Here is a 72,089-nt window from a genome sequence, read left to right on the forward strand (position 1 = left end):
CTGGACAGCTGAAATAGAGACAGTATGTGAAAAACACATGAAAAGTTACAAATTTCAGACACAGCTCAGGCAACGCACTGCAGAAGCAAAAACACGCTGAAACTGTGCCTGCTGGGGCACACACAAGCTTTGCACACTCCCAGGGTGTGGTCAGAGATAAGCTCTCCCAAGTGGTGAAGTGCTCCCTCTACTTTGCTCATGAGTTGACATGTCCAACATGACCCAGGGCTTTTTGAATTAGCTCTTCATGACTCTGAAAATTCTCAGAGATTAATACTGAGAGCCAAGGCTGTTGTTTGAAATTTATCTAGCCAAGAATTATTTCTTCTGTATGAATATCCTTCTTTTGCTTTAAATTCAGTTTATTAGCCTTAATTTGACCGATGAAAAATCAAATAAGTCACATAGTTCAATTAAAAGCAGCCAGACATGTTGGGCTTTTTCCTGTGCATATGTAGCCTACAAACAAATATAATAATGGCCAAAGCATTTGTTTGTATTCAACAGAAGAAGAATTCACCAGACTAAAGCAATCTTGAACCAAGTCACTCTGAGGATGCAAACAAGCAGAAAGTTAAATTAGCTCCCTGAGGAACTAACTTCAAATGTATGGTGATTTCAGGAGGCTTCTAAAAATCAATAGAGTTCTTGAAATACTTTATATACAACCAACCACTGGCTGCAAAGCAGCTAAATCAGTTTAAGGGTGGTTTGTCCTCCCCTGAGAATGGCTGAAAGGAGCACAAGCACCATTTGGGGGTACAATGGCCCCCTGCCCTCCCCAGCACACAGCTCCCAGCCAGGCTGGGCAATCCCTCTCTCCCCAGAACACCTCTATCAGCACACAGCTCTAAACTCTGGAACACGTGGAAAATGCCCTCAACCAGCCAGGGGCAGTCCCTGCTGCTCTGGCAGGGCAATGTTTTGTAGTTTGCCCAGCTTGATTCAGCTTTCTGCTCCTTTCTTCCCCAAAGGCCTTGGGAGAGTGGTGCTTTCATAGAATCACAGGCTGGTTTGGGTTGGGAGGGACCCTAAATTCCAGCCAGTGCCACCCCTGCCATGGCAGGGACACCTCCCACTGTCCCAGGTGCTCCCAGCCCTGTCCAGCCTGGCCTTGGGCACTGCAGGGATCCAGGGGCAGCCACAGCTGCTCTGGGCACCCTGTGCCAGGGCCTGCCCACTCTGAGTAAAGAATTTCTAATATCTAACCTGCTCTCTTACAGCTTAAAGCTGTTTTCTGCTCACTTACAAAAATACAGAGCAAAGGATAATTTTTTGTTTCCCCTTTATTAGGCAAACCACCTCCCATCCCTGAAGGTTAGCCCTGGGCATACACACACTGCCATTACCTGGAATTAAAAACCTTCCTGCAGCACATGTGGCCCAGGCCTTGGGGACCACTGTGCACCCAGCCCCTGCACTGCTGAGCACAGACCCTCCATGCCCATCCCACCCAGGATTTGGATTTTTCCAGGATTTGGAAACACAAAGCCACAATTTCGATTTCTTACAGAGCCCAGAGATGATTTAGCTCAGGAGGGGCTTTGGTAAATGTGCCTCAAAGGTGATTCCTGACATTTGCAGATCACTGACTGTGGCTTATTTAAAGTAACAATCAGAGAAGCAAGTGTGACAGTGAGGCACTGAAGGGCCCTGTAGATGAAACAGCAGCAGTGGGGATGTGAGACCTCAGCCAGAACCACTGGGGCTGCTGCACTGCTCTGCTCAGCCTCCTGCACTCAGTTTGGACCTTCAGGTGCCAGGAGATTCTCCCAGGATGAGCAGCTGTGCTGGCAAGCTGACAAGAGGACAGTGGCAAGTTATTAACTTATCAGTCCAAGTTCAGAGAGTTTGCAGCAAATTTGCAGAAACTCTTTGCTAAATAGAGCAGATGAAGTATCATGCTAAATTTTTTCTTGTTTCCTTTTACCCAAGGAAATCCCTAATTCATCAGCAAGGGCAGAGTGAGACACCACAAATTTCCACCTGAAATTTTGTCACCTGTGCTGTGAAAGTTCAAACCCTTAGGTCTCCCCAGCAATTCATATAATGGAGAAGCTTTTCCACAAGAAGAAATTCACTGGGAAGCTACTCAGCAGGAACTGACAGTACTCCCAGCAGAGAGAGATCAGCATCACATTCCTACAGCACTGGGGTCCTGCTCACTGCAGTGCTCACAACAAGCTGAGAAGGAGGTGAACAGTGAAACATGAAGTTCACGTGCCATCATCACCCAGGGAAGTGCAGAACCTTGGCTACAAAGAGCCACAGGACTCCATTTCACTCAGCCAGGGGCTGAGAGCTCCAAACACGTCTGATTGCGGTGATTTACAAAGAGAGGCACTGGGAAAACGTGATCCAAACTCTGCTTTCACCAGGAGGAGCTGCTGCTACCCACAAAGGGCATCCTGGCACTGTAACAGCTGTAAGAAGGGTTAGCTTCATATACAGCAGCTAGTAAGAAAAGGCAAACTCAATGCTGGGAATTATTAAAAAAGAAATAATAAAACATAATTATGCCAGAGCATGAAAGAACTGAAGATGCAGTTTTTCATTCCACGTCACATTCCCAGAGGGAAACAAGTATGGAAGCAGGATTTCACTTTATGGGTGTTTCTCCCCTGCATATCTGTAACTATGGCACCCTGAAGCAGATCACAGCCATAGCTGGCAAGCACATTTCACTTGAATATGTATTCAGAAGTTGTAACTGAGGGAACAAATAGGATAATGAGATTATTTCCAAAACAAGTGGATAATCACCAGGCATGACGCATCTCTGCGTTTTAAGGGCAATGATTATTTTACAGCTCGGATGGAATTCTGCCTCAGATCCATTCCAACAGACATCCAAACTGTGTACCTGAAACAACTGAGGCTGTCTAAGCAACTGGGAGCAGCAGGTGCCTGCTCAATAAAGGCTTAATACAGAAACAATTAAGAATAAGAACCAAGCAGGCCTGTTTTCCTTCTGCTCTTGCACAGGTAGGACTGGTCCTGTCCGCCAAGTTCTGCTTCCAGCTCCTTCCACGAGGTGGGTTCAAGTACCAGCAGCCCACGGGCAGTAACTGAGACCTCAAACCAGAAATCTGGGAGCACAGCCATTTACTGATGGATGGTACCTGCTAGAGAAGCCTTTTTCTTTTTTACATTGACCACACAGGGAATTTGAGTCAGGAATAGGTAATTCTTAGATTTCAAGCCCTGACCTGTTTCAAACTGAATGTCACTGCTCAGCCCCTCCTGCCACAGGAACAGGCAGCTGTGGAGCTGAGAGGTGAGCTTACAGCCCATCAGCTCTCCCAGGGACTGTGTAGAGGCATTTGGGGCGTTTGCTGGCAATGCAATTCACTCCACGGTCACTGGATGTTTCCACAGGACAGCAGTGTGACACTCACCCCAGGGATCCCCTTCAGACCTATCCCAGCTATCCCATAATTGAACAGGAGCTCTCATCCTGGCAATGCACCTCATGCACAGGGCAGCATCTCCCAAGCACCCTGAGATATTAATTCATGAACTGATCTCTGTACAAAGCCATCCAGTTTGCAGTTTCCAGTGGTGCAAACCATGAGTAATAACAAATCAATTACCCACTGCTCTCTAACAGAATCCTGTGCTGACCCAGGTCATCACTGAGACTGGAACAGTCTCTGCTAAGGAACACTAATTGAAAAACAATACTAATGAGGCAATAAGTGCCATTACTAAATCCATTCTGTTGTCATCATTAGGCAAGTCAACATTCCTGTTCTGGGCTAATTAGGTCAGATAGCAGAAGCTCAGAAAGATGAAGACTAACCAAGTGTATCTGGAGCATTCCAGAGACAGCCAGGAGGGATTTCTGAGCACTCATTGCCTATGGAATTTTGGAATCCCCTTAACAAGTCATTCCAGTTAGATCAAGATACATTGGATTAATCCTTTCCCTCACTCTCTCTAGCAAAGCACTTCATCAAGGAGTTTCCAGCTGAGGCCAAATCAGCAAGTTTGCCCTGTTTTGCTCATGCAGTAATGCTGATTTTCTGTCCTTCCTGATAGGCAGGGGACAACTTCCCCTCACAGGTGACTCTGGGCCCTTAAAAGTCACTCTATTTCAATGCTACAAGGGTGAAATTTAGATTCTCCAGCCTTTTTCTTTTAACAGGCACTAGGGACAATAAAGTATCTTGTAGGGCCAGTATCACACTGACTTGTGTTAAATTTACAAAGTCAATTCCCATGGCTTGTAACTACTGGAATGACACCTGCCAGAATAAGTCCCACACCTGGTTCAGGCCTACCATAATTACTCATACCTGAAGTTTTTAAGCTACCAAAAATATCCTTGTTTATCCCAGATGAAATCCAGGATGTCAACTGACCCTAAAGGCCCACACTGTGAGCTTGAACTAAGTGCCCTCTGGACACCCTGTGCATGTCAAGGCATCACACAAAAATAAAAAACAAAACCAAAATTCTTTGTTTTCTCTCTGTTGGAGTTGGGTTGATGACAGGAGTCAAATTCAAGTGGTTGGTTTTTATTCCATAGTTCTACAGAATATTCCTTTCACTAGGGTTGTCACAGTGTACATGAGAAACATTTTTCAGTCACTCAAAACATGCCCTTTGTAGTTCTTGAGGGTTTTGTTTGGTCTTTGTAATTTTTAAAAAGTAAATAATTATGTCAGGGACAAATTAAAAGGGATGAGTTTGGCTGATCACATTTCCATCAAATGACAGGAGTCAAAAACTTCAATGCATTAATCTGTAAACATTTCCCCAACAACTGCAGGAAGGAGATGCAGCTGAAGAAGAGTTGGGTACTGACTTGGTTAAACCCCCAACCCCATCATTTGTACCAAAGACCATCTTAACCATGTAATAACAACTGTCAACCATTAGTCAGCAAGCTGAATTCAAATATTTCAACTTCTCAAAGAAAGAAATGAAATTAATCTAAAAATATTTTAATGTAGCAAGCTTGGCTATAGAACCAGTGCAACATAAAAAGGACACCCATTGTATAACCAACTTCACTGCTTAACAAAGTAAGCTACAGATGCAACAGATTCACCACAAGTTATTTGGTTAAATTAAATACTGAAGTTAGAATCATGCTGTTGGTAATTCTGGTTTTACAGTACCAATGCTCAAGTTGGCTGAGTTAGTTTGACTGTAAGTAAAATGCAAGTTTACAGAGAAACAAAATCATTTAGTATAGTATCCTGTATTCTGTTCCATGCTCAGTCACAATGATAATGTCTTCAACAGATAAACAACATTTCAGCATTATGTAAATAATGCCAAAACATACAGGAATTGTAATGCCAAATTTACAACATAATACAGTGCTCAACAAACAGATTCCTCAGGCATGGGGGCAGTGGTGACAATGCTAAACAGGACTAGAAGCATCCAAGCCCTACTCAGTGCATACACAGTGGACCACACTGACAGGAATGCTTTACCTTTTGATGGAATTGTCCCTCTAGGAGTTTGTGTCCCAAACATAATGCAATGGAAAAGGAATGTTAAACCTTTGCCTCAGACTTGAAGCAAAAGCACTACATGTTATTTACAAACCTGAACCAGTAAAACCACTTTAAGACCAGAGAAAAACTGTGGTCACTTGACAGAGATGACAGAGCTTGGTTACTGTACTGTGTGAACCAGGATGGAAATGAAGTTGTAAACAAATTTAACCAAATCAGGTTAATGCATCTATTCTTAACTCAAGAATATTGCCATTTCAGCAGACAGTGATTTTTAAAGCTAAGGACACTATCAGAGGTTTTATTTTTGTTTAAAGCCAAGACTTTAAAAACCTGGAAGATGGCAAATTATTTTTGTTCCTTATTAGCCTTCATTAACTTCTCCACACAGCACACTTCAACAAAATTTTCAAACCCCCTGATTTTATCTAATTCTGCTCCAACCTAAGTACCTGGTAGCAAAGTTGAAGCAGACACTACCAACACCTTAAAATCCCGTTCAGAGAGGCTTGGTTTACACCACTGGGGATGAGTTCAGATTGCTGGCATTGCTCTACACTGAACACAAAACACTGAAGCATTCTTGGAAAAGAAACACGTCCTCAAAATTAAACAGGCTTTGCAAATATGCAAAACATAGGAAAATCATATTTGAATCTCTCAATCCCAGCAGTGTCAAATTCATTCTTCCTCTCCACCCTCCAACTAAATCACATTGTCAAAGTGGCTGGTGAGACACTGATGGAATTAAATCCTCTGACATAAAGCCTGGATACAAAACAAAAAGAAACTTTGTCCCTGCCGCATCTATTTTTTTCTTTTTTCCTTGCATTGTGTAATGAACCCATACAAGCATGAAAGGAGTTGTGTTGGTATTTTGTCTTGTTTTTTAAAACAGGCATAAGAGTTGTGCCAGACAAAACTGAACAAACTTTTATTTCACTTCAGAAAGATTTTTTTTATATTACCAACTTATTTCTCTTCATAACTAAAGGTGATATAAAATAAATCCATAGTAATGAAAAAAAACCCCAAACCCTGTAATCAAACTGCTTTTTCAAGTATGTTTCTCCCCTCATGAAAGAGCTGCATTAGCCATACTGCTGATTAAAACCCACATCACAATGAGCAGACTTAGCCCCTAGGCCCAGATTCCCTGCAGATGGGCTCAGCTGGATCTCCAGGACACAAAACTGGAGGCAGGAGGCAGATGGGCACATGCACACTTGACATCACTCCTGAAATCCCTGATTCTGACTACACCCACTGTCACAGCTCCATCACCTCCCCCCAGCAGGAGAAATGGCACAGGAGCCACACAGTGATGTTGGACAGGTACCGTTGCTCAGCCCAGTGCAAATCTTGTGCTGATGGAGATGCACTTTGCAGAGCTACCAGACTGGAGAGTTTTGCCCACAATGTTCTTACAGAGCACAACATAAACCACATCCTGGTATTTTGTTCAGTCTGGAATTCTCATCTTCATCTATTGCAATTATGGAATCATAGAATCACAGAAGAGTCTGAGTTGGAAGGGATGAGGATCATCCAGTCCAACTCCTGAGGCCAATGAAACATCAGTGAGGGAGATTCTACAAGAGTTGGTCCCTGCATTAAACACTTAATACACATGAAAAATTTGGGACAATCTTCCAAGTCACTATTAGTGATGGTGATAGGTGCAACTTTCCTTCCTTCCTCCTTATTTTCACTTCCTATTAATGCAAGAGAAAAGTGCAACTTTGCAGCATGTTTGTTCACATCAAGTTTTTCCTCAAGAACACATTTTGCAGGAACAAAATATGGTCTATAAAGTTGCAAAGTGCACAAGCTGAAGGCACAGAGTACAAACACATAGGAAAACAGATTTCAAAATACCAAATAACAAAAAAAGAGATAAAAGAAAAATCTGGAATTCAAAACTCCCTGACAGAAGATACATTTATATGGGACCAACTCTTGAAAGGTGACAGGTTTTAAACTAACAAACAAATACTGCAAAATAATGAAACTTTATTCTTATTATTTAAGTAGAAGCTCCAGAAAATAACTTGAAGTTTAAAATCTAATACACTGACATGTTAACTAGTTTTAAGAATGTCCTTAATATTAAGAAAAGAGTGCAAAAAGGATTCTTCTGTTCTAATGCTTTTGGAAGCTGCTGATTTTGGCTGCCCATTCCCACTTTGAAAGGATTGTTTTTCAAGGTGCATTCCTCACAAAGGTCACAGAAGAAGAGCTTGTTGATAGACCAGACCAAGGAATTTGTCTTTCAAAGTCATTCCAACTGTAGCAGCAACTGACATTTTAATATATAAAGAAGAAAGTCCAAAACTCTTCTTTGAGGCATAGTTTGCGTCAGAGCTTGAGTATCAGCAGTTGCCAAAGGAGGCTCCAGATATCACCTGTGCTCCTCCAGTGTCTGTTCTGGCCAGGAATAAAAGCTGATCCAGTATATTCACTATCTGTATCCCCTGGAGCTTGCACAAGCTGATGAGCCATCTGAAATTACAGAAAAAGTTAAGAAAGTCTCTCATGTTAAACTTCCACATTACATCTCCCAAAACACAGCAGAGTCTGCAAAACATTCACACAGAAATGTCCATTCAGACATTTCAGCCTACACTAAGAGTTCATCATAAACAGTGACATTTTGTGGTAGGGAAAAAAGTGAACATACTCAGCTGAAAGCACATGAGGAAACTTGGTGGTAAGAAGGGCATAAAATGAGCAGAAGTGAACAACAGTACCAGAACTGATACCATTCCCCAAGGGCTCCGTGTCCAAGCAGTTTGTATTATTCTTGACATGGGAAAGGTTACACTGCAGACAGCTGTTCCATGTGGAGATGCAGCCTCTGACACCTCTGCCCACCCTGAGAATCCAGAATTCCAGAAGGACCTGCCTGGCCAAGCTGTGAGGGCAGGGCTGGATCTGTACTTACTGTAAGTTAACTCTTCTCCAGCTCTCTTGCGTGACTGGTCACCTCTGTGAGAGAAGGCAAAGAAAGGCGTTTTCAGGATAACCTCAATTAAAGATGATCCTGCTCCTCTGGACCTTGAAAGGTCCCTACCAGCCCCAACCATCCTGTGATCTTCAGAACAACAGTGAAACACCTTAGCACAATCAGCAGCTTCTAGAGATTAAAAAAAAAATTGCAAACATACTACTACTACTACTACTACTACTACTACTACTACTACTACTACTACTACTACTACTACTACTAGTACTCAATTTACTCAAAGCCTAAGCTATATTTCATAGATTTAATTAGTTCATGCTTTTGCTACAGACAGTAGGCTTGATCTGATAGGATAATTTTTTACAAAATGAAGATGAGGAAAAAATGCTCAGACGCAGTTGGAGTTTAAAACATGCATAAAATTTTTTTCCGCAGTCTGAACTGCTCAACCAAACTTTACAGAACTATGTGAAAAAACTCTCTATCTGTCAGTCTGAGAAGATGCTCCTGAATGTTACAGACTCTAAGCAAGTCTGAGCTGACAACACTTGCTCTTTAAGCAGAAGATTTTACCACTTAATGGTGTTGATAAGCTGTTGTTCTTCCACTAGAAGCTGATGTGCAATTACTGCTGCTGAATACCTCACTGTGCTGTGTTCCTCATGGTTATTGCTTTCAATCTCACTAATTCTGTAGGTGGCTGATAATAGTTCTGCTTACAAGTGCATTTCACCAGTTTCACACTGCTTAGAGAACTAAACGTGACATTTCGAGTACTAACAGTCTATATCCACAAAACCAAGCGGTTTGAAAAATGTTTTTCTTTAGTTACCTGAAAATGAGAGACTTGGCTGTGAAGTTCTTTGGCTGGCTCTGTAAGGATGAGAGACTGTAGGAAAGGATGGGAAGTGTAGTAAGGGACACTGACCATTGCAAGGCAAAATGCATTTCAAAAAACCACTTGGTTTTGTGGATATAGACTGTTAGTACTTGAAATGTCACGTTTAGTTCTCTAAGCCATGTGAAACTGGTGAAACGCACTTGGTAAGCAGAACTATTATCAGCCACCTACAGAATTAGTAAGACTGAAAGTTTGACAACACCAAACTGTTCCCTTTTCTGTTTTGCTCTATACATTACGTTCTTTTGTCAGCATTACGTGCCTACTCAGTTACAGAGTCTCACACTTCTGTTTCTTGGGCCAAATGCACTGCTTTTCTCAGCCAAGGTCTGATGGTTTTATTATTATGCTTATCTCTCAAAAAAATTCTTTTCCTCAACAACCAGCCTTTACAAGGAAAGAGTCTGCACCACATCATTTGCATTTGGGTCAATGGTACAGCTCTGCAGCTCAATAATTTACCAAGCTGTGAAGAGAGAGATGACCTTTGAGGAAAACTTTGGGGTACGAAATCCAGAAATACACCCAGCACTAAACACACATCTAGTGGATGTTCAAACTACAGGGCCAGACTCTCAGCATTGCACAGGTAACAATGAAAAATGAAGATGTTTTCTCTTTATGAAGAAATGAACCTCTTGGGAGTAGAGCACGAGGCTTCCCCAGCCTGATCTTACAGTGTGAGAATACTGCAGGAATGGTGAAAGTGCTGTGCCTTTGTCTGGGCAGAAAAACAGAACACCACAGAGCAACAGGCACTGCCCAGAGGGAACAATTTACATTTGAAGGTTTTCTGCTGTGTCTTTTACTGTTTATTCCTCCCCCTTTTCCCCCTCCCTGATTCAATACTCAGATGGGAAATGTCTATTTAAAATAAACACCTTGCCTGTATAAATAACTCTGAAAGTGGAGTAAGGAGAAAACTGACATTTCCAGAAGCACCACAAATAAAAGAGAGCTTATAGAAAGTAAACAGCCAAAGTAAAGGTTAAAGTTGAACAGAACCATGATCATGCAGTAGAAGCACAACCAAAACCAAAGGATGCATGAACTGCAAGCAACCTGATCAAAAAATGTCAAGCCTTACAATTATCTACTTTTTAGGTACCATCTGCAGTACAGGGCTGTTAGTGCTCAAAAGACATTGAAAATAAGGCCATATTTCACATACTGAATTGTGAAGGTTCTGCATTAACTCTTAAATTATTTCTTCAGTGTTTTTAGGAGTATCCTTTTTTATCATTTCACCACTGTCCTGCACAATCACTACTAAAGATGAATAATTATTACCTAGTAAATCCATTCTGAATAAGCTCTCTTTGAAGTTTCTGGTCTTGAGCAGCATATTCCTGAAGCTCAGATTCCACAGCAGGGGGTAGAATATTTGGGATGAATTTAGAAAATAAAGCTGGTGCCATCTGTACCCATTCTGTAAGAAGACAGAAAGCAATAACAAAATACATGAAAGAGATATTTTGTGACATTTTTACTGTTTGACAAGTGTAACTTTATTTTGAATACATATTAGGATTTTGAATTTTACAAAAAAAGGAAAAAGAAAAAACCCCAAATCCAGAGAAACCATGCCTTAAAGCAGAACAAATAATGAGACTGTTGAAATCAGATGTCTACATTCAGATAGAAGAATTACTATTTTTCTCAACCTCGTCATCATCAAATTGAAATTCAGTTCTTGCTGCATCTCACAGGACCTGCTGAGTCCCTGGATACTCTTAAGGACAGGCAACTGATGATCAGCAAACTCACTTGGATAATCAGATAATGATTGTAACAGTATACTCCAGGAAATCTATCCCCAAAGTGTACCCTTCTCTCTCCTGAGCCTTGCTTCTAAAAATCACAGCAGTATCATCATACAACCCTACTCCTCCATCCCCATTTCAAAGGAATTCATGCATTTCTCTTATTGATCTTCCAAAGCTTATACAAACACTTTTTTAATGTTCATTATATAAGTCTAACCTGTACTAGTTCAGCTTCAGGACAGAAATGTGATTTAATTCCACTGCACTGAACACTGTTTTACAGGAGCAAGAGAATTTACCTTGAAGTTGCTTCAAGGCTTTAAGACTAAACAAGGCATGAAAATTTGGTTTACAGCAACTATATAGCAAGTTCTGAGAAAAATAAATAGCCTTCAACTATTTCTGCAGCCAGACTTTCCACAGGCTGTAGGAGTTACCTGAAATTTGATCTTGGAAAAAAGGAACATTTTTAAATTCACTGAGGAACATCACAAGTTTTTATACAATTCCCACAGTCCTGCAAACCAACTGAGGGAGCACTCAACCCCCTAACCCAGAGCAGTGGTAGAGGCTTTAAAAAGGACTGGCCCCAGTACTGAGCTGGGATTAAAAGAGAGTTTGGGAAGTGTGACAGCTGTTAGGAATTTTCAACCTGAGGAGGAAAAAAAGGAAGAGAATGAGAAGAGGAAGCCCCTGGCTGCCAGCCAGGGCCCTCAGACACCCCCAGGGTGCCCTAATCCCAGAGCACCTTCCCCTGGCCCCAGTTACCTGCTCACCAGTCCCACCAGACACCCAATGGAGCAGCCCCACAGGGAAAGTGAGCAGCACTGCCTCAGAGGAACCCTTGCTCTGACTGATTCAGAATTCATCCCCAAGAACTAGGATCACCAAAGAACAGCTTTTTACACCAAGAAAAGTCTATCCTGGGCTTGTCAACTACTCAAAATCTGGCTGGTCCCATGGTACCAACCCAAAGGAGTCTCTGATGTGCTGCGGACAGCAAGACAGGGATCATCTGAAATGGAAAACTGTGAAATCACAAGTCCATCACCTACAATATGAAGTGTGGTGAAAGAACAGCCACCCTGAATTGCTTTTAAAAGAGTAATACTTTTATATTTATGTATACACCCTTCCTATCTTTGGTCCTGAACATTTTCTAAAACTGAAATTAGCATTGCCTTAAAACTGATGGAAGTATGTTCATTTTGCTGATGTAAAAATAATCTTTGATTACAGAAAGTGCATTTGTACATGTAGAGTCCACTATATTCCTGGATTGTACACATTCTAAATAGTGCACTAAAGTTTTTTTTAAGGGATTTCCATTCTCATTTCTATTTCCACAAATGGGGACTGCAAAAATAGACTGAAGCTCAGGAACAATCCACTCAGGCATGCCACAGTAAGAAACTGTCAGTACTGTAAAAGGAAGGGACACAGGTACCATTTATTTATGGATATTGTGAACACTTCCTGATTCTAATATTCTTCTAACTTCTCAAATACAGGGTAAGGCTCTCCTCAGTTCTCCAAAACTAGGAAGATTCTTGTACAAAATTGATTAAAGTCTGCAATACCATTTTCCTTTCAATACAATTGTTATAGCATAAGATACCACAATGTATTCACAAGTTAAAATTAAGCTCTTCCATGAAATACTACCAACAAAACAATGGCTTCATAAAAGAAACAGTAAATCATTCACCTCATGCCAAAGATCTGGTTGTTTGAAAAGTGACTCTCAATACAACTTTCACCATTTCAATACTCTAAATTTCCACCATGACTGACCCATTAACATCCTTCTTTCCTTATTTCTACAAGGAAGGAGTGGATCTTCCCTTTGTCTCCAGAACAGAGGGCTGGGTTGTTTTTTTTTTTTAAGTATTTGGTATTCACACAGTACCTTGCCCAGATGACAGACAGGCAACAAGAACCAGGATGGAACTGAGCATTATAATGCACAAAACACAAAAGACTTTGATTGTTAACTGTGCATTAGTTAGAGAGCAGACACATTTTGGCACACAAATGACAATCACAGGATGGGATCAGTACAAACATTTTTCCTTTTTACCTGGTCGTAGTGTATACAGGCCTTTCACAATATTTGCCATGGTTGAAGGAGTTATTTGAAACGGTGTTGACTGAGCTTCCAAAAGTAAAGCTGAAACAAAATTAACACAATCAGCAACTTGTCCAACCAAGAAATACAGGTTCTTACACACGGATTCTTTTAATCAAAAAAATACAGTAATGGTGCTTTTTTTGGCACCTGATGTCCTCACAAATAAAACAAACACATATCTAATTTCAATTTATTCTCAAGAGTAATAAAATATCACCTTTAGATAGAAGTATCCTGCTCAAATAACGTAGAGTGAAAATGTAATAGCTTCTTTTTCATTCATTGGAGGTAGCAGAAGTTCAGCAAGACCAAGCAGGTGATGGCTTTGAGTATTCAGACACAGAACTGAAGCAAACTCATACCATGTGTGTCAAAACACCTGAAGATCCACAATTCCTTATTTTACAGCATTTAGAATCTTGCACACAAAACTAAGATGGATTGAAAGTTTGTGCACTTGTAGTACAAAAATTGTAAACATCCAAAAAGAAAAGTTGTTCTTATAAACACAAGTTAATAAACTGCACCTTCCTCTTGAGGAAAAACCTGCCAATAGCAGATTTACTGTTTATGTTGTGATGTACAGGTTTTTATCCTTATTTGTATTTACATGAGCTTTGTACATACATCTGAATTACAGAAACACACACCTACAAAAGAAAGAAATTAAGAAAGTGTAAATGAACTGCTACATCTTGATTTTTATTTCTCTACCAAGCAGTTGAGCACCTTTCTGTGCCCACCATAGGAGGAGAAATGACTCTTACAATTCTATTCAAGGGACATGTCTCTTGGGCTTCCATTGGAGAAGCTCTCCTTTTTAAGCTTCAGAGCATCTCCAGTTCTGGCTTCAGCATCTGCCACTAGAATACTTTAAATAGAAAGAAAAATCTTCAGTAGCATATTTTTCCTTCTCTTTCTGAAACTATTTAAGTGGCTCATGTCATAGGAAAATGAAAACAAAATACTTTTTTTAACCTTCAAGTAATCAAAGTTGTTATATTTAACTGTTATGGATGAATTTGTTTTACAAAGAGCCATCTTAAAAGTTCTTGCTCATTTCAGAAGAAGCCTTGAGGGTATGAGAGCCTGTGATCTGTTCTGTAATGACATATTTACAGCCCCTTTCCTAAAGGTTTGTCAAACAGTCTCTTGGCAGCCAAGAAAGTTGGAAATCACAGAATTAAAATGGGCATAGTGCTTTATGTGACAGTAATGCACAATCCAAACAATGTGTGTGCATATACAAATATTTATATCTTTAATTAGACTGTGGCCACTTCAGCCTAAGCATCACCAATAGACTTGCAGAGTATCCAAAAAACTGTGAATTTGTTCTTCATATGTAGACATTAAATTATGCAAAACAAATTAATTAAAACAAAAAAATCTTTTTTACTGCGGCTTCAGAAATTAACATTTCTTATCTTGCTTTCTGCAAATGCACACATCACCTGCTACAATGCAGATATAAATCACTCACTCCTGATTTACAGTCAATAAATACAAGCATGACAGCCTTATGTTCAACAAGATAACAAAGTAATGGCATGTATTTCCTGATTCTCAATAAAGAAAATTTAAAAATATCCAGTTCAAGAAGCAGCATGAACAGTATGAACTAGCTAATACAGTATGAACTAACCCAGCTTGTCCAAAAGCTGAACATCAAGCCTCAAAAAATGAATGGCACTGCTGTAGGATTTGTGTTTTCAGAATGATTTCCATAAGAGCAAACAAGACTCCTCTCTGGATAGAAACAAAAGATCTCAATGTAAATTTAAAGACAAAGTTGTAAACCAAGATGCAAAGATGTAAAACTTCTTTGTATAAAATTCATCTTCAGTTTTGCAATGAAACAAACTTAGACATTCATTCAATCCTGTATTACTTCTTGAGAGGCTCACTCAAGGAACAGAAACAGTTCTGCCAGACATGCTGAAATTATCTCTGTTGTTATTTTACAATCTTACAAAGGACTAACAAATACTAAGGCTTTGACTCTTGCTTTATTAGAATAATTAGTCAGAGTCTACAACACAGAAATTGCACAGACTCCTTGTACCCACTCCCAGACCTACACCTGCAGCATTTACAAAGACAGAGAAGGGAGAGGCAAAATAAAGCTGAACCTCAGCTGAATGAGAGTGCTAATGGCACCATGATACCATCTGACCACCTCCACAGTGCTCACAAATTAATACCACATTCTACAGACTACACAACTAACATGCAAACAAGTTAATTAACCTGGAAAGAGTCTGGAAAATAACTCCTGGCAGAATCAAAGAAGAGAAGTGTGGGTTCCCATGATGAAAAATATTAAATGCAGAAAGATACAAAATACTTCGAAATATTCTTGAACACAATACCTCAAATGGCCTCAAGGATTCTTGAGAAACACTGAATGAACAGTACTGGAGTAAGTGAGGTGTGAACCTGCAACACTTCAGGTACCCTGCAGTAATCAAGTTACCCCAATAGTGCACAGTAGCACTGGAGAACCACGGCCCTAGATGAACATTTAAGCCACTTCCTAATTACAGAGAGGCACCTGGGGCAAGATCCAGGAGCCCAGTAATTCCAGGAGCAGCAGATGATATCTCAACAAGTTGAAATTCACTTGTTCATAACTCAAGACTGACTTGCAGAAACTAGGGTTTAGATGTTCTTAAAAGCCTTTTTTTTCCTTCAACATTCCCATGAAAACAGATTTATTTTACTTGCTGAAGATGAAACTTTTCTGAACAGTGAAACTTCTTCCTCCCTCTGTAGTAATCTCACAGAATTTCTAAGTCAGCTATTTTAACAAATCATACTTAAGTGTGACTTAGGCAGATGTGTTCAAAGTTGTAACTGCTCAACAATGCAGCTTAAAAAAATTATAAACCATATTCCCACTAAAAGCAGCCCCAAGGCATTAGTCAGCTGTGCTCTCCAGTCTCCAACAGCAGCAGAACCCATTGCTTAACATAAACAGATGCTGGAGATCTTTGTCCTGCTGTACAATCTGGGCTTTTCAGGACTTAATTCCACTGTGTATGCAATGTCTGTATTATTGTGCAGAGTGACAACCTCAATACTCCCAGGGAACTGAGCCCTTACAAAAGTGCACAGCATTTCTGCCTTCTGCTGCAGATCCCATGGAGTCAAATCTGTAGTAGATAAATTATCTTTCCCTCAGCCAAATTGTTCAGGGTCCATCTGACCACACAAACCTTTCCATTTCACTGTGATAAAATCCCATTCAGCTTCAAGATGGTTCCTTTATCCCAGTCCATGCAAAGCACTGGATTGAACCCCAAAGCCAACAGCAATTAAACAGGGAGGGAACTGCCACAGCTGGCAGCCAAAATGCAGCTGAAAAGTTTTGTTGTTGCCATTTTGGGTTGTGGTTTTCTGTAGGTTGGTCAGGTTTTTGTGTTTGTTTTTTATTGTTGTTATTTGGCATTTCTGGTTTGTTTTTTGTTTGCTTGTTTGTTTTTACCTGCTGCCTATTTTATTATTAAATTGTCTGATGCAACTTGATCATATATTACCTATCCCATATTAACTACTGATCTAGAACTTCAAAAGCCTTTTGAATGAAAACTGACTTTCTCTTTGGCTTAACCCTCATATTTGCAGTTATATCAAACTCCTCATGATCAGGGGTTTTATCTTCCTCTAAACAGAACTGAAAATAAATTTTTACCAACTTAAATTAGTTGTAAGTTTTTAATGAATTAAAATGTATATCAGGAAAAAAAACTATAAAAAAAAATTTATTAGTATGCATTTTCCACTAGGCATTTAATAAAGCCACAGCTTACTTTAAAAATATTCATTACATAGACCAAAAACTTTATTAAGTACATAGTAAAAATGCTACAAAATAAAAATTCCGAGTGTTAATCACATGGAAAATATTCAGTGCTGTAAAAAGAATAAATATGAAAAGCAAAGCTATAAATGTAGAGATATATGCTTTTGGACTTGTATAACTGGAAAATAGGGTGGTATTTTCACATATATAATTTTATGAGGGCTTATTGAAATTATAATATTATTCCTATTTCTTTGCCAAGAAAGATTAACCATGGTGGTCATTACCTGAGACTGTATTTTCCAACTTAATTTGAGGTGCTGCAACTCAATCAACATGAAACAAGGAAAATAAGAAATGTAGCTGCAAGTTTTTAAAATGGCCTAGAGTTCTTTCATGAAAGGTTTAGTTCAGAGACAAAATTTGCATGTAGATTGTTATTTAAAGAATTTGAATGTGTTCTACAATACTTGCTAACAACCCAGACTGCCTCCAGTATTGTTACAACACAATTACTTAGTCCTTAGCTGTCAAATTACAACTGTGACTTCAATATTAGTGATGGCCCCCTTGAACTGCTGAGCGTGTAAATATTGATTATTCCATCAGATCTACAGAGCACAGAGGGTATAAAACATTACCAGCTACAAAAGCTCTCTTAGTTAGTCCTGCAGAGTGTAAAGGTGTCTGCTGAGGTCTAAGGAAAGGGAGACATTCATGTGACAAGAGTTTTGAAGGAATGGTTGACTTTCCTGCAACAGCAGCATCCCAGCACATTCCCCATGGCTGGAAAAGAAGTGGAACAATACTGCAGCTGATCTTCACTATCAGTTATCTGTGTCTATTATTATTTGGAAGAAAAGAAGGAAGGAAAACGCTGAAGGTTAGAATTGGAAACTTGAAGTGATTAAACTATTTGCCAACATAAAATAAGTTAGAAATTAAATACTGAAATTCACAGTCCTGTACATGCATAAAATTCATTTATAAATATTTTTAATGAAGAACTTTAGAATAACTGCATCCCTTCCCTACATCTCAAAAAAAGGACTTTTTTGCTACAGAACCCTCTTGCCCCCAACTCAATTACTGTAAGAAGCTGGAACCTCAACACCTTCATAGCTGAGGAAAAGAGTACATTAGCTTTTAGTTTCAGAGGAATTCTAACAGAAATCACCCTGGTTTAGTCTGGCACAAACCCACTGGTATTAACTGGTATTTTCTCCTAGTTTTCCACTACCTTGCTTCATTTTTAAGGTCCTGAGGAAGAAACCCAATTTGATTTTAACCTATCCTGACACATATGCTTATTCTAAGGACAGTCACTCCACAGGCCAGTAATTCTGCCTTTTTAAATTTTTCTTTAAATAAATCTCCCTTTTTTTCTGTCTCATTCTTAAAAAGCAAGAAATACAATTTATGAGCATGGCACAGTAGAGTTCTGCAGATTTTCTTCTCATACTAACTTTTCAGAGTTTAAGAAGAAAGCAAAGCAGTGTCTAAAGGCTGAGTAACATCCAATATATTGCAAAAGGAAAGGGCCTCAGTAGTCAAAAAAGACATTTTTAAAACACATTGCTTCTGTCATCACAGTAGTCACCCTGAATCCCAAACCAAAAAGAATAATGATTTCAAACTCCTGAGGGCAGGTTCCATATTAAAGCTTTAGTTTAGATTAGAAATGTGATTTTGAAACAAATTCACTGATCATCCCCACATTGCTGCTCCTTGGTTGGTATGACAGAGCTGTGTTGGAGCATATTTAATTCCTTTTGGGCAAGATGAAACCAGATGTGCTCAAACTGCTACTCCCTGTCCCTGTCTGTCCAAAGGAGCAGACATGACAAAGGAGGAAATAAAAAGGGAGAGGTCAGCACTGTGTCCTCAACACCAACAGGGAGGCATTTCATATCTGCTCCCTTTACACCACCCCACTTATTGATGCAGACATAGCCTAAACCATGCAATGAAACCCCAGCTCTTCCTACAGAGCCCAAACTCTCAGATAAAAGCTCGTGGTTCTGCTGCACCAAACCTATAATGATGCTCCAGGCACTGCTGTCAAAAGCAGCTCAGGACAGACATTCAAGAACAAGATCATTTTCCTTATGAAACAGTCATTAAAGGAAATGAAAGCACAAAGAACAACTTCTCCAATGTCAGCAGCATACAGAAAGGCTGGGGGCAATGCTCTGTGCAAGAGCCTGAGACACCATGACAGTGTTTTCTCCCCTTGTCAGGCATTTTCTCTGCAGTTTGTGCATCAAGGCAGTAACAGGTTGCTTCTCATGTGCAGATTGTTTGAGAAAGGTGACAAAATTGAGGGGGAAGAAGAAATGCCACCTCAAACAGGGTGAATGTCAATTCAATCCATCTTTTTCTTGTCTATCTGTGCCAAAGGGTGAGGCAAGAGGAGTGAATTAAAACACCCAGCACACATCAAAACAAACCCTGTGGTCTCTGTTGTAGCTGTAGAGTCAGGCCATGAACTTGGCATCAATCACAATCCTTCTCTCAGCCTTTTGCACTGCTCCTCTCAGAGTTCTGTATTCCCAAACAAAAGCTGGACATGGCACTTACTAATGAAAGGCATTCTGTCAAAGCAGCACACAGCTGAAGAGATGAGGAGGATCCCTTGCTTCACTGACATCAACAGGCTTTGGGAGGTCAGCACAGCAAAACAGAGCTGCTAAATACACAGGGCTGGGTGCCCACAGAGCCACAAACACCCCAACTGAGGCACTGCACAGCAACAGGAGAATCCCTGCCCAGGCAATGTCCTCCCTGCTGCATTCATCAGCCTCTAACAGATATAACAGATCCATTCTCTATAATTCTGCATTGCATTTTGCATTTCTACCTGCTGAATCAAAAAGCTGGACAATTTCATTGTTAAATAGCTGTTAATGTTCGGTTTAACTTTTCTGGTACTTTTTAGAAAGCAGCAATGCAGTGGAAATATCATTCCTGTTTTTATAAAGAGAAAAGCTTTTCCAACATAAACCCTTCTACTGAACTTTCCAACATAAGCCCTTCTATTGAACTTTAATACACTTCCACCAAAAAAACAACAACAACAAAAAAAAAACCCAAAAAAAAAAACCAAAAAAAAAAAGAAAATGGAACAACAAGATCTCTTCCCCTCATCTGACTCCAAGTGACCTAACTAGAAAGAAACAAAGCTGTCATATATAAAGATCTTCAGAGAAAAGACTTCCTCTGTAACTAACGAGAAACTGAAAACATAATGGAGTGGGCTGTGAGTGGTCTCCCTCCTCCTGACTTTTTTCAAAGAACTTGTTCTTGGAGACCATGAGAAAAACTTCTACTTTGGCAAACATATGTGATGTATTTTTACACTGGGTTTTAGCTCTGAACTCACACAGGCACTGACATAAAGACTTATATTCTGCAACTGCCCACATGCCGTTAGAATCCACACACAGTAACCACTCTGTGTGCTCAGGCTTCAGTGGCTAATTCTGTAATTACCCCAGGTGACAAGAACAAAATCAAAAGTGCTGCACAAAGCTATTTTCCCTCTGATAAATTTCACCTGACTACCCAGTTGAGTAACTACTATACAAAAGTGTAGGCAGATGTTTTTTTAGGACGACCCAACTTCTTGAACTCAAAACAGGAACATGTAAGGCAAGAAACAGCCCTACACACACAGATATAAATGGCTGAAGTACTACAGCAAAGAGGAAGACTGTCCTCTAAAATAGCTTTCACCTCTATGACTAGATAACTTTCTGTTCTTTCTGTTGTCTTTTTTTTTAGTATGGGAACATCACTGACCTCCCAGAGCAGGATTACAGTCTAGCATTCCTTTCTTCAGTTTTCAGGAAGAGAACAGGAATGCTTGCAAAGTCTTGTAATTTAAACCCAAGTGATCTCTCCACCAAGGAGATACAACACTATGCTCTTAATGGCTTTTCCTCTTTTGTTAAGATTCAAAAGCAAGCTTGGTTTGGGCACTAAGCTGCCAATATCCAGAGGCAGAGGAGTGGCAGTTACTCGCAATACTCTGCCATTGAATTTTACCTTCTGCAAGTACCAGAAGTAGAGAGTTTCAGGAGCTGCTATTCACTTCCCCACAGTAACTGCCATTTTTGTGCAGAATAAACAGGCAGGGTATTTCCAGGGCACAGACATTACACTGCAGGACTATCAGAAGAAACAGTGGCTGCATAAGGAGAAAATAAACCTATTTCTGAGTTTTTCTGCTTACAAGTCACCTCATGCAGGACTGTAGCAGGAACAAAAACGACATTCTCCACCACCCCTTTCCCTAGTGACATGGGGATATTATCTGCACCTTCTCCCCCTTCCACACTCACTTCTGAAGCTGCCTGTAAATAAGATGCTGTATCTTTGCTTGTTACACTCAGTTAAGCAGTTCAGCACACAGCAACTTCTCCCAAGCCATTGAATGCAGGAGTCTTATCAGCAAGAGCCAGCTTTGGCTTTGTAAAGAAAACAATCAGGTTATATTCACTTAGCTCAAATGTACCCACTTTAATTTGAAGAGCACTGACTTGATAAATGTGTGAGTGTAAAAGTGTTTCACAAACAGCTGTGTTCATGGATCTGTGTATTGTGGGGTTTTATTATGTATTTACTTTAACTAATGAGAAGTCCTCCAGATAGTCAAGTGCTTTAAAAAAAAAAAAAAAAAAACTATCAAACCCCAAATGGAACCAAACTGGTACAGGAAAAATTTGCCAAAGTAATGTTCACTTAGGCAGTATTTCCTCTGTAAGTAATGAACTGACACCTTGATCACTCCAATTTTTGCAAACCAAGTGCTCAGAGAAGTGCTCCCAGCACAGAGACAGGAGACACCTTCCTGCCTCCCAGTATCCAGAACAGGAACCAGGGGACTCAGCCTGGGGGAATCTGAGTGAGATCCAATGCCAAGGAAGAGACTGGGGCTGCACTGCTCTTCTGGCTTCTCCCCCCTCTCTTTCTGAAGTGTAGCAGAAACTTTTTCAAAAATCAAATGAACCTGAAATGTACTCACAGTCCTTCCTGAACACAGCTTCAAATAGAAATGCCAGCTTCCAGGCTCTGAGAGAATGACAAGGTACTATAAACAAAATCCACTTTGTACAAACATAGCAACAAATTTCAGGAGAGAGAGCAGATGTTACTCTGACCCTCCAAGTCTAGATCACAAATGGATTAAACTAATTTTGTAATTTGATTTTATTTTCATACAGAGGGAAGGCATGCTTCCTCTCACTGAAGTGGCAGTTGCAGCATCTCTAAAAAACAGCCCCAGGATTCCATTTCTCCATACCAATCACAACTTCCTTTACTTTAATTTCCAAAGTATCCCCCTTCACAACTGTACTTTTTTACCCTCACAATCGAAAAACACTTTTTTGCTGAACCAAATCTGTATCAAGTATCAACAAAGAGCACTACACAGTGATATTGAGAAGCAAAGTAAGTTACAAACACTGACTTGCATTTTATTTTCATAGAGCACTTACATTTCCAAAAAGCAAGGTACTACTCATCTATTTTGGTTTGAATTTCAGGAAGCTAGAAAAAACAGCTGAGAAAGGCAGAAAAAAACCCCAATACTAGAAGTTTTTCAGCACATTTGCAGTACTACATCATGTGCAATGTATCTTCAATTATTTCCCAAGAACTTGTTAGCAAATTTCAAATTTTATTTAGGCATACTTTAACTCAAATTATAGATCCTCTTATGCAAGATTTAATTAAATCAGATCACAGCTAGGAGTTCATGCCTGTCAGTATTTATCATCTTACTTAGGAGGGAGATAAAACCCAAGTAACTTAGCTTTAATAAACCCATGGTCAGAATAAAATGAACCCAAGGAAATGAACCTCTTGCCCATTAAACAAGAGACTTCATATACAGCTACACAGACAGCTTACCATTATTTTTCTTTTTTTTTTTTTTCCATTTTACTTCTGCATTTAACAGAGCTAGGGAAAAGTATTTCTGATTCCACACACACACAACACCACGGGTCTTTTCCTTTCAGCAGTTCATCTGCAATTTCTATTTGATTCTGCTATTATCACTGCAGAAAGTTAATTACTTAGCAACCACACATCTGACATCACCTTTGTCAGAGGTTTATCCACTGTTACATCTTTGCCTTGCCACTGGAAAAAAAATTCTTTGCCTGAAAAATGCAAACATTTTAAGGCAATTATCAGTTAAATTTTCCATGATCTTGTTGCAGCAATCATCTTACCACATTTCATACCAGTAATTCTCTTTAGCACAAAATAAAACATCAGACCCATGGCTGGGCATTTCTCATTGTTCTGCTATTTTTAATGTGATGTGATCTGCTGCTAGTGTCACTTTACCAGATGTCAAGAACAACACCTCATCAGAGGTGGTGCTCTCCCATCCCTGTAAGGCTCCAAGGCTCCCTGACCTTGTAGCTAGCCTGGTCACTCACCCCTCACCCAGGAAGTCACCTCTCAGTGAGCCTGAAACAACAGCCAAGCTCCTTTCCCCCAGCCCTTGCCCGGAAAGAGCAGGGCATTGCTACCCAAACAAAGACAAAAGGAGCAGTAAACTCCACTCCCACTGCTCCAATGCTTGGCTAGCCACCCTTCTGAGGGGCCAAGCAGGCCAGCAGCAGCTCCCTGTGCTCACACAAACCCTCCCAGGGGGGGCAGGTTTCACACAAACACTGTGGCTCACCACAGGAGTCACACTTCCCATTCAGTGATCCTGTGGCTAGCACTTGCAGCACATTATATTTGCATTAACCCATTAACCCAAGAGACAAACTGCTGGCAGCATTCTACAGCTCACCACCCACAGCAGCACTCCAGCACATCATGACAATAACCACAGAGGTAACACAGTTCTTTGACCACACCACCTTCTTAATGACACCTGCCAGTATTTAGATAATGAAGTTGAAAAGTATCAGCACAAACAACAGAACAATAAAACACTCATTCTGCCATAATCACAAGTCACAAGGGAAAATAAATATTGGTTCTCCCAGATCTCAAGCAAAACATTACATCATACAAAGTCAGATTTCTGAAATAAATAAGCTGAGGCGTGTCACATTTCCTCATGCCTTAAAGCATTGAAGTTCACTAATATTTAGCATTTTATCCCTATTTGCTTTGGATCTTCACAGTATCTGAAAGCATTGTGGCTCTCTAGGCTTCCACTATAAGAAGAATTCAACAGCTCTACTTACGCATTAGGTTGTAAATGTGCTTTTCTGCAACATGTTCCGTAAACAGCTTTATAAGGTCATCTTTTAAGTCTCTGTTTAGCTTGGTTTCTATGTAAAATTTATTCTGGAAAATAAGACAGAAGTTTTCAAGTTTGTTTCTCATAATAGCAAATAAAGGAAACTTATTTTTTCTCCCTGAATAAAACCAGTTCAGAATATTAAAGCTGTAGAATATCTCACCTGTAAAGTGTTTCTTTGGTTACTGCATTTAAACTAAATAGAACATTCCTGTACAACAAAAAAAACATGGGTGACAAACCTACTTACATACAGCCATACATATGTATTTTATTTTCTGTATCTACAGCTATACCCCCATACTGATCCAGACTGGAGAGCTTGTATAAAAAACACTTCATTTTAGAACTTTAAGAAAGTTTGTAAATTCTCGTAACACTAAAATACAGCTGGACATCATGTTTGCAACAAAAGAAAATATTTTTTCCAACTACTAAAAGTGATTAAACTATTAAAATAGATGGTTTACAATAATAAAACATCAGCACAACTATCCACTTCTGTGGTTCACTGACAGTCTCAGAGGACAGCTACTCAGAATGAATCAGTTGTGGAAATAAGTGATGCATACAAAACTACACAAAAGTGAACTATATAATTTTTTTTAGGATTCCATTACTTTGACCAATTCAGCATTAATAAAGAATTCATCCCTTTGAGGGAAATTCAAAGATAATTCTATTCAGAGTTCCTCAAGGGCCCCAATACCTAATGGTCTGTTTGGTATCAATTCTCCATTTCCTGCAATTAATAGCAAGCTTTCTTGAGTGTGTCTTATTCATAGAGGTGTTTTAAAAGCTGGGGGGAGAAATTTGCTTCAAGATAAATCTCCTAACATTAAAGAGCTAACTTGGAAGTAGAACAGCTGAATTAACTAATTTGGACAAATGGTGTAAAAGAGTTAAACAGACAATCTAACAGAAAATCAACTCAAAAAAAATCCACGGGAACACTTATCTGAGATATTTACTAGAAGAAGGGATATCTTAAGGGAGAAGATTTAAAAGCATAGAAGAACCTAAGTTTTTCTCCTATTTACTAAAGGATTTTACAAAACCAGAACTCTCAGAACACAGAGCAATCCCCATGTTTTTGTGTGAAACCCATTCTCTCAGCCACTACCAAAACTACAAACATACCGTAGCAATCTGTCCAGACAGAAAACCCTTAAACCTGTGAGAGAACATTCAAGCAGTTATTTACCTTTATTAAAGATTGCCTGGTAGAACAAAGGCAATCTGAGGGCTGAATATATGCCCCTACTGTAGTTTAAGTTTGTGGCAGTGATGGACAACACCCTTAAAAAGATTTTTTTAAATTAAATTTACAAAACTTGCTGTTGATGGTTCCCTCTGATACCCTGAATTTGTCCTGCCTGTGGAGGTTTAATCAAGGACTAGGACTCAGTTGTTTCCCCTCACCTGGGCCTGTGAACAGAGATTGAGGGAAAGGCTCTGCAGGCAGAATATCCTAATTAGAAACAGGCTCACTTATTGGTAATGCTTTTGGTCAGTGGTGAATTGCCTCTGCAGCAGAAACCCACAGCAACTGAAGATACACTTCAAGGAAATGTTAAGCTACACACCACACTACAGCCTTTCACCAGAACATTTTCCTAAACCAGTTTGCACAAGATGTGCAAATTATGATGCTTCATTTTGCTCAGGGGCTGGAAAGCCTAAACTTTTAATTCTAGTAATTTCATTACTAGAAAAGCAACAAAAACCCCCACAACCTGGCAGTTGCCAGACAGTACAAACATAGAAGAAATGTAAAATACTCTTCATATTTGCTTACTTGGAAACACCTTTCCAAAAAGATGTTCCACTTTTGTGAGCCTAAATACACAGTGAAAAAGCATCAAACTGAAGTACTTAATTTCCAACCCACAGTGCTAAAAGGAGAGAGCAGAAGAGCTGGCACCTCCCCAGTTTTTGTTAGGGGTACATCAGGAAGATTTTCTGTATCACTTGTCACTACCAGTGGTAAGTTATACACTGTGCCAATATTTCTTGAAAAATGTCTCAAGTCACATAAAGGTCTAACTGACATGTAAAAGGTAACCAGATGTGAGTAACTCAGAAAGTCAGGTATGATACAAACATTAATTCTACAAAACACCTCATGATAAAGCCATCTGGCAAATCTTACAAGATGAAACTCAGGTAATATTAAGAGGAGATCAATAAGTACTTGAAAGAAGAAAACACAGTATATAGGTGTGCTTATCACACTATACTCACATATATTTGTGTATAGACACACACAAAATGCCCTCTAGCTGATAAGCAACAAAATGAAATACCACTCAGTAGGAATAACAATATTTTGGATGCAACGAAAAATTGTAACCATCCCAAAAGCACAGTGCTCACAAATGTTAGGCTCATATAACATAACAGATTTTCAGCTATATCTCAAAGTAAAATGAAAAAGTTAGATTCTATAAGAAAAATATATCCTCTAAATTTTATTTTTTATTCAAGTGGAAATATTTTTTATTCATGTGTGTAGCACACTGTGATATGTACAATCTCTAAGCACCTAGAATAATCTCACTTAAATTTACAAAACTGTTTTCTGCAAGGAACAAAGTACTGTGTATGAAGCTAACTTCAGTTTCATTTGCTTTACCTTCAGTTACATCCCTGAACTTCTGAAGAAGCCTAAACCCACAGAATCTCAGAGAGTCTTTTGGCCTCCATGCTTTTCTGACAAATCTGCTGCAGCAGTTTAAGACTGAAAAAAATCCATCGCCACGTGAAAAAAAAAAATGGCCCCAGCAGAAGAAGGAAAAAGAAAACTCCCTCAGTTGCAAGGTCAGTCCCCTCCTGATAAGCTTGGAAACACCTCCTGGTCACCATACACACCCAGGTAAGAAATCACCTTTCCTTCTTTGGTATGGATCAGAAAAAAAAGTGCTGCTGCTGCTTTTAAGACACACAGGACTAAGACAAAGTATTATGCCATATTCCAGTTCTACATAAAAACTTTAGTTTTTCCTCAGCTTCATAGATTTTAAAAATATTTAAATGCATATTAAAAGTTTTCCTAAGCAGCAATATAATTATCCCTTCAGAACAAAGTCCTCAAGAGCAACTCAACAGCCTTGGAAACCCCTGATTAAAGCAATCACAGAAATGGAAAGCCTCTCCTCACCTCTGACATAAAGGCAGAGTTTAACAACTTGGTCCACTTCAAAATGCTTTGAAAAGTATCTATTAAAGGAACTGCAAAGCTGTAATTTAGACTGTAATTAGGCTTTCACCTCTTGCAGTTGTTTTTCAATTGTACTTTTGGACCAAAGAGAGGAAACTGTTATTGCTGTATGAGAAAACTTGGTTAGACACTACAATGTAAGATTCTAAGAGTACCTGTACATAAAAGTACTTCCAAAAACACACAGAAAAAACTAAGAAACCCATTTTCCACACTGACTTCTCTAGAGATATTTCCCACATCACACACAACACTGAAATTATTTCAGTGAAAAAGTATGACAGCCAATATGCCATTAGCATTCTAAACCAGCTGTACAGCTGAGCCAAGTCAGCATTCCTTTTGGCAGCAAGAGGAACTAACAGGTAACAGAACCAGGTAAAAGGGCAGATTAGAAGACATCAAGGTCAAGAAAAACAAATTCGTCTTTTAATGCAACTAATCTGTATGGTAATACAATGCCAAAATACTGTAGCAAGTTATCTAAATTCACTGAGACAGAGGAGAGTCTCCTAAAGGCTCCTGATTCCCAAACTCTGTGAAATTACCAATGAGAAAAACTTTGAAGAGTCTGAGGTTTATTTAATCCTTTTTTTTTTCTTTTTTTCATTTCTAAGTGATGCCAAAACAAGGACAGTTTCTGGGAGAAGGACAAATCTCAAACTTAAGTTATTCATTACCACAAAAAAAAGGCAATAAAAGTTTTGATACTTTAACAAAAAGGATGCAAATTATTGGTTTCTTAACCACTCCAAGTACACCTGACAGTGCTATGAACATTATTTTGGCATCATCCATCCAACACTCTGAATTGCTTTATCAAATGATGAAGACATTTCCAAGCCACATTTCTTCCATTTTTTTCTGAATCTGAACTATTTGAGAGCAAAAAATAATCATCTCCACAACCTGACCAAACTAAGAAGCCAAACTTCAACAAGTCAATAAATGATGTCTGTACAAAAAGATATAAATAATGAACTATTTGAGATGGCTTTTTTCCCTTTAAAATCAAAACCATTCTCCCCACTCCCAGGAAAGAAGTATTAGGGCAAATCTCAAACTGCAAAACTCTGCATTTAAAAAGCATGGCTTTCCCTTCCTCTCCCCATACAATTTGATCAGTATTGTTAGGCAGCCACCAAAACTAGGCACGAATCATAAGTTTTACATGTCATTAGTTATTATAGCTGCATTTTATTCTTTTCATTTTCAGTCAGTATCTTGTGTATGGACATACTTATTTTAAAAGAATTTTCTAAAACTTACCATATATATGAAAAGAGGCACAATGCTCTGCAATGCTCCCATATACTGTCCGAGAGCTACGTTAAATCTTTCAATATAGAGATCTGGAGGGCTGGCCTGCAAAAAACCGTAAAAGTCAGGTTGTAATTTGAACAAGAGAAAGATCTGGAACAGCATGGGCTATGCTTTCACAGCAAACTCAAACAACTACAAAGGATTTGATACACTAGGTTCACACAAAGCAAGCCACACATCATTCCAGAGTTTCTGCTCTAAAACCCTCCACCAAAACCAAACTCCCCTCAGTAACCAGGTTTTCCTAGGACTATACATCAGTGCCCAGCACAAGGTCCATTCAATAAGAAATCAAGTGAGCATGTAACAAGCTGACATTTAGCATATGCAAATAAAACCACTCCTTTTTAAAGACCAGAGGTTTGTTTTGAAAGCACCAACTGTCATGCCCAGAATCCATAACCAAATGTGCATAAGTGCCTCAGTGTGTGCTCCCACCCCCCTGAGCTTTCACTCCACCAGAGCAGGGTGGCGTTAAGTGGCTGCTTTGCAGCTGAGCTGTTGAGAGGCACATCCTCCTGCTCCAGGGAATGCTGCCCTCCACAGAAAACCTTTCTAAGTCACTGTTGGGTCACCTCAGGCAAGGCAAGTGCTCAGGGGGTTCAACTTCACAAAGAAGCAACATCTTCAGAGAGAATTCTGCATTCAGGGCTCATGCTCCAGGTTAGGCCTGTGGAAATCGAGCCGTGCTCCAGCACACGGCATCCCCCTGGAGCCTCAACCTAAACTCGGCTACACAAAACCTGAATGTGCTATTTTCTGGCTACAATACCCTATTTCCCAAAGAAGGGGATAAGGAAGCTTAAAAGATCTGTTCAGCAGCAGGTGAAGTTAAATTGAGAAGAGAACCAGAAGAACAGGAAGCACTAAGCACTGTTTCTGCTACAAAATCCATTTGGAGGCCTGCAGGGGAGCTGCACTGGAGCATCCAGAAGTGCACTTAGACACCTACAGCTGGAAGTGGAGCTACAGCAATGTCTTCCTTCACTATTCCCTTCTCTACCCCAATCCTCCCCCTTACACTGCCCCACCTCTGGCCCACCCCCTGCTTTGGTCTTTCCAGAGGGGCTGGGTGGCTGCCTGAGTTCCTACTGCTCACATATACAGATACACCTATACAAACCCAAGGGTAAAGTGTTGCTTGCCAAAGAGAAGCAAAACTTCTCTTCCCCTGCACGGCTTTCCCCTCTGACAGCACCAACCCAAAAGAAGGTGGAGAATATAGCAGTAACTGGAACCTTGCAAGAAAACAAGTTCAAAGATTTTCCTAAACCCAAAGCATCTGTGGCACAAGAAACACTCAAGGCTTAGCTGCAGCTCAACCACCTTATCAGAACTTACAGCTATCATCACAAACATTTTTCAACCTTTGTATGAACATTAACAGCAGCCCTAAGAAAATAGTTAAAATTTATGTTGATATTTTGCTCTAAGAAGTATTCTAAATTTAGGAGGTTTTTTCCCCCTTAAAATAGCTTCTTTTGCTCCCCTTCTTAATACACTTAATGAACACGTGGATAATTTTCACAGCAAACACCAATACAGAGCAGACAGCTCAGAAAGGAAAGCAAAACTGGCAAAGGAAGAAAGAGTATTATTCCATATGCAGTTGCCAAAGGCTATATATGGTTATTCCTCATTTTGATCATAAGGTTTTAATCTTATTGCAAATGCAGTTCTCAGGGGTGGCCAAACAAATTTTAGTTCAAAAATGCCAACAACGTATAAAAGTGGCTATGAGCTCCAAGGACTCCCTTTCATATATAGCTACATATACAATTTGTTGCAAATAACATGCAATAAAATCTGCATTCTAAGCAGTATGTATTCCTGCTTCACTCCTTTTTAACCTCAACTTTACATATGGTTATACCCTCTGATTTGTATACAGCTTCTAAGATTAAAGAAAAAGGAAAATTCTACTTGAAAGAACACATCAGACAAAAGAAGACCATAGCCTGACCCACGGCACCACTCTTCTCTCACTGATAGATTGCCATTTTCATTTAAAAAACAAAACAACAATAAAGCCAACAAGAAAAACTAGTCAGAAGCTGTCTGGGCAGTGGAGTTTTAATCCCAGTCCCAGGCAATGTGTGCCACACTTTTGACAGGGTATGTAAGCACTGATATCTTTTTCCCCTCTGCAGATGAGAACTGTGCTAGCTCAGCTCCCAAAGGTGTCACAGTAAGGGAGGCTGTTTATGAGGGCAACATCTGAGAATGACCTCAGGAGCCTCTAATGGAAGGATACCTGGGAGCTGTCAACCACCACTTTGCCTTGCAATCAAGTGGAAAACAACTGCTCCGGATAAAGACAAAAAAAAAAGCTAAGAGAGGCTGATGGCTTTGGAGGAAGTGCCTCACTAGTATCAGGCAGGTATCAGGCCTTGGTTTTAACCTCTGCAATGCAGAAATTATGGTGGTGTCTGCTTTATCAGCATGACATGTCACTTTTCCATTTTATTCTCCTGATAGTGTTTCATCTCAAGCTCAAAGAGCCAAGACCGTAACAGCAACGGACAACAACAAAAAAAAGCAAGCTTGACAATCAAACCCTGCTCAACTAAAACTTGACTTGTAAACAACCAAAATACCCAAGCCAAAGAGAAATCAATAATAGTATTTTCACAGCTCATCTATGAATTACTGTAATAATCTGTGTGGGGAAAACAGAACCATCTGTTTTCTGTTCATCACAGTGTTACTGTACAGCTGCTCCAAACTGCCAGACTGAAATCAATTATTTGCTTCAGCACAGGATCTTTCTCCACATGTCTACATTCACATTTATAGGACAGTAACTGGAGCTGGAATAGTTTTATATAAAGCTATTTGAATTTTGTAAACTAAAAAGCAGCACATGGCAACAAATTCATGAGTAAACAGAAGTTGCTAAGATTTTTATATTAAGTGGCCATCATTACAGCCCAACTTGAATTTAAAATCTACACTTATTCAGATATAGCTATTAAAAGAAAAAAACCAAAAAAACCTGCTTTGGCTGACACTATTTACTCCTGGTTCTAGTCTAGAAAAAGAGAATGCATACATTCAGCTGTTTAAATTACAAGGCATGGGGCAGAATTAAGCCTGACATTTACTTCTTACAACTCCCCAGCAACTATTAAGAGTTTAAACCCACTCCTATCTTACCTGAGGGATGTATTACAGAAGGTATTCAAATATACAAAATACACACTCCTAGCTTAAGGTTTTCCAGGAAAGAAGTGAATCCCTCATTCCTTCACTCCTCATCCTGAATCCCATCAAATTGTCAATTCAGGGGGTTGGGGATGGTATTTTTTTGTAAGTTTGTTGGTTTTTTGGATTGTTTGGGGATTTTTTAAAACACTCAATACAGGCAGTTTAAATCCTCTCCTGCGTTTGCTCTTATCTACCACTTGTAGGGTTAAGAACAGTTTTCCAGTAACAATTGTATTGTGTGTCTGCTCACAGGAGCTTTGAATGTTTGGCTGGATTTCTCAAACTGTGATGCAGTTGCATTTGCTTAACATCTTCAGCTTGGTTGTGCATCAACTGCTTCTTAGAATAAACTATTATGGCTGCTGTTTCAAAGCTGATGTTCAAGACACAATTTCATCTCCTTAGACACCACGGTGGACATCTCAGCACCAACAGAAATGAGAAGTAACAAGAAAACACATTTGGGAAAGGACTACATACAAGACACAGTCAAACAAAATGAGCAGCTGGAGATCCTGTGTACTAAATTACCCTGTCATTATTTGAAATCTAATATCTAGGCATTTCAAGGCATTTGTGGGCAACAAACTATGTATCTGAAAAAGATACGGGGTTTTTTTTAACTTGGAAGCCAGTCTCAATATCATTCTTAAATTGAACATATGAAATCAGAAGGCAGCTGCTGGCTCAAAACAACTCAGAAACAGCTCACAAGAAAGAAACAGACAACAGTTCTGTGCCTGAGGAACACAAAGTTAATCTGTTTATGAAGAGCTGTCTGGCACAACCAGCAGTATGTGTAGTAGAGCTTACATTCCTATGGTGAATGGGCAGCTCCGTTTTCCTGGGAATATGCTCCCTGCCAAAATGCCAGCACATATGCTGCAGCATCCCTCCCACGCCTGCCAAGTGAAAAGGGAGAATGGCTATGACTACACAAATTAACCTGTTATTCATGTAAGTGGTCTGAATCTTCTAAACCACTCTTTGTTCTTTCTCAAGAAAATATAATTTGTTTACCTTGCCTTGCAATGTATGTGATGCCCAGGTCTACCTCACTAGACATTGGTATTATTAAAACATTTTACAAAAAACAGACATCAAACCAAAGCACAACTGATTCAAAGACTGTGTCTTCCTCATCAAGCCTGCACTCAAAGCTGTTCAAAGCCTCATGATATTTTCTCATGTAAGTGTCTTACAGCAGGTTAGCAGGTGTGGGCCATGTTCCATTCCCATTCTACATGCTTGTAAAACAAAAAGGCATTGTCTCTAAAGACCATCAAAGCTGCGTAGCAGTAAGAAACCTTCAGAAGCTTTTCTATGAAATCTAGATTCATTTGTGCTGTACTTCCTTGTATCTTCCTGTAATTGCATCAAGGTCTGCAGCCCCAGTGTGGTGTGACAAAACAGATAAACAGAGCTGCAGAGATAAACAAGCCTTTCCAAAAAGCTGCAAACAAAGATGCTCCTCTCAGCTTAACTTGCAGATGGTTTTGTCATTTTTAATGGCAATTCTGGCAATATGGTCACCCCTACTATTTCAAGTCAAAAGCCACCTTTTTGATGTCCACACACAGAGATACAAACATTCATAACACTTCTGGTTTCTACCATCTGAGTTCAAATCATCCATATGAGACCTGATTCAGTTCAGTGAAACTCACAGCAATAAATTCACTTTAATATTAAATCTGCTTTTGCTGATACCTTTACCAGGGTTCTCTGAGAACCTTAAAGCCCTCACTCAGGACATCTGACTCCCATACACATTCTCCCAAGGAAACAGCAAGGGGGACAATACTTTCATACACTGTACTGACTGGTTTGAGAGCCAAGACAAAAGGCTGAGAAGTTGTAACGATTAATATCAGGCAGGAAACCTTTCTGGCATTGCACAACAAAGACTATAAACCTGCAGGTCCTGGGGGCCAAACAGCAGACATGCAAATCATCTACCAACACCAGTGACTCCTCAATGCAGTCATGTTCATTATTAAAAAAATCTAATTCATCATCATAAAAAACCCCACCACAAACAGAAAACAACAGATCCCCTTTTCTCTCTCCTCTAGATAAACAAAAGGTGCAACATGACAAATAAATGGTTTCCAGCCCTCAATCATTTCAAAAAGGAAGCACTGAGTCTATTCTAACTAAAAGGAAAATATTGCTCTGCACCTGCACAAAAAAGCTACATTTGTAACAAGCAGGCTCAAAGGCACAGTGCATTTTGACTGCCAATGGTTTGAGCACTTTCCAGCATCTTTTGCTGAAGTGCTAATGGGTAAAGTGCTTGATTTTAAATTACTTTATCAGAGTGCATAAGAATAAATTAAGCCAGAAACACCAGTGCCTAATGCAAATACAGTTTTACTCATTTTAAAGAGATGTATTTAATTTGAAAGCATATGTTTGTGCATCCACCCTACCTCATACATCTGAATGACTCAGCAATTACCCACAAAAACAGATGACATTATTTTAAACCACAGCATAATGAACCATGTCCATTACCAGTGAAATGTTTCCAAATAAAGCATCTTAGAAAAATCACCTGCATGCTACAGGCTTCACAGACCTCAAGACAACAGGAAACAAGTTAATTTGTGTTTTCTACAGCAACACTTTTTTTTTAAGCTGACAAAATCCAAAATTCCAATCAGCTCAGGAATTAAGGAGATTGAATTCTCAATTACTGAAAGTCCACATGGTAAAACTCTGTCTTAACTAATGCAGAGAAGCTGGTCAGACATCAGCTGCAGGAAGGAAAAGCAATCCTTGCTGTGAGTCTCTGCATAGCAGTCTGAAGAGGGGATCATTAATTGACTGATACAGTAATGAGGGAGCTGGAAATGGCTTGGCATCCAGGAGGCCCCAAATCAGCCTGGTGACAAGCAATTCATCTCAACTAAATGTACCATTACTCAGCAAGCACTGCTCACTGCTCTTCACCCAATGTCCAACAGGCAGAAATACACCAGCCCAGCCACGTTTCCTGTGGCCTCTGCCACCACTGACAGTATCTCTCTCGAGCTGAAAAGCTGTGAAACAATCCCTCAGGAACACACAGGGCAACAAACACCTACAGCACGGAAGCTGCCGCACAGTGTGGAAAAGCAGAACAACACGGGATGACCAGGGTTTGTTCTGAGTGTCCCAGCACGCACAGGACACCCAGCTCAGGACACAGGAGTGTCTATCACTCTGCTGGCTCCAGCTTTGGCCAGGCAAGCACAGGGCTACACACACAGGGAGGGGGGCAATAAATAAATAAATAAATAAATAAATAAATAAATAAATAAATAAGGAGTTCCTGAAGTAATGCCCCGAAGAGAGAAACCAAACTCTATTAAGACTAAATCCATGCAAGAGCAAGTCGGACCAGTCCCCTGAGTGCTCCCACTTTTACTGTTTGGTATCTGGGTTTTACTGGTTTGGCTGTTGATGAGTGGTTCCTGTAGGAGACAGCTTGCTCCAGCATGCTGGTTACATGCAGACACTCTGCAGCCCACTTGCCATTAACTGTTACACTGCTTTGCAAGGCAAGTGCTGCCCTGTCCAGAGAAAGACATTGCATTTGGCTGCCATTTCAGTTTCTATCTGTTTCCTTACACACACCAACATTCCTGCTTCTACTGGGCTACTTTTGCATCTCTGAACATTAAAAACCAAAAACTTGCATCAAGTCATAACTTGCCAAATAAACAGAACTCTTAAATGTTGTTGGCAGGGGAATGAGATTATGTCAAAAAGCAAAACACCACAAACTGTGCATTAAAAGGATTCACATACACAGGTTTTTTTCATTGTTTGCCTGTGAGAACCAGAAACTTACAAGCAACCAACATTTACAAAGTAATTTGCTATTGTTGCTAGGGTAAAGATCTAGAACTGCATTTTCAACATAAATTCTGGGTGACTGAATGTCACCAAAATGTACTAAGATCAAAGAAGTATCAGAATAATAAAACATATTGTAGTAATTTCTTAAGAGTAAATTTCACAACCCACAGCTAAAACAGTTTCTTTACAGAATAATTTTTTAAGGCACGTGAGAGCTTTACCTCCAGCAGCTCAAAAAGATCCATTTGTCATCTAAAAGTCATGTTCACACGTCAGACAAAACCCACATGATGCACTCAAGGATGGTATTGTGTTATATTACAGGTGTGTCTAACCCACATAAGGGAGCTTTTGCAAGGCTAAGATTGCATTAAACAGTTGTCTCAATTATTCTTTTAACAAGCTGATTTTCAGAAGGCAGCCTTGTTTTTAGGCAGAAGTATTTGGGCTCATATGTGCTAAAGCAAACTTTAAAATCAGCTGCCTCAGTTTTGGGACTTAGGAGAAAATAGTCAAGGATTAGCAAGTAAAGAATTTGGGGTATTCCCAAATTCAAATCATACTAAAGCCATGTATTACCATGGGATATATCAGAAGAACTGGCCAAACCTGTATAGCTGAAATGATTCATAGTTCTCACAAACAGAAGAAAAAATGCACAGGCTGCACCAGCTCAGCAGAAGCAAGGGAAGGCTTTATTTTAAATACTACATTCACCAGCTCCAAGCAATTTTTACAGAACACTGAGGCTGTCACTCCGTAAGGAATAAAGAGACCATAAAAGAGAAAAGAAGAAAGAACCTAGCAAACACCATGCCTATTAAATTTCTTTATAAGGAAAGCCACAAGAGGAAAACAGTGCAACAAGAAGGACATCAGAGAGATCACAGTGCTATGTGTTTTGGGAATGCACGTTTAGCCAGGAATATCTGATGCAGTTAGAGCATTAAGACTGTTTTGAGCTGACCTAAATTAGTTATCAATGTGTTAGAAGTACTGAAGAAGCTGCTGTAGTTTAGGGTTTCTTTGTATTTGGCTTCTCTACTTCATGCACTGCAAATCAGTACAGAACTCAAACATCAGCTATGGAAGTGAAAAAAGCTTCAGGGAAAAAAATCAAGCAGTGCTGCTGCTACAACAATGACAATTTCAAGTACATAGCTGGAGATTCTAGTCTAAAAGGAATGTTCAACAAGGAACACATGTGAAAACAACCATGGATACACAAGTAAGATGCAGAGAAGGATAGAGATATACAAGCTATATATATTAGGACTGCTGTAAACCACTGACATCTACAGATAGGCAAGAAAAATGCAGAATAAGCTGTAACAGAACTCCAAATGCATTAATTCTTAGCTTATACTTAACAATCTATATTTAACTCACTTAAATTTTTTCATTTAGATTTTCCCTTTTGTGCTGCTTTTGGCTGCACAAGAACCATAAACAGTTTCTACACATTTACACAGGAATGGCAGACATTTATCTCAGGTTCTCAGATCACTCTGAGGTATTTACATCCCAGATTATACTTAAGATTTCCCATTCCCCATTCTATATCATATATTTAGGTTTAGACACGGCCCTCCACATGGTTGAGATCTCCAAGGTCTGGAAGCGCCAAACCTTTGGATCTGGTAGTTGGTTTTCAGTCTGACAGCCCATTGGTGAGTGAAGTAGTTGACAATTTTGTAAGTTAATGTAAATCATTCATAATAGCAATCCCCTTCACGGGCCACCTACATACTGATATAATCACAGATCCCAGGAAAGAGAGAATTAGATTGTGCAGCTTCTTACCTGCAGCTCCTTTGAGACTCTCTCTAAGTGGTTAGTTATCTTTTTTATTAGGTCACTATACATCTGTTCCGAATGCTGCTGGCATACACACTTATACACACAACTGCAGAAACAAATATAGGAACAAACAATGAACTTACAACAGTTTGCAATGAAGGGTAACAGACTTCAAAACATTTTGTTCAAGTTTTAATTTAAAGGATTATAGAGTTAATTGAATGATTGTTGAACTTTTAAATACAGTCCTAAGGTTGGAATGAGCTCCAGCAGGCTCTTAGGGCTCCCCTGGAGGCTCCAGGGTGTCCATCCCATTCCCCCTCCCCAACTTCATTTTAACTTACAATGAGCTCTCTTGCAGTGCATTCAAAACAGCCAGGACAATTCTGTCAACAGCACACTCCTACTTCTGCTTTTGTCTCTCCTTTGTGAATGAAGTCTCCATTAAAATAAGCAGGTTTAACAATTCTATGAATATTCTAGGGCAAAACCCTCACTAAAAGAAGGGGAATGCTGACAAGTAGCATAGAAGTAGCATCAAAACCATGGTAGTGTTAAAAAAAATGGCAGAAGTTCTACAGTTACAGACCCAAGCACCCTTTTCCATTCTTTGTTACTTAAATTCTAAGAAAATTGTACACTTTCATAACAAAGAAAGATGCAGAAAAAGGGCAATAAAACTAATTCTGCATTCTATGGCTTTGCTGTATTATGTCTTCAGTGCCACCTTTGGTCTTCAGTGCCACCTTTGATTCTTAAGAACACTTTATTGCTTTCATACTGCAATATAACATCTGCAAAACAAGGCTATTCATTGAAGACATATTTACAGAAGCTGTAAAACAAATACATTTATTATTTTCAGCAAGATGTTATTGGAGTAGTCATCACTGTCAGGACTAACACCAACATTCATCTGTACCAAGCAGCTTTTACTCCTCAGTCAGCATTTCAAAATGTAGCTGCCAAATCCAAGAGGCCCAGGGAGACTTCACCTGGTATCCTGGGTAAGTAACAACTCTGTTCTGCTCCCTTCTCCACTCCTCTGTACCAAGAACTGGGACAGCAAGCAATTTAGGCCAGAGACTGCTCTTCAGACATGTGGAAACAACTGGTTTTCAGGGAGGTCAGACCCCAGCCTTGAATTCTGCAGGCTTTAAATGGCCTCAAAAGCCCAAAGCTATGGGACACTTACACTGTATCTCTGTAGGGGAACTATGACTCTCCAATTCTCTAATGAGAAGATGGCACAAAAACAGGCAAACTACAAAGATGGCAAAAGTCTGCTTATTTGGTGAACTATGTTATGTGTTAAAAACCAAAAGACACCCTACACCTCTCATATTATTATATTTTTAAAATACTGAGTATTTCTAGTTTGCTATTATTTATATATTATCAGGCAAGGTCATTCTTTTTCTTTCATATCAAGTCTACCAATAGCAGATCCTATACTGAAACATGCAAATGCAAAAGATATTTTGGTATAATGCTTTTTGCTAAGAGCAGTTTGGTTTGGATCAAAGAGAGAAACACTGATGAGAAAAGTGAGACTGATTTTTGTGCTCTCTTACAAAATCAGCCAGCTGGGTAACCACAGCAAATGGCCACACATTTGTTTGCTCCACAGCTAACCAGTACACAGCCACTTCCACAAGCTGACTGCTTTATTTGTATGCAACTGATATTTAAAGTACACTTCTCCTTAATGTTACACACACTACTGCTGCCTCTATTTCTGCAACATGTTCTGTAGTCAAACACCAGTCTTCCAATGTATACACAGGGCGTGTTTACATTTGATTTGAACACTTCTACTTAGAGGTTCCTTCTCCATTCTGAGATCCTGTTTTCAGTTCCTGATTGTGGGCTAATTCTGTGAATCATCCTTGCCCGGTTATTACCCAAAAGAAGTCACAAGCTTGTTAGTTCTTTAACATAACCAAACACCTTAGGAAAAGGAAATGCCAAAAAGCACATTAAGAGGGTAAGCAGTGGATGAATATCCAAGCTCTCCTGAGGAACAGAAAACTGCACTGCGCCTGGGAGGCAGTGGAGACTGCCAGAAGGACAACTTAGCTGCTCATGGTTTCCTCATCTTCCTTCACACCTCTCTGCCAATTTATCCAACCCTTTTAGAAGTGGAAGTGACTATGCAAAGGCAGGCTTTGGACCCAGTTGAACACAGACACGAATGACACTTTGATACTTTACAGATAAACTGGTCCATGGTAAGTACCTGCATACACACCTTGGAAGTTATCTCCCAGCTCTCAATGCTGGGGAGCAAACACCTACAGCTATCAGTGACCATGTCAAATATAGCAAATACCCAAATATTTGGGTATCTAATAATGTGTTTTGAGTTTGCATTATGGAAAACTTGATTCCTTTAGTCAGCACAAAGATGACCAAGAATACTACTGTATTCTCATGTCAGTTTCAGAAAAGAAAATATGTGTAACTGTTTGAACCACTTCAAGAAACATTTCATTTTTCAGACTAAAGAACTGGCTTAGAAGCAGAGATCTAAACTCCAAGTCTGCTACAGACTCTCAAAAATACTCTAAGCAAACATTGTTATTAAATTCATTTTAAAAAACCAATCAATTATACTTCCCTTGTCAATCTATCTCGTCCAGATTGTCAATCAAAGGAACAGTCTAAAAATATTGTTAAAAAACCAAAATCAATCTCCAGGTTGGAAGAGGCTGTGGCAGAGTAATTACAACCCCAGACATAATATTTAAAAGAAAACTGACACCCCAGCTTTACCAGTAAAGCTAAATTATGGAGAATCTTTAGCTTTGGTAATAGTAAAATATATCCAACAGATACCCATGCATCATTACAGTCCTGCACCAAGTGCACCAGATGTAAAGGGGGGTTATCCAGGAGAAACTCAAAACCCAGTATTCCTTCAGTAAATAAAACTTTTGAGGAGTAGAAAGATGACAAGGCTAAAGTCCAGTTATCTGCAAACCATAACTACGTATAATTAAACCATTAACTTTGCACACCTACTCATTATCAGAGATCACTTTTGAGAGATCTCTTACTGCAGACTGTTTGCACATTGGGGATTTCAAGCTGGGAAATGATTCTGATTACTTACACTAAAGCTGGCTCTCTTAATTCAAACAGCCATCTCAATTATTTATACACATGATGATTGATCTCTGAGTCCTGATAAAAGCAGTTCCAAAAGTTTGCAGAGGAAAGAGGAAGTTTCTTGAAGTTTTCAATGGGAACTAAGGGGTAAAACTGAACACCTGCCTTTCTTAATCCAAAGTTTTAAACTGCAGAGAAAAAGTGGCTAAGAGCAAGTGGCCATGAGATAACAGAGCTGAAAGTCTCTAAGACTTGCCATCAGTGACTGGAGCTGCCATCATTATTCCACAGAGGACAACATTGGTGAAGAAAACCAAGACAGCAGTGCCACAGTTGTGCAAGGGCCAGGGGTTTTAACAGCATCTTGGGCAGTAAATCCAGAGCAGTCACCCACTTTCCATCCTGTTCACCAACACCCTGAATAGCTGCCACCCACAGAACAAACATCTCCATTTTAGTTCATCTCTTAAGAAACTGCCAGGTCTCTATAGCATTTAGCTTTTTGGTTTGGAGCAGCAGTGTGATGGGAAGCAAACCCCCCACCATCCCCATACTGAGCACTAGTTTAGCCTGAAGGGCAGTTCTGCTGTGTGGTTAGGTCCCTTTCAAACCAAACTGCAGCTCCAAGACAACTACAGCCCAAGCTTTCCAGACAAGAATGGAGATCCAAAGGAGTGTCCTTCAAACTGCCTGGAACTTTGCAAGGGGAAAACACACCAGAACACCTGAGGCAAAACACACAAATGACAATTTACATCAAGGGACCTTGGCATCAAGTGCTTCTATTTCCTTCTGCACATCAACCACACCAAATTGGTCCCTATTAGCTATCATAAAGAAGCCTTTTGATTAAGTCAACTGCTTACCATGCCAATTTCTTTGGAAAAAGGATGTTGAGTCTCTAATACATTTCCTAGGACATTACACTAAGCAACTGTGATGGGGTTTATTTTAGTATTAGTGTCTTCAGCATTTCTGCATTTTAGTTCTTTAGCATTTACTCCTGTTAACATGGTATGTCAAGATATGTATCTATTATTCACTCTAACCATTTAAACAGTACTGTATTTCACATGACTTTCCCATCTGTCTCCTCAAAGGTACAAAATATGACATATGCATAGATAATAACATCAAATAAACATTTCCTTTTAAAGACAAAATAAGTTACGTAGCATTTAAAGTATTTCCTTACCTGTATATTTGTTCATAGGAGATAGGGATGTAGTCACCAGGACTCTGAGTTAAAAGCTGATCTATGGCACTGTCCAACTTTGGCCAATATGTGCTCTTATAGTCTTCAATTGTTATAACATTCATTACTGCAAGAAAAAGACAAGAATAGATTTAGTAACTTCACCTAAAAGACTAGAAACAAGTGAACACACTGTGATTTCAGATCACACCAATAACAAGGCTAAAAAACCTGGGAACAGCTCACTTCCACCAAAACAACCTCAACTAAAACTAAAGCCCAGACTTGAATTTGTACCTCTGTATTTACAAAAATAAAATCAGAAAACCTACCAAATCAGTGCTTTGGTATTTCTCTGGGGCCTAAGTAACCTGGAAAAGCAAACTCCTGGGAGTTCTAACATGAAAATATAACGATAAAAATTTATAAAAATATTAGTTCAGACTAATAAATTATGTAACTTTGTGGCAGTCCAGAACCAATCGTTAACATGGCATCTTCACACTCAGAAGGACAAGCTCTGGCCAAGACTGGTAGGTTTTTGAATATTCCTTCCCAGCAGATGTATTAATTTCTCAAGTCTCAGGTGGGACCAGCAGCTTCCTTGGTCCACAAGATGATGCAATGCCCTCTGCCTTCAACTGCAGTTAGGCTGCCAGGCAACTTTTCTGAATCTGTATTACAGTTCCCCTCTAGCAGGGACAATTACACTCCTTTTGCAGATAAAGATCACCACAGGGAAGAGCAGGAGGTGTTTAAATTAGGGTTCCCCACTGCTCCCTGACCTTCCTCCTGAGCTTCCCAACTGCACCCTCTTGCACCAGTGACTCAGGGCACCTTCACAGCCACAGGAGGGTTTGGATCTCTCTCTTTTCAGGGAGGATTTCTGAAGCAACCACTCGTGGCTCAGTTCCAAGAGGTTCACACCCTCCCTTCAGGGCCTTACTCACAGCACTTCCTTGCTGCCTTGTCACACCACCACAGCTTCACAGCACCCACTCAAAAAAGCCCTCAGCAACCAACAATCCTCAATCAAATCTATTATTTAAATTCAAGCAATGAAATCAAATCAAATCAATCAAAACAAAAAAGGATCAAAACTATCCAGCCTAGGAAATCTAGAATAACTTCTTCATTTGAACTCCACATGTGGGTCTGGCCTAAATGGAACAGAGAATAAAGATACTTCTCACCCCACACAGACCATTTTAGACACAACACTGGAAAGAAATATTTTGGTTAGCAATGAGTTTTAAATATACATTTAAATGTAGATTTACTGATGGGTTTGAGAAGCAGTATGTTTGAAAGGTATTTTCAAAGGGGTTGAAAGGAGCTGAGTGAGTCACTTTTGGCAGCATTATAAGGAACAATTGTAAGGAAATTGGCAAAACAGTTATGAGTATCATGAGGAAAATAAAAGGCTGTAAAGAGAACATGCAATAGAAAGAGGTGTGAGACAAGAAAGTGTTGGAAGTCTATCTGTAGGAGCAAGTATTACAGATTTGTGCGCTGTGTTAGGGTATTTCAGCCAGGAACTTTGCTTAGAGGAGGATGTTAGTGCAGCACTCCTGGCTCCTCTTCATCCAGCTGCAGCCATTGGTGCCCTCTTGCTTCAAAGCTGTTACAGAATCAGATCTAGTTAACCTAAAAGTGTCTGAGCAGTGACCAGGTCCCCTCTACCTGGGCTGCAGGACACTGCCCCAAGAGCCCAGGCTGCAATCTGAAAGGACATCACTGTTTGCTAACGAGAGAGTCAAGGTCACAGGGCTGGCTACACAACCACCAGGATTTCAGTTAACAAGTCCAACAAGTCAGCTTCCCCATGAAAGAGCATCCATGCAGTCAGCAACAGCAGAGCACCTCCCTGACAATGAACTCAACCCTTACTCCTCGTCTTGCAACGCCTTGCTTGAGTTCTCATCCCTTACAGAGCCCACATTCCAGGCAGGTGTTCCAGCAGCAGCTCCACACAGCACCTTTACTATTCCTGCTTACACTCTGCAGCAAAATCTGAGCTTTTTTTTACTTTGCTACCCCAAAAAAGATGGGCCTCCACAGAACCACTCTGTTCCACAGAAAATATTAAGCTGAAGTCAGCATAAACATTAGACCAAGTCTTGCTTTTAAGATTTCAATGTATAATCACGCCCACATCTGGCTTAACATATTAAATGAGCCCTATTAATTTGAAAGAAAATAGTCAAGTAAAAATTATTTTGCAATGTTCCCAAATCTAACAGGCTGTTGAGATGCTAATTTTTTATATATTTTTACAGTATGGAAAAAGAAAGCAGCAGCAGACAGGATGGCCCGCCCATTAGATACGCTGCACGGGTAAAGGACAAAATGCTTTTACAAAAAGCCCCATGAGACTTGCACAGAAAAGTCTGCATAGAAAATCTGCTGATAAATCCACAGCAACATTCCAGAAAAGCTTCATTCTCATTGAAAAGTCTCTTACAAGTACTATGTAATTTGATTTCCACACTTCAGTCCTGAAACTAAGCCAACCACAATATTTACATAGCTAAAAGTCCAAGACTACAAACTGAACAATCCCTATTTTTATTCTTCTAATCCAGAAAACAAAGTACTTTAAAATTTTAATAACTATCACAAGTTAGTAATGTCCTTTTTCTCTTGGCAGCTCTTACACACACAGAAGTGAAGGGTGGCCTGAAGACCCTCCAACTACAAACTCTGCAAGAACAAGGTCGAGACTAGCAAGGAAGGAATCAGATCCTTAGCAAGGAAAGACAATTGCCTTTAATTTTTTATTTTTCTCTTTTTAGGATGCCATGCTTAACTGGTTATCCCTACATTAGGTGCTTAAGATTTAAAAGGATCTGCCTAAGAGCTTCCACTCCCAAACTGTAATTTAGTTGGTTTCTGGGAAGTGGCACTGATATTTTGTAAGAAAGCATGCTAGAATGCTGGATTTTATCCAACTCCTGTAAGGCTGAGGAGGTGGGGCTGGGAGAGAAATCAGTCCAACAGAATTGAAAGAAGTCAGTATTTTCCAGAGAATTCAGCATTTTCCAGAAAATTATTTAAGACTTCACAAGTAAATCTTAAGCAACAACTGCTGCTTTTCCATACAAAAGTTCAAAAGGAAAACTTTAGGTGAAATGCAGCAGTGAAACCATTTCAGTAAAAAAGAATATGTATGAGCTATCATAACCTAGATATATCAGTATTATAATCATAATGGAAACAGTCTGCTTCAACCTACCAAATTCTTTGATACCAACTTCAATGAAAATAATGGCAAAACCCACTAAGACTAAAAAAAAAAAAAAAAAATTATGGCCCATCAAGAGTAGGTACAGATTCCCCATGAAACTGGTAATAAAACCTTAAACACACTCACTTTTTCAAATCTGTAGCTAAAAAGCAAGAGACAGAGCAGGATGGCTGATCCAACCTACTGCCAAGTATGCAGACAGCAGTCTGACAATTATCTGTCATTTATTCTGGCAATAAAAATTAAAGAAAGCAACGAAGCATCTTTCAGAAACTGTATTACACCTCACCAAGTGAGATACATGAAACTTTACTGCTCAATTAGCAGTGCACCCTACAATCCTCAATATTTTGCTAAAGTGTATAAACTCTTCAGGCAGCTGTCCAAGAGTCATGTACAGACTGTGGCCCTGTGCTTTCCTGTTTCTCAGCCCCCATGTGCACGTTTTCACAATAGATTTTGCTCTGCCCCCCTGCCTGACACATCCCAGCACACATTAGCAAGTTTATGAGTTTGCCCCGTGGTTAGCTTCCAATTCTATTCTATTTTTATAACCTGTTTCTCAGCCTGCATGAAGGCTGGTTAGTAAAAGTAACTTTTTCTTCATCAGACCATTGCCCACGCAGCAATGCACACACACTGCACTGAACAATGTTATGCAACAGGGAAGGCAGCAGATTTAGTGGATAGGCCAATGCACACAGCCACATGTGCCTGTCCCAAATGGCACTGGCATCAACAACATTTATTACCACCCCTTCTTGAAAAGGAGAAAAGAAACAAAATGGAAACTCTTCACTGTTCACCTCAATCAGGTTATACTGCAATTACTATTAAGGAAGAGTTCCTCTTAAAGTACAAAAAGTTCTTCACCTTCTTTTCTCCCTTATGAACTTTGAAAAATACTCTTCACCACACTACTGCTTTATCAATCCACAGCTACGACTGAAGCTGATCAACTGTAAATATTTAGTTTTAAGTTTACTACAGCATATTAGTTTTTCTTAAGTTGCTTTAAATAGAAGAAAAGCTATTAAAGAAAAACTATCACATGAACGATGTGCTACTCTAATTTTAGCTCTCAGTCTTACCAAAATCTCAAGGAAGAAGAACTGGATTTAGCCTCTTTGAAAGACAGGAAGGATACTCTGTCCAGGACAGCCTCTGCATCATAAAGCAAGGCAGGAGCTGTTGCTCATCCAGATGCAGAACTGCCTTATGCAGCAGAGAACAGACAACTTTTCCATCAAGCTTAGGACTGGCAAACTTCTCTGCTATTAGTGGGACAGCACAGGCAGGAGGGATCCAGCACATGCTGATTCCCTCTTAGGGAACATTTATATCCAAAGAGACCTTTCTCCCTTTTTCTATGGGTGAAAATTAAACAGAGGTGATTAAGGGATCCTCTGTCAGAGCCAGGATAAGAACAGCCAGGAGCCCACCTCAGCTCCTTTAAGTTCTCAGTCAATACTACTACACTGGACCTGCTCTTTTTACTTACATGTAACATCACAGCCATCCATAACACAAAGGTGTGGAAAAGTTCTAATGAACTTGACTTAGAGAATTTTCTGTTTTCCAGGAAAATAATTTAAAAAAATAAAATCAGTAAAATATTATGTTGGGATACCCATGCTGGAGAAGCAAAAACACGAGCTCCAAAACCACACCCTAAGCAAAATCATGCTGCTGCTGCTGCTTCTTCCCCTCAGACATAAATTGTGGATTAGCTGGAAAATCACCTTCCCACTTGCTGGAGATCCAGCCTGAAAACCATTTTCATTCTGAAACACAAAGAAAAACTAAGATTCTGAATGTCTGGACTAGGACTTCAAGAGCCTAGTTTAGCAAGGTCGAACGACATCTCATTTCAACTGTCTCCAGGGTTTAGAAGCCACCCCAAGGTACCTGGAGACCTGACAAGCAAGGCAGGCAAAGTGCCAGGGTGCTCGCAGAACCTGGGAGTCTCAACTTCAAAGCAGCCAGCTTTGGCCATGTGCCACAAAAGCCAGGCTTACCCGAGAAGCAGAAATCCAGAAGCCTGAACTTTGAGCTTTTGATCACCTCTGGACATGGAGAGGTGAGAGAGTACTGGAGAAAGCAGGGAGGACACACAAAGTGTATTTTCCATCTAAATTTTATCGTGGTAGTCACAGCTGCACTTCCAGGAATGCCTTTTACTACCCAAATCCAAGTTTTCCAACAGTCCATGAGAAAAAAAAAAGTCTATTTTGCCCAGAAAGGTGACTTTTGGAAAAAAAGTAGAACTGAAATGTACAGCAAAAAAACCTTCCATTCCCTCGACCTTAATCTAGAAAAAAATAGGGGGAAAATGCCATTTTTGTCAGAAGCTACACACAAAAGCCATTTTGGAACCCCCAAAGCCAGGATTGATGGAGGTCTGAACAATCTGGTCTAGAGGAAGAGGTCTCTGCTCAAGCAAGGGGCTTGGAACAATATGGTCTTTAAGGTCCCTTCCAACCCAAACCATTCTCTGATGTTAGGATTCTATTTTTGGGGCTAACTTGGGTAAATTAACCCTCTGTAGTTCTGATCAGACCTTTGCAGACACTCGTCCCTTCCAGGCCAGCACGACCCTTCTAGGGGCCCTGCCCACAGCTGCCACCAGCAATCCCATACAGGCTTCCAGTTGATCTCGAGGTTTTTCAGGCTGAGAGACAAAGTGTATAGGAAAGTACGATCTGAGCTAAAAGGCTTCAGAACCAGCAGCAGCCGAGAGCCCTGCCCACGCTCACTCTCCCAGCTCCACAGCCACATCCCCCGTGACAGCAAAGCACAAGTTGGGGCGCCGGGCGATGAAAGGTTATTTTCGCCTTCCAAGGCGCCTTAACCCGTTTGACTTCGCGTCGAGAACCTCTCGGGGCGAGACCCAGGTCTGGGTAGGGAAGAGCGGAGCGCGGCCCCAGAGGGAGCGGGGGCAGCGGGTGCAGCGCGGCAGGCGAGGCCCCCCCGTGCCCAGGCCCGGGTCACTCACGGAACTTGGAGGTCGAGGCGCTGATGTTGATGGCGGCGATGGCCCCGGCCGCCCCCACCCTGCCGGCGGCAGCCCCCGGCTCGCAGCCCCGCAGCCCCGCGCCGTTGTGCTCGGGCCCCGCGGGGCGCGGCGGCCCGGCCGGCGGCAGCAGCCGCTCGCCGAGCAGGTGCCGCCCGTAACCGCCCGCGCCCCAGTTGTTGTGGTTCTGGTCGTCCATCATGGCCTCGCCGCCGCCTTCCTCTTCCATGCTCTCCTCCTCCATGGCGGGCGCCTGGCTGCGGGAGCGGGGCGGGATCAGCGCCCGCCGCCCATCGCCGCCGCCTCAGGCCCGGCGGGGCTCGGCGGGCTCGGCCCGGGCCCCAGCCCAGCTCCGGCCGCGCCGCGCGACACTTCGCGCCTGGCGGAACGCGGCAGCCGCGCCAGGCGGCACCGCCGCGGGGCATGCTGGGGGATGTAGTCCTGCGGGGCGGAGCGACTGGCGGGGCGCGGAAAGAGGCGCGGCCGGCGTGGCGTCCGTCCCCGGGCGCGCCCGGTGTTCGCTCTGCCCGGTTCCCCGAGGCCAGGGAGGGTTTCTCTGGAGCGGGGAGGCTCCGGCAAGGCCCGCGCGGTGAGCGGGCCCGTGCCCACAGCGCCCCCTGGCGGGAGCGCGGCGGCCGTGAGGGGCCCGCTGAGGCAAAGGGACCGAGCGCGGGCGGGATGTCGGACCGAGCGCGGGCGGGATGTCGCTTGTCGCACCCTCCGATCTTCGGCACCACCGCCACCCTGCGAGGTGTCCCTGCCCGTGGGGAGCTTGGAAACAAACCGTCCTTCAAGTCCTTTCCAGCCCAGCCTGTTCCTGTGAAGTGCCTGCACAGCGCTGCTCCCTTCCATTCTCCTGTTAATAGCGGGAATGACCTGGACAAATAATGCATAAGCCCGTTTGCAATATAACAATATAACAATTTTAAAGGATTTTTTATTATGCTCTTCGCCAAGAACTGTAGTTATAGGACAAGGAGTAAGGGATACAAATGGAAAGAGGCAAAATTTAGGTCAGATATTAGGAAGAAATTATTTTTGTGAGTGCGGTGAGACACTGCAATGGGCTGCCCACGGGAAATCATGGATTCCCCATCCCTGGCATTGTCCAGGGACACTTTGGAAGAACCTTGAGCAGCCTGGTCTGGTGGGAGATGTCCCTGTCCATGGCAGCAGGGTTGGGACTAGATGGTCCTTGAGGTCCCTCCCAAACCCTTCACATTCCATGATCCTGTGATAATATTGCCTAGTAGCCTTCAAGTACACTCTATTTTCATTTTCACCTGGGCACTGTGGTGGAATAATGGAAATGAGCAGTGGGTTTTTACTGAAAATAGATTTCCACTGTGTGGGTTTTTGATCTTGCTTGGCAAACAAAGCAAAAACAAAGTGAAAAATGTAGATAAAATCAAAGGTGCCTTGCTTTCTTTCCAAAATGTCTCATAAAAAGTGAAAAGTGTGTCATCTTTGTTCCAAGTAGAAACACCAGGTTCTATTTTAGCATGAAATAAAGTTGTTCTGTTTTATAAAAGCAGAAGATGCAGCTGATTTCACAGCAGTGTGGAACCAACTCCAGTTGCTTTGATAAAGGCAAGTGTTGAAAACAGTTTGTCCCTATTGCATGGGGTGGGAGCTTTGTACATTTTTGAACTGAGAGTGTTTTCCTTAGATGTAAAATCACACCTTGAACATCAATTCTCTGCTCAAACCAGCAGACATTTCCCTCCGTTTTCCACCCTGGTAAACCCCAACCAGTCACAATTTGGTCTTGGAGTCCAAAATCTGATTTGGCACAGCATGCATAGATCTCAGATTACAGCTTCAGCAAATTCACAGGCCTGCTCTGGCTGCTGGTTTGTTTCTATCCACACCTTTCCCACACCTGGAAAGAGAACAGACAGGACATTTTTGTTCACTCTGCTGCAATTTGTGTACAGTGACTTGGATGTGCAGTGTAATGCAGGTATCATAGAGTCATTTATAATGGATGTAAAACTTGGAAAGCTAAAGCAGCAAACCATTTCCAGCTTAGCTAAGTGTTGATAACCACAACTCTGATAACCACACAGAAAGGTAAATGGAGTTTGCATATCTTCACTGCTTCGAGGGAAGCATGTTTGTCTTCTCAGCCCTCAGAGCAACTCCACTGTAGTCTCCCACTCATCTGCTCTTGCTGATCTCAGGAGTGGGGCTCTGATTGTTTGCCAGTGTTTAAAAACATCTTACTCTTATCAGCAGAGTTTTATCTTTGTTTTACTAGTTTCAAAAGTGCTTATGCTAACATCTAAGAGCAGTGGACAAACACAGCATTTTTCAGTTCTAGAATTACTGCTTTTCATTTTCAGTTCTAAAATGTCTACTTTTCTCTTTCATGCTCTCTTGCTGCCCACACCTATTTCTGCTGCCATCTCTGTAATTTACTGAACAGCTGAGGGTTTGGTTTGGGTTTGTTTGGGTTGGTTTGGTTTGGGTTTGTTTGGGTTGGTTTGGTGTGGTTTGGTTTGGGTTGGGTCGGGTTGGTTTGGTTTGGCTTGGGTTGGGTTGGGTTGGTTTGGTTTGGCTTGGGTTGGGTTGGGTCAGGTTGGTTTGGTTTGGTGTGGTTTGGTTTGGTTTGGGTTGGGTTGGTTTGGGTTGGGTTGGTTTGGGTTAGTTTGGTTTGGTTAGTTTGGTTTGGGTTGGGTTGGTTTGGATTAGGTTGGTTTGGGTTAGTTTGGTTTGGTTAGTTTGGTTTGGTTTGGTTTACTTTGGGTTATTTTGGTTTGGACTGTGTTGGGTTGATTTGGTTTGGGTTGGTTTGGCTTGGTTTGGGTTGGATTGGTTTGGGTTGGATTGGTTTGGGTTGGGTTGGTTTGGGTTGGTTTGGATTGGTTTGGATTGGTTTGGGTTGGTTTGCTTTACTTTGCTTTGCTTTGCTTTGGCTTGCTGGCTGGGGTTTTTTGCCACAATCTTTAAAGGTACTTTGCCCTTCCAGTTCCTTTTCACAACCTTCCATTCACAGTGACTACACTCACTGCACTTCCTTGTGGCAGGAATCCAGGAAAGCTTAGGAAATACTTCACCGAGCATTCCTCCTCCATCGCCTTGTGCAAGCAGGCAGCTCATCTTACCAATCAAACAAGAAGCCCTTTCTTGCCTCCCATAAGGCAAAGAACAAGCTGCAACAGTCATCCACGGCTCACACACTATTCCAAACACGCCTGCACGCTGATAAAGGCACTATCAAAGGGCTCATCACTGCAGCAGCGCTTGTTTTTGCACGGAGACTTCTCTGCACTGCTTCCTTTTTTCCTCGTCAGCATGTGAAAATTCGACTCAGGCTTTAAATACTGCCTTGGCAAAGTTAGATTTTGAAATACCATCACTATAATTATTTTCCCTGTTAGCTGAGAATACCACATAAAAATTCAATTCTGACAAGACCTGAGGATCCTCTCGTGTCTGTAACATCCCCAGAGACTTGAGGCTTGTCTCTATTGTAACTAGCTCGTCAGTAGACTGCAGCAATTTTGATGACAAAGTAACATGCAGATGTCACACTTTCATTTCAGTCTTCAGGATCTGCATGTAATTACCCAGACAAGTATCACAAGTGTTTTTTACATCTTCATGATATCTTTTTTCTCTTTTTTTTTTTTTTCCTGGCTCACAACTTTTGATAACCAGGTCACAGCCACAAGCTTTGCTACAAATTAAAATATTAAAATTTCCTAACAGTACCTGTCTATGGAAACTGTGAGGCATTAAAGAAATATTTTCTACACAGAACTTCACAGAAATGAGGCTACAAGGAAGGTTTTCCTTCCAGGTTCTTAGAAGCAGACTGGGACACTTGCTGGATGTTTCCTCTTGTGTAACTTTATGACCATGTGTATCAATCAGATAAGGGAATTTTGTTTTTCTCATCAATTTGTACTTATAAGGCAGAATTACCAGGTAGCCCAGAAGAGCTGTTTCTGCACTCTGTGTCCCAGCTGGGAGTACATAAGTAACAGTTAAATGATATATAGATAGCAGTTCAATGATATATGAGGCATGTTGGGAAAAGATGTGTGTGTTTTGGTTTATTTCCTGCTGCTGGTAATAAACATTACGACATGGATACAATTCTTATTTTAAAAGACACTTCTTCCTGATTTCCCAAGCACCAATCCCACTGCAGTCAGTAGGAAAGCTTTCATTGATTTCAATGGGATTTCAAACAAGTCCTAACACAGCGTGTAAAATGCTTTTCAGATTTATAGCTCTGGTTCCAAAAACCAAATTAAAAAAAATAAAATAATTCCAACGAGAAAGAAAAATTAATGCTAGGCAGAGTCGTAAAAAGCAGTGTGTCAGGAGGAGCATAGAACACAGCTCTTTCAATGCTTAATAAGACAGCCCCTCGCTGAGTGCTGGCAGAGAGCAGATAAACCTACAAGGAGGTTTAGGTGCTCGTTATTTTTGAGACATATTTTGACAATTGACGATTTGTTCAGGCACAGGGGACTGAAAGTCCCATTGCAGACTGGCAATTTGTGGCATAGCTCTTTCAACAGCAACTCCCACTTTGGGCAAGCTGATCAGTGTAAAGTTTTCCTGAAAATGTGCCAGTTATGGGATGGAGAGACCATCCTTAATGTTTCTTGACTACATGTAATTTATGACTATACACAGTCTCTAGTTTCATGATGTCTCAGTTGGTCTCTGCCCAAGCAGGACAAAAAATGGAAAAATACAGTTTATGTGAAAAGTCCTTGGGAAATAAAGGCTGTTAACACATTTGACCAGCACTATCAATTTCTGAACTAGATGGAAGCCGTCCAGCAGAAATCACCTGCATGGAGAGGAATAATCCTTACCATCTTCCACAGGCAGAAGTTCTATTGTGAACAAAGGAAATTCCAGCTAATCCCCACCAAGACAGCAGGAGTGTGCTCGTGCCAGGTGCCAGCAGAGTGCCTGTGGTGGAGAAGAGAAGCACACAGCCAGGGAACAGCCAGGGAACAGCAGGGGAGATGTGAGCTCTGATCAAAGCCGAACATGGGTACTCCAGGGATGTCTGTGCTTTCCCTGTACTGTCCCACACAGCTGCTTTGCAGGGCAGAACACAAATGCAGAGTCAAATCAGATCATATTCTCCTGAAATGAGCTAAAGGGTCACTCCACAGTCTGCTCCTGTTACCCTGGGTGCATATGCAAAAACTCAGCTTGATGATTTGCACTTAGGCTAGGTGGGATAGTTTTAAATAAGGCTAAAGTGTGTCTCTGCTTCTGTCCTTCAGCAAGGCTGTATTCCTACTTCTCAGCCTTACAAAGAGGATAGGACCCAGAACTGTGTGAAAATGTTTAAAATGAAAATGTATATTCAAACCAGGTCCCCTCCCTCTGTCTGAATGCTCTCACCAGCAAGATATTAAGAGTACAAGACTACAGGAGAATGTGCACTGAAATTTTTCCAGTTTCCCCACTAGTGGTCCCATTCCCTGCATCATCAGTGCCTGGTGTGAGAGGGCACTGAGTACACTAATTTACCATAATTAACAAGACCAGCCTCACTTAGATTCCCATAAAAACCAGTGTCCTGTTTAAGCTCAGAGCTTAAGGTTCACTCCATTCCTGCCCTATGCTGTGTATGCCCTGTCACCTTTCTGTGCCAAGTCCAGACATGTTCCCCCCTCATAAATTATTTAACAGGATTATCTCAAGGTCTCTCTCACCGAGTTCCTGCATGTGAGAATAGCTCAGTGTTTGGCCCATGGGAGCAGGGGACAAGAGAGCCCTGCCCAGCTGTGTCCCCTGGGGCAGAGACACCCTGAGCAGCTCTGGATGCTCTGTCACATCAGTCAGGTACATAAAGCAGTGTCCTGAGCCCAGCCCTGAGGGCTCAGGGTGGGAGGTGTGTGTACCCTGTAAAACAGAACTATATTTTGCTCTTGCACCAAGACAAAGCACAATTCCTTTAGTGTAATTGCAGTACAAGCACATTTGTGGCACATTTGTGTTAATCCTTCTAACTACAGGCTATTCTGTCCCATAAGCCCAATAGGGTTTCATGTTAAATAATAAAATATATTGCCTGCTATTCATTAGTAAGCTCACTTTGGCTGGTTTTTGGGCCTTTGGTCAGCCAGTCTCATTTATCAGTGAGGGCAGCGAGGCTGGAGAGGGGCTGGGAACACAAACCCTGAGAGGAGCCCTGAGGGAGCTGGGGGTGCTCAGCCTGGAGAAAAGGAGACTCAGGGCTGCCCTCATCACTCTCACAGCTCCTGAAAGGTGCCTGTGCTCAGCTGGGCTGGGCTCTGTCTGCAGCAGCACTGACACAGCCAGAGCACACAGCCTCAAGGGAAATACAGGCTGGAGAGCAGGGAAAAGTTTTTCCCAGAAAGGGTGATAAAGTTCTGGACTGGCTGCCCGGGGAGGTGGTGGAGTGCCCATCCCTGGGTGTGTTTAACAAAGCCTGGATGTGGCACTGGGGGCCAGGGCTGAGCTGTTGGGGCTGGGCTGGACTCGATGAGCTTGAAGGTCTCTTCCAACCTGTGAATTCTGTGAATTCTGTGGATCTGGATGACACTGGGCCAGTGCAAACAACAGAAAGGACTCTCTGAAAATGTGCTCAGTCCCTTACAGAAGGGACCTGGAGCTGCCCAGGCTGTTTCACCAGGGCTGTTTCCCAGCCTGGCAGTAGCTGCCCACAGCTGGGACCGCAGGAGTGGGAAGGCCATCCAGCATGTGGGTACATCCAGCAACAGGCAGCATTTGGAAATAAACACAAAAGCTTCAGTTTTATTAATGCAAAAGGAAGAAGCAAAACAGCATGCCAATTTTCTGCTGTTTCATCATGTTTTCTCATCTGACTTGCTCCATTATCTCCCAATAATCTTCTGCTGAGCCTCTGTCTCTGCTGGGGTGTGCAATCTCTTGTAAGATCTCTAAAAGCGACCCATTTACCAAAACCAAAAAGCAAACTCTAGACTTCCCAGGGCAGATTTTGTTCATTTTGTCATTAAGTATTTAATTTCTTTCTCAGAATGTATTCAGAGGGTATGTGAGAGTCTGTGAAAACTTGGGTTCCAGTAAAATAAGGTGCATTACTGTGCGCATTAAATCATTAAGTGGCATTTTCAGAGAATCTCCCAAAGCTTTTGAGCTTTAATCTTAAACCCATGTTTCCCTTTCCAATTTTTTAGCTGAGAAAGCAAATATAAGACTGTGTTGTTGGGTAAAAAAGCATGAGAACTTTGATCATTTAAAAAAAAAAAGTGAAAAGAATTTTGATATCACCTGATACCAATAGGATTCTCTTAGTAGTAAGATACTTTTTTTAAAGGGACGTTATCAGCATATTTATGTATGAAGTTTAGGAAATACTTGGGAGTTTTTCATGATAAGAGTGAATAGAGTGAAAACTTTCCTACCTCCAGGACTTTATGCAGGTAAGTATAGCAGTAGAAATGTGCCTGTAACTGAGAGCCATCTATGTAACAAAACATTCTGGTCTGATTTCTCCTAAATGAAAATAAAAACCTGAGCATGGACTGCTCTCACCCTGGAGAGCCAGCTGGAATTGGCCTAGAGGTGGAGCCAGTCATCTGCAGGGCTCAACACAGAGCAGCAGACGTTTTCTGAGCAATAACACAGGAAAACAGAAATAGTAATGATGAAAGTCAGGGATTTGCTTGAATTATGGCTCTGTGGGTGTGATGCATCCTCACCAATAGTGAGCAGCAGATTACTGGAAGGTTTAGAATATAGCTGTGATAGCCACAATGGAATTTCTCAGGGGAAAATGTGGGAAGGGAGCCTGGGGGGGGGAAAGAATTTCTGCACAAATGAAAGCCAAACATAAAGCAGAAGAGAACAAGTAGCACCTTCCTCACAGAGCAATGTTTTGCTGCCCTACCATGCTGCTGATTACTGTCTTGCACAATTTTTAGGTGTCAAGCAGCAATTCTCTTGCTATTTCAAGAACAGGCCTTTCTAGGACTGTTTAATCAGATAGTAGGGAAGCTTTCTTCATCACATCTTTCACTGGCTTTCACATCTAAGGCATTCTGGAAAATAATTTGCACAGCACTTATCTGGGCTGGTGTAAGCTACCATTGTGCAGCAACAAAAGAGTGGGTGCCCAGTCTTTGTTTTTTATCAGATACTGGATATCGACTCCCTCATTATTTGTATTTTCTCAGGAAATGGAAAAAGAGCATCCATAGTTCCTCCTGCTGGAAGATAATGCTTTTATTTCATCATGCTTTCAGTTTTAAACCTGACTGTTTTATTTCCAGGGCTATAAGAGAGGAGATACTGGTCCATTAAAACTTTTTTCCTTGCAAGTTGTCACGGTGGGGAAGGCTTTAAAGATATTTTTAATTTTTAATTTTTTAAAAGCGTTTTTTTTCCATCTGCTTTCAATTTAATACACTCAAAGGAAAGTTCACCCATGTATTCTGTGGGACCTGCTGCTTCTTCTCACTTTCCATTCTGCATTGTCCAGATTTGACACCTGCTCTGGTTCACTCCAAAATCTCTGCTGGCCAAACGAATGTCCCCTCTGTAAAATACTTCAGGGTGAAGGGAATTGCACAAATGCAAGAGGTTTTAGAGCCAAGGTTAAACACAGAAATAAAAAATGCTAGGGATTTTCATGTGTTGTTATTCAAGGATCAAAGGCAGACAAATGTCAGCCTCCAGCCCTCATGATTACTGCTCTTCCTAGCACAGCAAGTGGCCTTATCTTAATCAAACTTCTCTATCAGTGCTTCAGCCTCATCCTCTTCGGTCTGCCCAGAGCTCTGGCATCATTCACCACCCACGATCTTGTCTTGTCTGGCTTCTTTGCTCAGTACTCTCTAATTTTCTTCCTACTTCTTCAGTTATTTCTTCCCTTCAGCCTCTCCTCCCCCGCCCATGCTGTGTTTGTGTCCCTGGCTTAACTTTCTCTCCTCCCTTCCCTTCTGGCAGCAACACAACCTCAGCATATCAAAAACCTCAAAGACATCTTTAACTCTCCCTCTGGACTCACAACCTTATCTCCTTCCCTCCTCTTCCTTGGGCACAGTCCCATCACCCCACCTGGCTGCTGCCCTGGCCTGGCCCTTCTTGAGAGCTGCTTCAGGAAACATTTTGGCATCCAGCCCCTCTTCATACCCCAAATGAGCAGGTTCTTTCCTCTCTTACAGTGGCCTACTTTTTTTCCCTTCCCCTCAACAGACGTGGTTATGTTCCCCCCTTATCCACCAAACCTAAACCATCTCAGACCCCTCTTGGGTTTCTGGACCCTCTTCTCCATTGCATCAAAGAGAAGCTTCACTTTCCAGGTTCTTTATGATGCAGTTCTTGTCTTTCATTAAGTGTCAGGAAACCAACTCTGTCCTCTAATCCATTCAGGATAAAAGCCCTTATCTCCCACTTGTTAAAACACTCACTTAGGCACCTTTGTGCTTTTTCCCAGGCAGCCCTAAGTATCTGTGAAACTATCCTCATTATCCTTATAATTCTCCTGTGGCATTACGTCAATAACATCCTCAAGTGTTGGGCTGTGGGTTTGCTGCAGCCCTCTGACTCAGAGTGGCTCATGTGTCCTTCTGCCTCCCTCCCTGTCTATATCCATTCATTAATTGTCTGATAGTGAGCTCTGGGAAGGACAGACATCTCCTTTCTCTTCCACAGCCCCCACCACACTGAGGTCCTGATCCCTGACCAGCTGCTGTATTACAGCAGTAAGGGAATTAATCAATCCCCAGCCTTTTCCCATCAAAATTATCCTTCAATTTTTTTTTCTAGTAGCAGATTTGTCCCAAATTCACCACAGACTGGAGGAATTTAGATGCAAATGACACATATAACACTACGTAATAAAAGAAAGCAATGAACTAGCAAGAACATACATGAGCATTATTGAAGACTAATTCTGACTTCATGCCAGAATGAAAGAAAAAATAAATGTGGAGTTCCTGGCAACATATCAGCAGAAAAGGTAAAAAAAGGCAGAAGCATTCCTAGGAGGTTTTTTATATGTGCCATGTTTTAAATTCACACCTTTTCTTCTATCAGCTATTTGTAGAACTGGTAGAACTTATCAGGAAATAAGAATACAAGAAGAGGGCTTTTATGGGAGTCTGGGACTCAAGCACCTTTTAATTGCCATCTTCTGATGTTACAAAAAATATCTAATCCAATCTTGCTTTTTTGGTTTTCCCATGGTAATAAGTAGCATTAACAGATTATGCCTCAGGTTAATCAGTTTCTCTGCTCTTGCCACACCCTCTTGCAAGCTGCTCCTTCCCTGCTTCAAGACTGATTCACCAGGACAGATTTTATCCCTAAATCAATGACCTATCCACTTGGCTTCATCCATGTCTCCTTGAAGTGAAAGCAGAATTCAAAGAAAATACTCTTTTATATTCATGTGGTCAAAACCGTTCTGTTTTGCTGTTAGACAACAATTTCTAAGCCATAAATTTTTACCAGGAGAACTTTTGCTGGCAGAATTATAGTGGCAGCAGAGCCAGTATAGCATTCCTAATTCCAAACACCACCAGTTTGACATATGCTTAAGTCTAGAACAGAGGGGCTAAGCTTTTAAATAGCTTAATTCATTGCTGCAATTTCTTTAATAAATATCAGCTGAAAATGTCACGCAGGATAAAAATCATGGTGGAGGTGCTACAAAACAACACAGTGAATGGAAAGCAATGCAGGAGGAAATAGAAACAAAATCAGCTTTATTTACGGTAAATAAAAGGGAGGGGGAACAATAATATAATTTCTCTTTATGTGTATTCATTAGTGTGGCTTAAAGCATGTAGAAATTTCACTGCAAAACTCATTGCTGCAGTGCATAATTAATGAAAGCAGAGAAGGGGCTACTCAACTGTTACAGAAAAAGTCTCAGCTGAATCTAACCACCTTTCATAGACTTTTCCTTCCTGCATTCTCTGATGAGGTACAATGAGAATTAACACATTGTAGGTGAACATTTATCTGCTGCTTTATGGAAGGAGTTAGCCTCTACGTGAAGAAAATAAAACAAAGGAAAGAAAACCCACAAAAACCTAAATAAGTAAATCACTGTAGAGGAACTAACAGGATCAGACAGAGCAAATTAAATGCTTAGAAATCTTAAATAACTTGCTTAAATAAAAGAGGTTGCAAATAGCCTGTCATATGTGTTACTTTCACAGCAAGAAATTACTTTAAGTTCTCTTTAAATGTTTCTTTTATAAGTGAAACAGGTAAAGAAAAGCCCATATGACAATAATAAGGGGAATTAGGTCAGCTTCTGAACTCATCCATCAGTGAAATGCAGCACATCTCCAGCTCATACAATTCCAAAATCATTTAAAGTGATTGTTTTCAAGTCAATCTTCTATCACCCACCTTTCTTTTTGCCAGAGGCCAGAAATAGCACCTCATAATTTATCTTCTGTGTCAAGCTTTGCAGCAGCTACCCCCTTCTGAGCCACTGAACTCAGTTTGCTGCATCTGCTTTCAATATACACACTGGAACCACATTTTCTCTCTTGCATTCACCTGTCAAATGTGGTTTAGGAGAACATGCTTCAGATCCTGCTAAGAAATGCTACATCCACAAGACTCAGAGCTCAGAATTCAGTGTTTGTGAACTCTTGAAAAGCTTAGGAACTTCAGCTCATTGCAATGAACTAAAGCTACTAACTTATGGGCTGGATGCCAGAAACAAATTGGCTGGTGATTTTTAAATTTATAAAACTGGAAGCTGCCTGGGACTCAAACATTCAAAATTTCCACCTAAATAAATGCTGAAAGCTTCTGCATTCTTTTCCCAAACACCCTGCATTGTGAGCAGTCTGGGACACTCACTTCAGATAAGCTCCTGGAGCTTTTCTTGGTTCACAGGTCAGGCTGTGAAACCCCTACACGTGCTGGCTCTGTGAGGACAAGGCTCAGGCATGACAAGCCCCTTTCCCTCTCCATCTTGCCCTCGATGCTCTGCTTTTACCAGAAGTAAAACTTGGCTGCAGAGATAAAAGCAAAGGCACTTTGGGCAGGTGGCAGTTCTGGGCAGTCAGGAGAGGGATGTACCACAGCTTGTATTTGCCGTTCAGCACATCCTTCCTTTCAGGAAAGCTGATTACAAGAGCCCAGCGTACCCTGGCTGCTGTGCACAAGCTCTTCCTTCTCTGCAACTTGCCAGAAAGTCTCTCTGGCTTTCCACATTGCCCTAATGGAATTTAGCCTGATCCAGTAGGAACAACACTGGTGGAAGGGACCACAACATCCAGGCCATTTATCATCTGTTGTAGGAGTCTATTGGAAACACATGCCCAGTCCCAGGGCTCTGCTGCACCAAGCACCAGAGAAGAGAGCATTCTGGCAGCTCTGCTCTGCACAAATCTCTGCTCTGCACAATTTACTGAGCAGATGTTGGACAGAACAGAAAGAACTATCCAGACAACAGGAGCAGTCTCCTGAAGCTGAACCTCACCGTGCCAGTTTATTTATGTGTTTCCACACCCTGACTGCTCTGAAAACAGAGATTCACAATTCCTGTATGAGTGTGCACAGCAAGATTCAAGTAAATGGTAAATAGCATGTGGCAGTTCAAGTCCATTTATGTTGGTGTCTGCTTCTTCATCTTTCAAAAAGCAGAAGCAGCAGCCATTCTGAGCTGGAATGCAACCAGCTTTGTGTTGAAAAGGGAAGAATTCCCTTTAAGAGGTCAGTATCCAACCTCAGCTTTGTTCAGCACCACCTCCTGAATAGCAAGAATTATGTTTGAAAGGTATGTCCCTTTGAGCAGCTTCTGAATAGGAAAAACTATAGGAGGCTGCACGTTTTTGCACAAAGAGAGGATGTGCTCTTCCCCATTTACTGATCCAATGCTCAAAGAGCTCAGAAAACACCTCCTGCAGGTGCCAGGCTTTGAGAACAAAACAAAACAAAAAAAGAAAAATGGATATTCTGGTATCTATGGAGAGGCCAAAAAAACCCCCAACATTTTTCTAGGTCACTGAAAGCAGGCAAAACAGAGAAAGTGTTTTCTACTGCCACTCCACTCTCCCTTGTGCTCCCCACAAACATAAATAGTTCTGTGATTCATTACAAAGCTGCTCTTCCCTTGCTGAATCTGAAAGAGACTATAATTGCTTTTTCCATACACCAGTAATGATGACAAGGACCAAGATGCCTTTTTGACATAAAATGGTATGTCATTCATTAAAATTACTAATGCCTGAGTGGGAAGTTTTCAGCAGAAATGTCATCTTCTCAGAACATGCATTGAAAGGAAATCAGACAAATAGAAGTTTTCTCCTCTTACTTTTGCACAACACATCAACCTGGTTTGCAGCTTAACAAAACCTGTCTGCATGTTCTCACAGGAGCTGTGGGCTTGTTAAAACACCAGCCCAAAGCTGATATTAAAAAAATTAATTCTCTGTTACTCAAAGTGTGACCAAATCCATTCCTAGTGAAATGCTTCATCTTTCCTAGCTCTTTGCATTCTAAGTTTGTGGATTTAGACAACTTTTCAATAAACATGCACCATTTGTTACAGCACCTCCATCAGCAAATGGAAAGCTGCATTAGGTTTAAGGGATTTGTTTCCATAGGAAGGGAGGTAACCAGGAGACGTGGCCAGTGAAGGGAGCATCACCACCCAGTGAAGCAGCCTGGCTTCTCATGCAGGTGTCCTTGCCAGCTTTAAAACCTCACAGAAGATCTCTCCAGGGATCATCTCCCCACCACTGCCTGGTGCCCAGGATCAGTAGCAGACCTGCCAGACCTCAGTGGCCTTCATCCCAGGAGAACTTGTATTACAGGGAATCCCAACGCTCCCGTGCAACAAAAACAACGGTGTGCCCTTGATCAACAGCAATTTGTTCTCTGTCTGTCAGCTCAGCCCCTGCAAGAACCCAGAGCCCATCGTGCAGGGCTGGCAGATAAAGGTGAAACATGCCCTTTTTGCTGAGAGCAGAGTGCAATCCCTTTGCCTGTGATGCACCTCGCTGTACAGCAAACGCAACACATCAATTGCTGATGCTATCAAAGGAAATAGCATTGCCAGCCACATGGGAAATATGTCAGCAAAACAAATGGATTCAAATAAACAGCAGCAGAAGGCACATAGCAATATTGATTCATGGCTTTTTATCCTCTGTCCTTTTGAAATGGTCCCTTTCCAGCACTCAGGCTGCTGTGATAAATACCTCCTCCCCCTCCTGCACGCTTGACTACTGAGAACATTTTGTGCCTTTTTTTTTTTTGAGCAGGAAGGAGAAAAAAAAAAAAGGATGAAAAAAATAAAAAGACACCTACACTTTGTAGTGATTCTGGTTTTGAGCCATTAGCTTGCCCTGCAGTATCAAACATAGCTTTGAACCTCTCCCTAATACAACAATGGCTGATTTGTATCAAGGTGCTCCTCAGTAAAGGCAAGGCATTTGAGAAAAACACTGAATTGTGTGTCATTAAAAAAAAAGTTAGCAGTAGAAATACATCAAAGGAAGCAAGATCAAAATTACTGTAAAGTGAGCAATTGAAGCAACTGGAAAAGTCCTTCCCATTCAGACAGGCCACCTATTCAAGTCCAGCCTGAATCAAAAGTGAAAATGAGTCTTCTGTAGCTTTGGAGAAATGAGACAAGGGGTGTCTCTACTGGTTTTACATTTGAAAGACAGCCCCATTGCAAAATCAGCTGCTGTCAGTTTTAGCAAAGGACAGGGCAGGCTTGTAGGTTTAGGTAATTTCAATTATTTGAAACGAAAATATTATGCTATTTTTTGAATAAATACCACCACCAGAGGAACATTTTTTTCCCCCCAACCATAAAAGCACAGAAAAAAAAAGTGCAAATGGTGTTTGTTAGCTCCTGGTTTATGAATAAATAAGAGTGAGGCCAAAGCTCAGGCAATGTCTGAGGGCTGTAAGCTTTCCAAAAACCCCGTGGTGAGGGTCTCAGCTGCACAGGATTGTCAGCCACCAGCAGAAGTGCCATCTCCTGCTCTCCTGGGCCAGCTCCAGGGAAGGACAACTTGCTCTGGGGCTTGCAGACAAACAGGATTGTAAGAGAGTCATCAATGCCAAAATAAGATGAAACAATTGAGGAATACCAAACTTTAACCCCTGTCCTTCAGCACACCTAAAGCCCTGGTGTCTCCAGCAGAGCAATGCTGCCAGTTCAAGTCTTGCCTGTCCCCCACACAAGATAATTTGTCTTCAAAGTGGAGGCAGCAGAGAGACATTGCTGACCCAGTCCCTGTGCCCTGAGTCCACTGCTCAAAGGCTGCAAAGGTACAGGAAGAGGAAAAAAAACCTTGTAAACCCAAGGAACTGCTTGTGCTGAGCTCAGGTTACCCTGGCTGGCACTGATCTTGTGACAGGACAGTCCTTCCTGCCCGTTCTAATGGCACAACTCACTGAAACCCCCTCCTTGAGCTCTGGGGTCCATGGCCCAAAGCTCACTTCTTGGGCAGGAATGTGGGGATTTTAGTGATTTGTTCTGCTAAACCATTTGCAAGTGCCTGTTCCCCTCCTCCAACCCTAGCTGTCCTTTTTTACTGCTATAAAAATGTTAGCATGACTGCCTCTGATGAATTTCAGAAGTTTCAACACATAATTTAAAAGCAGAAGTGATTAGCAAGTATCTATTTGATCACTGACAGCTGAAGCAGTGAGAACAGCTATCATTTAATAACAGTTAAGGTTAAATATATTCCTGTAGTTTGTCATCATTCACTTTCCCTAAATGCATGACTTCAGGTAGTAAAGTCTGAAGAGAAGGACAGTATGAATTACATTGTGTGGCAGCCATCAGCAGCAGGCTTTAACCTCAGCCCAATCCAAAACAGGAGGCTGACAAACAATTCCAGGGGATCATCATATGACATTAAAGTCCTCATAATATCATCCTTTCACGTAGGTGATATATTGGAGGCAGCTCTTGGGTAGTTCTTAATGGCCCAGCTGCCACCACAGTGATGTATGCACTGTGTATTGAGGAAATGAAACAGGAATTATGCACAATGCATCATTTCTCCTGCTGCTGTCATTGGGCAGGAAGGCTGCAGCACCCTGTTGCTTCAAGATAAAGCAGGATCCTTAGTGCTCACTGATATGGAACAGAACAGAACATTTCAGTTGGAAGGGACCTGCAATGATCATCTGGTCCAAATTTGTTCAGGTGCAGCAGACCCAGCAAAGGAGGAGACACCAACCTAGAGAGACCAGATCCATTCAGAAAACCACACTTCATGTTGTGAAATGCCAGCTTGTGCCTTTCCCAGCTGTGCTCCCAGAAGATTCACTTTACCAAATTCACCACAAAACAAGCACATTTCTTCTCTGCTCCAAGCTCTGCTCGGTTCCCTATTCCAAGGATGAGGCTGGGAGAGTAAAGAGGTGGCCACTACTCCCTGATTCAGAGCCCTCCACACCCTGGACTGGTTGGAGCAGCTTTTGGATGCTCCAGCATCCAGCATTACCCTTCCAGTAAGAGAACTGAAGTCCCTCATACAGTGTGAGTGTGGAGTATTAAATACTAATCTATAACTCAACACAGCTTCTGCAGGAGACTGCCAGTGCACAATAACAAAGCAAAAATAACAGCTATGTCTGTCACCTCTGCAGCAGCAGCAGGCAGCTTTTCAGTCCAGATTTCCTGGGTACTCATTTATAGCAGCACAGAGCAGGTGGGAATCATTGCTGCTCTATCTGGTGGCATTTTACACCCACTCTGACCAGAGAAGATCACTATAAGGAGAGGCAAACACGTAGCACAGTCTCCTGAAGACAAACATTTGGCAGCACCTAGTTTCCATCCTCACCATCACATACTTGAAAATAAAATTAGGCTGTCTAGGCAAATGCAATTGTGAGATGCTCTTGTGGGCTGACAGGGGATGGTTTAGATAGTAGCAAGCACATCTATGGCACATCTGAGAGCAGGTGATAATCCCAGCTCCAGCCTGCACATCCCTTGCCAGGCCAGCTCACCTTTTGCAGATTTTTCCCTCCCTGGGGAGCAGGTGAGGCAAACTGACTCTTCCCAACAAATTTGCATCTGTCATTCAGAATCTGTGTTTTCTTATTACAGAGCTGACAAAGTGACAGCAATAATTAATCTTACTCTGTATGGAGTTCATTGATATCAAGAAGAATTAAACTATTGTAATCAAGTTAGCCTGTTGCAGATGTGTGAAGTGCTAGAGTTTATCAAATTCTGCAGGCACACAATTTGATTCTGCATAACAAGGGAGGACAATACTGACAAGACAGCAGAGAGCCAGCAGTGTGATGCAGGATTTCATGAATGCCTTTTTTTAGCTCTTAAAAAGTGCCACACTTGTCAGCTGTGCAAAAGATGCCATGAGATGTTAATGCATGTCATATCCAAATTGTCAAAGGATGCTGCACGCTGGCTCCGTGGGGATGTGCTCTGTGTCCAGATCTACATGTGCCTGCACAGGCTTCTTGAGAGACACCTGAATTCAGCAGCTCCTGGAACCAAATAATGGCAGTAAATGTGCACATCCGTGAAGGTGGGAAAAGATGCTGCCAAGGGGGATGTTGAAAAAGAAGCAAAGCTCAACAAGGGCAATTATCTCTGTCAAAGGCTTTTGGTGATCGATGTCAGCTGCTCTCACAGTCGGAGCTGGGAGAACCACAACATGAATATTTGATTAAATTAGGCCAGCCTGAAGTCTCTGCCAGAGCATGTGATGCCACGGGTGTTCTCTGGGATGGCAGGGTCTCTCTTTCACGATGGATTACATCTTTGTCTTCCTCACCACTTTCTTCTTCAGCTGAAATGCTTTTGGCATCCTAACAAAAGGCACAGCTGGGCACTGCCAGGGGTATCTGGCACCTTGTGCCAGCTCAGCTCCCTCCCAGCATCACCCCCACCAACCTCAGGTGCAATTGCTGCGAAAGGGCTGAGGGCACAGTCAGCTGAGCTGATCCAGCAACTGGCTGCCTGTAAATCCAGGCAGTCCTGCTCCTCCTTCCACCTCTCCTCCCCAGTTTAGAGCTGTACATCCCTGCCCCTTTTTCTTGGGGCTGGCCCTTAGATTAACCCCCAGTCTCCCTCCAGCTGATTCCATGCTCTAAGCAGGCAGATATCAAATCTGGGGGGCAAAACCAAGAGAAGTTTCCAATGGCACAGCCAGTACAAAGCCAAGGGACGAGAACATGAGTGAGGATGCCAGAAGGGGGCAAGAGGCACAACTCCTCTGGTGGCACTCTGGAATTGGCTCAGCTCTCCCAACAGGCAGAGGAGCTGCTGTACTCAGGAGGAGCAAGTGCTACCAGACCTTTATTTGATGCACCTCAGGCAGCTGAACAGCCTGGAGATTGCCTCCCTAGGATTTACTAACCCCTTGGCATTTATTCCCTTTTCACTCATGATGCTCTACATTGAAGCTGGATGATAAATGTCCTGTACTCCATCCTGCTCCTCCTTGCCTTCAGAGAGCTGAGCTGCTCTGCACTCCCTTAGGCACTATGAGCTGTTAACAAATCCAGCTGATTGTTTGCTTGCAAAGCCTAACCTGGAGGGAATGGCTAATTTTCATTAGCAACACAGTCTGTTGTTCAACACAGATCCTAAACCTGAAAGGTTGTAACTCAACCTGCCCACTCTGATTCCTACTTGAGAGACTTTCTCCAGAACAGCCAGCGTTTTCTGGCACTTTCCCCCAGAATAGGAACCTCTTGGTACTTTAAGCAGCTCCACAGACCATCCTATCAAGCTGTGACCTCTCCCTGGCCCAAACATGCCTCCACAAAAAGGACATGTCCACCTATGCTGCTGGCCCCTTTCGCCCCCAGCAGGGAAAGAGAGCTTTCTAATCCACTGAGGCAAGGAAAGCAAGCAGGAGTGGCTCAGACAGGGAACTGGATGTTTCCTCCCTAAGAAAGAACTGGGCTGGAAGAGACCTTCTAGCTTGCTAAGACTCACTCCTGCCATCACACAGCTCTTCTGTGCAAAATGGCACATAAATTGATCAAACTCTCTCCTTAAACTCATAAAGTCTGTTGCATCTGTTGCAAGGCCACACTCCCCTAATAAAGCTCTGTCAGTTCCCAGGCTCTGGTCCTTTTGCAGCTGGTTTATACTCATTTTCTCTGCTTACCTTCTAACAATTCCATTGACCTCATATTATTCAGTGTTTCATTGTGTTCCTTCATGCTCCAACACTAACAAAGTTCAAACACAGGAGAACACATCAAGGAGCAACAGGAAGAATCACATAGCTTAAATCAATTATGAAAGCATTGGGCAAAAGGTAGAGAACAGCCTAGAGCTGAATATTGCAGTTTTCCACATAATAAATAAATAAAGAAGGACTAGAAAATTTGACCTATGAGTTCGAAATGAAATGAGATTCTCCCTGCAAATGGAACAGCATTGATAATATCCTACAATGGCCACTTCTGTGTCAGAGCTGTATTAATTGGGCTAAACAAACACAGCTGGAGAACCAGCTTTGGGGAAGAAGGAAGACTTGAGAAAAAGAAGTTAAATTGTTGGAAAGAGCCGAGGTGGCAAATTTGTTGTTGGAATAACATGGCAGAACTGAGTGAGCAATCCCTGGGAATGAGAGGGGGGAAGTGACACCTCCTGTGCTCTGCAGAGGGAAAATGAACATGGAGAGGTCATGTCTTGGTGCTGAGCAAGCAAGAGCTTTTAGGGCTGTCTGATTCCATGGGAGAAGGACCAAGGCTCAGGAGCTGGCTGGGGCCCAGGTAGGACCCAGCCAGAAACATCCTGGACGAGGTGAGAGATCCTTTCCCTGCTGCAAACAAGGTGGTTTTGGGTGGTTTGCTCTTTAAAGAAAGCCTTTCTCGATTCATGCCTCTCCAATTAACAGCATCCCCTCCCCAAAATTACCAGAATGGACAGCTCTTAAAATGGAGCAGCTTCATTCCAGTGAAACTCCCAAGTCCATCTTGCTTGGCTTTCAAGATATTTCTTTGCAACACCTCACCTTTTAATAACCAAGATTCAAAGTTTCCAAAGTCTTTTATGAAAAATCTCCTACAATGTGCCACATAATTGGATCACATAATGGCCTTTCAGAGAACATCTTGAACCCAGGCACTGGAAAACATCTTCACAGGCAAGGAGCAAAGAGGTAACTTAACAAAGAATCATTATAGGAACAATTAGGCTTTCAGCTGGTAACATCAAAGAGTTTATTTATTTGTTACAGGGCTAGAAAATAGACCAGAAAGTGTTATAAAATGTTCCAGCTCATCTGAGAGTGAGCACAAAAGCTTCATGTGCAGTTATATCACCCTTTCTAAGCTGAAAGCAAATAAAAGCCTTGTGATTAATTCTGCAAGCACAAACCCACAAGAAGCTGGGGTCTGTGACCACAGTGCATTTAAGAAGCTGCAGAGATGTGACTCGGTTTAGAGAAGATCTTGAGAACAACTCAAACCTTTTTCCCTTCTCTATTTAAAAATGTTTGAGCATTTTTGAACTTGCACTGAAAAATCAAACATTGCTCTTTTTTCCCCACAAAAGCCTAGGGTTTTAGTAGCTGCAAAACAATTTTCCATATTTTTTTCTCAAATAAATACTGAAGCAATCTGAAAAAAAAGGTATTATTGGTGCAATTTCCATTTTCGTCAAAGCTTTTGCCGCTGAAAATTCTGGCAAAGGGGTTTTGTTGTTGCTGACACTACTGCTCCTTTGTAAAATTCAGGTGAATCACTACAGACAAGCACAAGCAACTCTCTTTGTTGCACTATAAAGTAGTTTCTTGTTTTGTTTGAAGGTACTGCTGGCTTGCTCCAACACAAGGTTCAGGGTGAAGTGAGTAGGGGATCTGACCTTACTCATTCCCAGCAGTAGAAGCTGGCATGTTGGTTTTTTTTGCTGTTAAAAGCATTCCAGGCCTTTCATTTTCACATTTTCTGAACAACATATTGTGTTCTGTGTCAAAGAAATGCTTGGGCCAACGCAATCCTTTTTGGCTTTTTTTATTTTACTCTTCTGTGGGAAGATGAAAAAAGTTGGGGGGATCAACCCACAAGCATTTTCCTCACAAATTCCTAGTTCATTCAGCAAACCAAAAAATCAATTCTTCATCCATTCCTAGTGCTCAGGGTGACTAAAAGTGAAACACAGACTTTTTCAGTAAGTCATTCCTAATAAAAGGCGCAAAACTCAGTGGGCAAATGTCTTTTGTGTAGATCTGGAGATACACAAACTGAAATTAAACCAGCATCCAGAATTTCTTTCTCCCTATAAAAGGCAGATATAGAAGGGAAATTGTTTTCTAGAAGTTAGTGGATGTGTGGGGTAAATTGTTCAATAGGTTCTGTGATGATTTTGTTATTTTTTTCAGCATAAGTAGCATTTTACTTTAGCAATCTCTTTACAGAGAAAGGTATTAGATGAATTTCAATGGAATATTTTCCTAATCATCTCTATGATGAGGTTGTTTAATAAACAAATGATAGCAGGTGAATGGTTCTGCTTTCCATGTCCAATTTTCTTTAAATCCTCTCTTCGCAGAAGGGGCTCTTGTATTCATGTAGAGAGAGGGGGAGGCAGCAGAGTGAGCAGATTCCTTGCTGGTCTAACATTTTCTTCTCTGCAGCTACCCAATTCCCAGAATGTCTCTGCAATATAAAATTCTAAGCCTTTACACAGCACCTATCAGCATGGTGGGGAGGGGACAGTTTGATTTTCACCACAGGGGCCCTCTTGCATTCATCAGAGCACAATTTAACTGTGATACTAAAAACAAAGCAAAGCTTCCTACCACGCAGGAAAAAGGAACTCACTCCTCTCCTGCTTCAGCCCACACCCTTTGTTCAACCAAAAAAGGTGATTGAGTTCCTGTCACCTCTCCAAAACCCAGGGTTGTTTCATTTGCAAGGGTTTGGAAACTATTTCCACTCTTTTCTCACAGTTGGCCACAGAGGAAGATCTCCTCCAGCACTAACCCAGAAATCCTGAGCAGCTTCATCACATCCCTCACAGCTGCACAACTCCCAGCAGAAGCAATGACACCCCTGCTTTGTGTCTTTTTCTACCCACAGTTTCAGGAGACAAAGCACCTGCACAACAACACAAGGTCTTTGCAGAGCTGCAGGGGTCCCACATCCTGTGCCAGCACCCCAAAGGGACAGAGATGTGGCACCCACCAGACACAGCCACTGCCCCTCCCAGTGCCAGCTCCAAACCCAGCTCTGCCTCCTTTGCCCTGGAAGAAGCTTTGGGGCAGTCCAGCTGTTGTTTTTGTATTTGGAAGGTTGACTATTGCCAGCGTGGCTAGGGATTGTCCATAGCCAATGGACAGTCTGTGCTCAGACTGTCTGCAGACCTCTGCCTCCAGAGAGGCTTGGGGACAGCATCCAGGCACGTTCCCTCCAGTTCAGGGTCACATTTGTACTTCCAGTGTGGCCACATTTCTCTCCACAGAGAAAAGCAAGGCACAACTTCCCAGGCATAGTTCTGGGATTCACATTCTCTGAACCTCAGCGAAAGAAAAACCAATTCTTACCTCATTGACTGCTCCTGTGTTGCTCACAAGTGGAATGCATTGTGGAGATTGTTTCCCTGAAGGGAATTGGTAATTGGATTCTGGGGTGAGTGTTTTCATTCACTGACCAGTTGAATCCACATGTGGGACTGTCACTGACAGTCACAAGATTCTGTGCAGTTGGGTTGAGTTGGGTGCTTGTGCAGATTCAGTTTAGATGTAGTGTAACATAGTATAGAATAATATATTATAGAATAATATAGAATAATAGATAATATATAGAATAGAATAATATATTATAGAATATATTATAGAATAATATATTAGTATAGAATAATATATTATAATAAATAAATAAATTAATTAGCCTTCTGATATCAGTGGAGTCCTTCTCGTCATTTCTCCCTGCCACAGGGGTCGTGTTGAATCCTTTACTTCCAGCAATCATTTTCTCATGCCTCATAACATTAGGAGGTACAGAGCTGGCACGAGAGGGTTAATCCTGGAAGTGTGAGCAGAGATTCACAGGGAGGGAGGGGGCCTGGCCAAGTTTCTTGCTCTAGTGCAGTCCTCAGTGTGTCTAGTCTGCAGTCACTCACTCTGGGGCACCACTGGAGCTGTACAAAAGCCTGACTTTCCCTTACCCACAGGCACACACACACACTGAGGATGAGGCTGGAGCTGTAACTCCATGGTATGGCTTTGTCCCAGCTGTCACCAGTTCAAGGAAAAGAGTAGTGAAACTCCTCTTCCATTTTGAGCTAACCACTGAGCAGCGTGTTAATGTTCTGGGTCAGCATCCCAGGATTTTCCTTTCCCTAGCATGCTGTTCAGTACTCTCCACTCTTTGACATCGTGTACAACTTCTATAGCAAGAGAGTGCTCAATGCTCTCTGAAGTGATTTCTTTCTTCTTTTATGACTGGAGCCCTGGACAGTCTGCTCCAACCCCAGTGCTATATTTAACTCAAACATCTTGTTCATTCTTCCTCTCATCTACAGCTTGGCTAAAAGGAAGAAATGCAGCCATGAATAAAATACCAGGAAGAAAGTCATATTATACTGCACACTTTTAGGCAAATTCCAGCGCTTGCAACATTGCCCAGTCTGTTTAGGAGGGATTTGCATCCAGCTTACTGCTTGCAAGTGGAATGGGAGAGTGAGGAATTTAGGAAATGGGGCAGAATTTGAAACAGTGGTGGGAGAGCAGTAAAATTACTCTTGCCCTAAGCTGAGGGCTTGCTTCTGCAAATCAGAGGACAGCAGATGCAATTGCCTACATACAGATTTTACTTCCAGAGTATAGATTTCCCAGAATACTTTCCAGCAAACTTTGCCTACAACTGTACAGCCCTG

At 41.5% G+C, this 72,089-nt stretch overlaps 1 protein-coding gene across 2 annotated transcripts; it reads right to left on the minus strand.

Moving 5' to 3' along the window:
• Positions 1 to 4,551: 4,551 nt before the first annotated feature.
• Positions 4,552 to 48,642, minus strand: CACUL1 (CDK2 associated cullin domain 1). 2 transcript variants are annotated; one of them, XM_084210436.1, is made up of 10 exons: positions 48,263 to 48,642; positions 42,021 to 42,147; positions 37,718 to 37,820; positions 28,808 to 28,903; positions 24,263 to 24,365; positions 13,187 to 13,276; positions 10,631 to 10,769; positions 9,272 to 9,328; positions 8,419 to 8,462; positions 4,552 to 7,976 (listed from the first exon to the last, which is right to left on the minus strand). In XM_084210436.1, the coding sequence occupies exons 1-10, from the start codon at positions 48,522 to 48,524 to the stop codon at positions 7,936 to 7,938; spliced, it is 1,062 nt and encodes a 353-aa protein (XP_084066562.1). In that variant the 5' UTR covers positions 48,525 to 48,642; the 3' UTR covers positions 4,552 to 7,935. The 2 variants fall into 2 exon arrangements, with proteins under 2 accessions (XP_084066562.1, XP_084066563.1); XM_084210437.1 differs by lacking the exon at positions 9,272 to 9,328.
• Positions 48,643 to 72,089: the final 23,447 nt, after the last annotated feature.

Source organism: Fringilla coelebs, assembly GCF_963513975.1.
Source record: "Fringilla coelebs genome assembly, chromosome: 8".
Classification (NCBI taxonomy): domain Eukaryota; kingdom Metazoa; phylum Chordata; class Aves; order Passeriformes; family Fringillidae; genus Fringilla; species Fringilla coelebs.

What these genes read in the sequence shown, in the direction of transcription:
- CACUL1 (XM_084210436.1), bottom strand. Translation starts at nt 48,524, where the DNA reads ATGGAGGAGGAGAGCATGGAAGAGGAAGGCGGCGGCGAGGCCATGATG. An exon ending in CGCCTCGACCTCCAAGTTCC is followed by an intron (nt 42,148 to 48,262) that starts GTGAGTGACCCG and finishes TTTTTCTTGCAG; the next exon opens with TAATGAATGTTATAACAATT. An exon ending in TCCTATGAACAAATATACAG is followed by an intron (nt 37,821 to 42,020) that starts GTAAGGAAATAC and finishes TTGTTTCTGCAG; the next exon opens with TTGTGTGTATAAGTGTGTAT.